At 38.7% G+C, this 70,623-nt stretch overlaps 6 protein-coding genes, 1 long non-coding RNA gene, 4 other non-coding genes and 1 pseudogene across 12 annotated transcripts; 5 read left to right on the top strand and 7 right to left on the bottom strand.

The window, feature by feature from the left end:
- The first annotated feature begins 9,160 nt into the window (after nt 1-9,160).
- Nucleotides 9,161-11,319, top strand: b3gnt5b (UDP-GlcNAc:betaGal beta-1,3-N-acetylglucosaminyltransferase 5b). Its single transcript, XM_042498064.1, has one exon. It carries the CDS (start codon nt 9,491-9,493, stop codon nt 10,652-10,654), a length of 1,164 nt encoding a protein of 387 aa, XP_042353998.1. The 5' UTR covers nt 9,161-9,490; the 3' UTR covers nt 10,655-11,319.
- A 6,401-nt stretch (nt 11,320-17,720) lies between these two features.
- Nucleotides 17,721-23,963, bottom strand: eif4a2 (eukaryotic translation initiation factor 4A). Its single transcript, XM_042497687.1, has 11 exons — nt 23,859-23,963; nt 22,986-23,043; nt 22,062-22,194; nt 21,702-21,841; nt 21,110-21,278; nt 20,916-21,025; nt 20,455-20,598; nt 19,429-19,566; nt 19,213-19,302; nt 18,863-18,942; nt 17,721-18,511 (listed from the first exon to the last, which is right to left on the bottom strand). Exons 1-11 carry the CDS (start codon nt 23,885-23,887, stop codon nt 18,367-18,369), a joined length of 1,236 nt encoding a protein of 411 aa, XP_042353621.1. The 5' UTR covers nt 23,888-23,963; the 3' UTR covers nt 17,721-18,366.
- Nucleotides 20,187-20,369, bottom strand: LOC121952044. Its single transcript, XR_006106419.1, has one exon. It is a non-coding gene; the product is annotated as a small nucleolar RNA SNORA81 (small nucleolar RNA).
- On the bottom strand, nt 20,686-20,865 carry LOC121952045. The gene has a single exon (XR_006106420.1). It is a non-coding gene; the product is annotated as a small nucleolar RNA SNORA81 (small nucleolar RNA).
- On the bottom strand, nt 21,386-21,459 carry LOC121952046. The gene has a single exon (XR_006106421.1). It is a non-coding gene; the product is annotated as a small nucleolar RNA SNORD2 (small nucleolar RNA).
- Nucleotides 21,947-22,019, bottom strand: LOC121952047. The gene has a single exon (XR_006106422.1). It is a non-coding gene; the product is annotated as a small nucleolar RNA SNORD2 (small nucleolar RNA).
- A 3,148-nt stretch (nt 23,964-27,111) lies between the features above and the next one.
- Nucleotides 27,112-28,429, bottom strand: setd9 (SET domain containing 9). The gene has a single exon (XM_042498347.1). It carries the CDS (start codon nt 28,360-28,362, stop codon nt 27,502-27,504), a length of 861 nt encoding a protein of 286 aa, XP_042354281.1. The 5' UTR covers nt 28,363-28,429; the 3' UTR covers nt 27,112-27,501.
- A 215-nt stretch (nt 28,430-28,644) lies between these two features.
- dcun1d1 (DCN1, defective in cullin neddylation 1, domain containing 1 (S. cerevisiae)) lies at nt 28,645-32,924 on the top strand. The gene is made up of 7 exons (XM_042497784.1): nt 28,645-28,717; nt 29,367-29,580; nt 29,756-29,924; nt 30,246-30,376; nt 30,462-30,544; nt 30,637-30,733; nt 32,266-32,924. Exons 1-7 carry the CDS (start codon nt 28,715-28,717, stop codon nt 32,340-32,342), a joined length of 774 nt encoding a protein of 257 aa, XP_042353718.1. The 5' UTR covers nt 28,645-28,714; the 3' UTR covers nt 32,343-32,924.
- A 1,690-nt stretch (nt 32,925-34,614) lies between these two features.
- Nucleotides 34,615-48,824, top strand: ccdc39 (coiled-coil domain containing 39). The gene is given in 23 exon segments (XM_042498294.1): nt 34,615-34,713; nt 37,266-37,385; nt 37,510-37,656; nt 37,745-37,903; nt 38,020-38,112; nt 39,110-39,238; nt 39,374-39,565; nt 39,665-39,768; nt 39,847-39,979; nt 40,989-41,138; nt 41,141-41,185; nt 41,326-41,467; nt 41,470-41,489; nt 41,585-41,624; nt 41,627-41,721; nt 43,324-43,532; nt 44,206-44,329; nt 44,446-44,605; nt 44,721-44,827; nt 46,060-46,200; nt 46,330-46,509; nt 47,527-47,615; nt 47,960-48,824. Coding segments are annotated over 23 exon segments (2,862 nt in total). The 3' UTR covers nt 48,144-48,824.
- Nucleotides 48,825-48,877: 53 nt separating this feature from the next.
- Nucleotides 48,878-49,714, top strand: LOC121950970. The gene is made up of 3 exons (XR_006106368.1): nt 48,878-49,329; nt 49,466-49,561; nt 49,638-49,714. It is a non-coding gene; the product is annotated as an uncharacterized LOC121950970 (long non-coding RNA).
- A 1,182-nt stretch (nt 49,715-50,896) lies between these two features.
- LOC121951370 lies at nt 50,897-59,424 on the top strand. 2 transcript variants are annotated; one of them, XM_042497663.1, is made up of 6 exons: nt 50,897-50,927; nt 54,862-55,026; nt 55,911-56,019; nt 57,247-57,357; nt 57,755-57,833; nt 58,468-59,424. In XM_042497663.1, the coding sequence occupies exons 2-6, from the start codon at nt 54,929-54,931 to the stop codon at nt 58,557-58,559; spliced, it is 489 nt and encodes a 162-aa protein (XP_042353597.1). In that variant the 5' UTR covers nt 50,897-50,927; nt 54,862-54,928; the 3' UTR covers nt 58,560-59,424. The 2 variants fall into 2 exon arrangements, with proteins under 2 accessions (XP_042353597.1, XP_042353596.1); XM_042497662.1 differs by lacking the exon at nt 50,897-50,927 and having other exon boundaries at nt 54,645-55,026.
- Nucleotides 59,425-59,512: 88 nt separating this feature from the next.
- Nucleotides 59,513-66,590, bottom strand: LOC121951368 (annotated as a pseudogene).
- Nucleotides 66,591-70,623: the final 4,033 nt, after the last annotated feature.

Below are 70,623 nucleotides of genomic sequence, written 5' to 3'. Positions count from 1 at the left end.
TTTGCGCGAATCTGGAACAGGCCATGAGGTCACGGCGGAGACTTTAGCAGGATCCATCTCCATGCGATTGTGACCGATGATGTATCCAAGGAAGGAGACAGAAGATGCATGGAAGTCACATTTCTCCGCCTTTACAAACAGGGAGTTCTTGAGGAGGAGCTGCAGAATCGTCTGAACGTGATGGACGTGTTCTTGTCTGGACCGGGAAAATATCAGAATGTCGTCCAGATAAACAAACACAAACTTGCTAAGAAGTCTCTGAGAACGTCGTTAATTAGGGACTGGAAGACTGCGAGAGCATTGGTGAGCCCGAAAGGCATCACCAAATACTCATAGTGTCCAGTGGGAGTGTTGAAGGCCGTCTTCCACTCGTCCCCCTCTCGGATACGGACCAGGTGGTAAGCGTTGCGAAGGTCTAGCTTGGTAAAGATGGTTGCCCCTTGTAACAGTTCAAACGCTGATGCTATGAGGGGGAGGGGGTAACAATTCTTGACGGTGATGTCGTTCAACCCCCTATAGTCAATGCAGGGCCGTAGAGAACCATCTTTTTTCCCCACAAAGAAGAAGCCGGCCCCGGCAGGAGACGAGGATGGCCGGATTATACCGCTAGCCAAAGAGTCTTTTATGTAGGTGTCCATGGCCTCTCTCTCAGGTGCAGATAGAGAGTAGAGACAGCCTTTAGGAGGGGCAGCTCCGGGAAGGAGATCAATGGCGCAGTCATAGGAACGGTGGGGAGGCAGAGAGGTGGCCCTGGACTTGTTAAACACCTCCCTGTAGTCGTGGTACTCCGTGGGTACCCCGGAGAGATCTGGGGTGGCACAGGAATGGGCGAGCGATATGGGTGTTGGAGTCAGCTGGGTCCATGTTTGGCCAGATTGTACTGAAACGGGTGTGTTTAGAACCTAGATGCAGTACGCCAAAACTCAGCGATAGTTGGTAATGACTTTTATTTAAACCAACACAAACGAAGAACAGCCCACAGATATTCAGTTCGTTCTTCAGGCAGTGAGCCCAAATAATGTCTCTGGGAATCCCACGAAGAGAAGACACGAAGCTCGAACCTACTGTGGCTGGAGAGCAGGAAACCCCGTAGCTCGACGAGCCGACAACACGTGTGGGAACGTTGTCGGGGATTGCGCTGAAGACTGGTCGGGGACAGGCAGGAGATCCGTAACCGGGAAAACAGTCCGAAGAAACAGCAGTACCGTCGAGGAGCAGACAGGAGGATCTTCGAGGTCGAGCGGTGAGGTCTTTGCCAGTGGAGCCATCAGATTTCCAGAACGCTGAATCAGAGCACGTGGTCGGGGACAGAAGGCAGGTAGGTACACGGAGAGGCAGGCGAAGAGAGCTGGTCGGGAACAGGCTGGGTCGGCACCGGGAAATCAGGCAGGTAAACGCTGGAGAGTCGTGCATAATAGCAGAGGAACAATCTGGCAGTGAGTGAACGTGTTGGAGTGTCTTAAATACTGGACTGATTGGTGATGAGCTGCAGCTGTGGGCGTGGCTGGCAGGTAGAGCATGTCAGTGAGGTGAGTGGAAAAATACTGGCAGTGAAGGGGAGGAGGAGAATGCAGGAACCATTGCATAATAGCAGAGGAACAATCTGGCAGTGAGTGAACGTGTTGGAGTGTCTTAAATACTGGACTGATTGGTGATGAGCTGCAGCTGTGGGCGTGGCTGGCAGGTAGAGCATGTCAGTGAGGTGAGTGGAAAAATACTGGCAGTGAAGGGGAGGAGGAGAATGCAGGAACCATGACACATAGACAAGGTTCATTGCTCCCTGATTTACATATCATTTCTTTTTTGGAGCAGGAGCAGTGTATGTCTTTTGTTGTCTAACTGTTGCAGCCATCAAGGAAACAGTCTGAGGAAAAACAAAGAGGGAATTTCAAAATGACTAACTTTGGGAAATACGCAGATGAGCTGAGTCACTGACCTCTAATGAACTTTAGATCACATTTTTACACAGAAGGCTGTGTGTGATTTTGTCTCATCTCTTACTTTACATCAAAGTTGCACAAGAAAGGGATCATTTCACAGCCAGTATGGAGAGGGTGAATCATAACAGCAACCAATTAGCCTTTCCACATACATCATGTTACTATTGTATCGAGATAGAAAATAAATAAATCCAGAACCATCTTTATTTGTACAAGAAAGACAATTATGATCAGCAACTTAGGCAAGTGTGAGTGTGTGCCAAAGTGTGCACAAGCTTCACATACCTCTCCTTTTACACATTCTTTGAAAAATCCCATGATGCATTAGTCATTCACTTAGCAGGACCTGACTGAGTTGTATTCTCCTACATCTGTGACCTCCTGACAAGCATTTCCACTAATCAGGTCATTCAGTGTATTTTTAGATATCTAATGTACCAGTCGGTTGTCAAACTCTCAGATGAAATTCAGCTGCACTGCATGAGGTTTGACTGTTTACAGACTGTTTGTATATTTCTGTCCACCCTGAATGGAAATAAAGAGTAAACAGACCACCACCAACATATTTTGGTGCACTTCTGTGTGTGTACATATATACGCTGACCTATCTGTAGCCACATAAGGGCATGCAAATGCCTTAACAAGGATGACTCGGCCATGTTATGGTCAAAATAAGAGTACGGGTAAATGTCGGTCTGTATAAAACCAGAAACATCACACAGTGAATCAGATTAAAAGCGTTAACCACAAACCACTAAGAACCACTACAAGATATATGGGAGTAATGTCATCTAGAGCAGAAAATAAGCTCATGTTACCTCTGTGTGTGTTAAAGTCTCATGTGAACGTCTGTGTGTGATGTGTATCATAGTAACGAGCGAATCACCGCCGCCCTACACTGACCTCATACGGCCGTTACCACTGATACTGGAACGGCTTGATAGCAGAAAATTAGCGGCCAAGAAGCAAACTCCAAGGTTGATGAAGCCAGTGCAGAGAATCAAAATCAAACACTCGCTTGAGGCTGGCTCCAAAAAAAATCCCAAACCCCCATCTCAAATTGCCCATAAAATCCAAGATGGTGATGACCAATATGACAAAGTCGAGGCTTCAAAACAGCAATTCACAAACTGATAGGCGTTGTCATGGTACATATATTATTAATACAGTCTGCATTAGCACACACCCTCTGGTTCCCTCGAAGTTAACCCCATAAGCTCTGTCAGCACTGTTGCTGTTGTTAGCACTGTTTATTGACTTAGCACTGTTAGCTGCCAGCTGTCAACTCCATGTTGAGAACTTTTTTGCAGACAGTCCCGCCCCAGACTCTGAATCATAGATCTGAATGACAGCTACTTCAAGTAACAGTTGTGAATTAACAAAATCAGTTATCACAATAAATTACAACGCTTTGTTTTACAATTCCCAAAACAGTCTGAAATGTCCTGGAAAATAACTAATACCCAAAGTCTCACAGAGGTTTCTGGAAACAAATTTTCCATGTGGTACTAATTGTTATTGTTAATATCATTCTTTTTTTACGATTATTTTTCGGGTGTTTTGCCTTTATTTGAAAGGGAAGTATGTAAGCGTGAAAGGGGGAGAGAGAGGGGATGACATGTAGGAAAGGGTCGCAAGCTGAAAGTGAACACAGGGCCACTGCAGCAACGACATAAACTTTGTACTTGGGGTGCTGTTTGGTAGTAGTTATTTTGAAAATGGAGTTAGTTATCAAGTGGTACACTTCTGATTACACTCATTGGGATGGCTGTGGCTCAGGTGGTAGTGTGGGTTGTCTTTGGCGGTTTGATCCCAGCTGACATAATGTGTGTGTGTGTGTCTTGCCTAAAATGCCTAAAATTAATACAGCTAATTTTTGGGTTTTTTTTTTACAGGAACTTTCATTTTCAGTTATTTTCCAGGAACCAACATTTCTGGCTACACCCATCTGTACTTTTATTTCATCTTCAAACAGAGCATGAGAGCTGTAAGGTAATCATGAATATGCTGTTAAAAATTTAAAGGAACAGTACATATTTTTCCTCTAACCTGTAGATGCATGCAGTTGGCGGGTGTAATTGGTGTAGTTAGGTAGAAAAAAAATATTTCCTACATTAAACTGCTCACAACAAGATTATCTTTAGTAACCGGGTCATGATTTCTGGAAAGAGACATTTTTGGCATTTTAGCACCACAAGATAAGTGCCATTTAGTTCCATTGTACTGAAGAGAAGTCAGACATCGCTACGGTCGATGTCTCCAACACTCTGCAACTCACACCAAAACAATCTAGATTAATAAATAGCACCACAGGTAAGAGGAAAAATATGTGTTTTTTGTTTATGGTCATACTGTACAGGTACATGCCATGTACTGGTACATATATGAACCAGTTAACTGTTGAATCTCCTTACCCTCTCTTTGGTGTGTTATACAACAGTCTAGAGATGAATAAGCAAATTTGCACATTTCCATTTTCTGACAGCTTCACAGGCTCCATCTCCAAACAACAAAAACAAATGGATGATTCTATGAATAACCTGATAAACAAAAAAGACCCTTGTTTGTTGTTTGGTTTAGAGATTCGAAAGAATTTCACATGAACAGGGATATTGCAAGGAGCACATTTTGTTCAGAATAATTACAGTCAGATATTCATTCCACCTTTTGGGTGTCACCAAAGCAGAGCACAGAGGGCAGGCCTTCTCTCATCTTTTCCTCCCTCCCTCTCTCTCTCTCTCTACACCCACCTACACAGCCTGCAGACCACCCCCACACTGACAGAGGAGAGGGAGGATGGGAGGAGATAGAGAAGAACCAAGTCAACCGGCATTAACTATTAACTTAACAGACTACAAATCCAGAGGGCAGAGGAAGGATCCCTCACAGATATTCTCACACGAGAGGGTTTAACTGTTTAACGAGGGATTGGTGTCTCCTCCTGACAGGCTGTCATCTCAAGGAAAAGTAAACTTCAAGCAGAGAGGAGGATCTGTGCAGAGGAAGACTCAGAGAGGACTGTTGATTGGATTCACACACACACACACATATATATATGTATGTATATATATATATATTTACAGGTGAGTGATCAGTTTGATTGATGGTGTTCCTCTCTCTCTCTCCCTCCCTCCCTCTGTGTCTTTCAAATCTATTTATAAAATTTGTGACTTTTGAAATATGCAAGTGGTGTGGTTGACTTTCACGGCGCTTGTTTTAGATGCAGCTGATACAGAGGAGCTGGGATCAACACTTGTGTTTGCATTCGGTGTAGCTCAGTGTACAGTGTAGCACAGCGCTGGGAGAGCCTGAGTGGCAGCCGAACACCCTTTTGAACAGGACATGATAGTGGCAACACCTTCAGTCAATAATATAAAGAGACTACATTCTCACATGTAAACATTGTGCATTGAAGCCATTACTAAACCACAGAACTTACTATTAAATAACCATCTAAGAAAAACTATGTGAAATATTGAAAAAAAAAGGGAAAAATTCTAAGTGATAAATAGTGACACGCAGCATTTTCTGGAAGGAGTCCATAGTCATTACATAGTCACATTGTTGGCTGATGACACTCAGCACCTGTCACATGAGCCTTGACTCTTTCGACAGTTCGGTTTGCTAACTATTATGTTTTATGATTTTATTCTTGAGCAGTCATAGTCCGCACACATACATAGAGTCTGGTATATGTTTTGCAGTTTTAGGGAAGTTGGCATTTCTTCGCATGATGACACATAATCATGCAAATCATAGTGTTATGTCAGTAAAGACTGATTAAAAATGTGGTGAATATGATGTATGAAAGTAAGCAGGTAAAAAAAAGAGGTGTGCTGTGGGCCTGGAGAGCTGGACATACCTCATCCTTAAAGGGCCGGCTCTCCCAAATAATATCTATGGTGTATCTAGCAATGCAGTCGTGGGATGAGTATCTCTGGATCTCCGCCACAACCTCCATAAAAAGTAGTGAATGAACTTTCTGTGCTGAAAGAGTTCAAAAAATCAAAAGACACTTATTTTTCCAGAAAAAAATGTCTCTGTCTTTAGCTATGGATGATAACAATGTCTTTGTCTCTAGCTGTGGATGATTTTTATTAGATTTACTTTCTATCGAAGATACAGCCCCCCAGAAAGTGGTTTACATGTTCTGCAAATTATTAACAGGGAGATTATTTCTAGAAAAAAGTTGTTCGTCTTAGTCTTCTTTGTCCAGCCTATTTCTCCAATAAATACTTGAGCTAAATATTACATCAAATGAGATTTTGACCATTTTCTCATTATTCTTACACTCAGCCTTTGTTTTGTCTCAGTCCATTCCTAATTTAAGATCTTAAAATGCTCTTTTTCCTCTCACTGCTCTGACCTTTATTTGAGATAACAGCAAGATCCAGAAGAAAAATTGATTGGCTTAAAATGAGCCAAATTCAGAATTATGCCTCAACTCTGTATATTGTATCTGTTCTCAGAGTTGAGAAACCTCGGAGAAGCCTATGAGCACAGCTAAAAAACTCCTGATGACTTATATGTTTGCTCGTTTTTTCTCTTACTGGGAGGTTTAGGAGAAACCAGTCAGAATATGTAATCTCCAAATAAGAAGCTTATTTATATCTGATGAGACAAAAAAAGAGACTTGTAAGCAGCAGAATTATCCTCTGGGTGGAGTAAAGGCAGAAAACGATCAAAACTTGCACATAAGAATTCAAAACTATCTGCAACCCAGGGGCATAGGTATTGTTTCAACAATGTATGAGACGCATATGAAACGGGTGATTCTGGGGTCCTCAGCCACAAAATTTTGAGTGTCAATACCTATTATTAATGCATTCTAGTTTTTATGCACTACTTTATGGTGTAAATGTCTATAATTTTGTGACTATAAAAGTTCTTTACTATATCTAGGCCTCTCTCGGTCCAAGAGAACTAAATTCGCCCACAAGCAGGTCTAAAGCTCATTAATTAAATAAAAAAAATCACACATTGTGGTTTTACAGACTGAACTTAGTTACTCAAAAATAAAATATTTCCAAAAATGTCAAAGTATATTCCTTTTATCTGGATATATTTTCTAAGTAACATCAAATGGTTACTAGGAAGCAGTTCATAGTTTGAGCTTTTGTTAACAGTAACTTATTCTACTTACTATTATTACTATTTTCCGAAAATGTCACTATCTAGCTGGAAAGATAACAGACAAAATATCTTTTCCTGCTGACATTTACTGCTAATTACATGTTTTATTGCACATGTTCTAGATATTGAAAGACGTGCACCCCCCGTCCGGTTGTCTTGTTGCACAACATGCCCATAAATCCTCCTTCTAACTCATATGCATATGTTACATGTGTTGGTCATAGTCCAGCAGGTGTGTGCGCTTATCTCTAAACTGACCAGTAAAAGCCATCACCTTCTATCAACTTGCTGCTAAGTGTTTACAACTGAAATATGTTTTATGACAAGTAGGCTGTGAAGTCAGGCATGTGGCTCTGCCTGGAAAAGTGTACTATATAACAATGAATTGGCTTTAACAGTAATTGCCTCTGTGTAGAGGCAGGAAGCTGATGTGAAGCAGAGGTGAGGCAGAGTTTCTCATTATCAGCGCAGAGAGAAAAGAGAGCATTCTGAGCCAGTGACCCCATTAGGCACAGGCCATCCAATGATGTTTAAAAAGCTCTCGGGGTGCGGTGGGAGTCCCAGGCCCTGGGCCCATCATGATCCCCCCTCGCTTTTAGTCCAGGCCCGGGCGGAAGCAGGCTATTCTCGTCGTGCATTGTGCTGCCGAAGTATTCTGACGCTGTCCATTGTGTCCGAGTGCTTTCCATGACTCTCAGCGGTTTCAGTGGGTCTGCACCTTAAACCCCTCCATTATGGACTGGCTTGCATTGCCACATTTGCTGTGTTGGCTTTTGTATTCAGTCGACCCCTCCCTTACACCCCACCCGCCACACTACGACTCTTGCACAGAATACAAGCGGGTGTAGCCAAGTTCAGATCCAACCAGAGTAGCGGTGGTTTAGAGTGGTTTCAGTTGAGTGTCAGTGATCTGTGCATGCACTTTCTGTTTCTGTCTGACAAATTAAGTCTCTGTTTTAATTGGCATCCTCAGGTGATTAATGGCTTAAAAGGAGCAGCGTGTAGGATTTAGTGGCATCTAGTAGTGAGGATAGCCGATTGCAAACATGCCCTGTGTGCCAAGCGTGAACTCTTAGAGTTCCTTCAGTGTTTATTGTTCAGGAGGTTTCTACCATGAGCCGAATTATCCACAGAGGTCTCCTCCTCTCCAAAATAAAAGGACCAGGTGGTTAAAGATGGTAGAGACACTGAATAAAGCAGTTTCACGTTACAAATCACTGTTTTTGCAATGCTGTATGGCTTGTCACAGACAGCACTTGCTATTGTGTGCTCTTTGATAATTAAAGATCCAGATATTCAGGAGGTTTTTATCGTTAGCCTAACTATACAAATTTGTCCCTTTCTCCCCAAAACAAACAAAAAAAAAACCCCAATTATTTAAACCAGTAAATCACTGAATAAAGTAGTTTCGTGTTAAACATGAGTGTCTCTCCGAATCTGCTCACCTTTTTTCTCTGAAAATTTAAGATACAGATGTTCAGGTGGTTTTTACCTTATCCTTCATTATCCTCAGAGGTCACTTTCTCTCCTAAACAAACTGACCAGGTGATTAAAACAGGCAAAAACACTGAATAAAGCAGTTTCATGTTAAAAATCAGTGATTTTCCAATACTGTTGGAGTCATCATGGAGGGGCTTCTAACTATACTGACGGACACGAAAATGTGAACTCTGGGCTACTGTAGAAACATGGTGGACTTTGTGGTGGAGAACCGGATCCATATGTAGCTACAAATGGCTTATTTAAAGGTAATGAAAACACATCAATTCTTATTTTCAGGATATTTTGCACTAAAGAAAACATACATATATTCCATTTCTGCCAGTGGATGCCCCTAAATCCTACGAACTGTTCCTTTAAGTTGATTGCAGATTTATTTATGGCCATTAGACAGCACATCATACAAAAATCATGCTTGCAAATAATTACACAAAATAATAGTTTCTTACCACAAAGGAAGGATATTGGTTGAGCTGAAGTTGAGAAAACATGACCATACATAACATAATGAACATGCATTTTCACTTCCTCCTTTCTGGAGGTGAAGGAAGCTGAGAAACACTAAGTGTTTTAACACTGTTAAACTCTGTAACCACAGTGAGTGTGCTCTTTCTTCTTTAGGTTGACGGCTTCATGGTTGAAAGATGAATCTCAAGCTTCTGGGTGACTGTGTGAGCGATTCTGCTGTGATGGAGGACATTTTCCAACAGACCCAGTGACTCCTTCCACCGCCTATGCAACTTGCTGAATGTGGAAAGCCTAGGATGGAAGACCCACCAAGTGCTGCTCCGAGGCACTGGAACAACACTCTCAACCTCCACAACCTACACCATCTTGCGCACACCAGCACAACCAGCTGCTTCACCGCCATCACCAACCATACAGGGACCACCGCCACCGGGTGACAAGATTCCAGGATGTTTGTCAATTTCCGCAGGATACGAAAATGCCAGTGCGTGCAGCTGATGACCACCTGCCTGGTCCTGTCCGTGGTGATGGTCTGCTGGGAGCAGCTGGACAACAGTGTCGTCAGCCACGTCAAGTCCTACTCCTACCGTTACCTGGTCAACCGCTTCACCTACATCAACAAGAGCCTCACCATCCCACGAGAGCAGGCCAGAAGCTTCAGCGACTTCCGGTATCTGCTGGACCACCCAGATAAGTGTGCTGGCAAGGACGTCCTCCTCCTCCTCTTTGTCAAAACGTCCCCAGAGAACACTGAGAGGCGAAATGCCATCAGATCCACCTGGGGTAACGAGACCTACATCCAAAACACACTGGGAGTGACAGTCAAGGTTTTGTTCGCCTTAGGGGCTCCTCAGGTCAATACGGAGGAGCCCTCATGGAGCAAGAGGAGCGGGGCGGATTTTCAGAAGCAGCTCATCCACGAAGACTGCCTCCATGGCGATTTGATCCAACAAGATTTTTTAGACTCTTTCCACAACCTGACGCTGAAGCTGATCCTGCAGTTCCACTGGATGCACCGCCGCTGTGCTCACGCCCGCTTCCTCATGAGCGCTGACGACGATATCTTCATCCACATGCCCAACCTGGTGAGCTACCTGCAGGACATGAGCAGCAGAGGTGTCACAGACTTTTGGGTCGGGCGGGTGCACAGAGGGGCGCCGCCAATCCGCAGCAAAGACAGCAAATACTATGTGCCCTTTGAGATGTACCAGTGGCTGTCGTACCCTGACTACACAGCGGGGGCGGGGTATGTCGTCTCCAGGGACGTGGCAGACAAAATCTACCAAGCCACGCTGACCCTAAATGCGTCGCTTTACATAGACGATGTGTTCATGGGCATCTGCGGCAATGCGGTCGGCGTGTCGCCACAGGAGCACGTTTATTTCTCAGGTGAGGGCAAAGCGCCCTACCACCTGTGTATCTATGACCAGATGATGACCTCACATGGTCACGTGGAGGATATCTATGACTTGTGGAGGGCGGCGACTCACCCACAGGTGAAGCAGAAGACCTCTGGACTCATAGGGAGGCTGTACTGCACAGCCGTGAAAATGGCGCTCCTTTGTAAACCGTACTATTTTAACACCTACCCATGCAAAGCAGCCTTTTTGTAGTATCACGTCAAGGTTTGTGTATGTGTGAGATAGAGAGTGAGGGAGTGTGTCATACGTCATAATGACAGGAGGATCATTGCTGCGAATATTACCTCAGTCCTTTCAGTCGGACACCCATGTTAAAAGACTGGAGTGTGTGTTTCCAGAGGCAAAGAGACCAGATGATTCATGTTTGTCACTGTCAGAGATCACCAACACGTCATTGGTCATGATTTAATAACACTGGCTTTGCATTGACAGCAGAATGTGTTCAAATAGTTAACATGTTGTCCCAACTCAAACAAATGGGATTTTAATTTATAAATAATTTATTTCCCATCTCAGCCAGTGGATTCAGAGAGTACTTCATCCTCATCTCATATTTTATTTCCGCTGCTGTGATGCAAAATTTTGTAATATTCTAAAAACATTTTCTTCATACAGACATTGGTATTTACCCCTCTCATTACTTTAAAATGCAGAAGTAACTCATGCAGTTTAGACGGTGATGTGTCAAATCTAAAAATGTCTCCGTGTCATAAAGTGCAAAATTCCTCACAGGGACGTAGAATAGATGAGTAAATGATAAGACTTTACAGTTTATGTACTGAAAATAATGATGTTATGATGAACAAAGTGTGGGCTCTAAATTGAATATTTTCTTGTTATAAGATCTTTTTTTGTAATTACATTTGTGAAAACGTTTTTTAATTAAATAAAATTTCCAAAGTGAAAGTATAGTGTTTTTTTAATTGTTATTGTCAGTAGTTGTATTCATCTGTATGTTTGTTGGACTGGAGAAATGAGGTCAGGAAATGGACACGCTGACACCACTGAGATCACAAATTTGAACGGTTTCATTACAATTTCAAGGGCTCTGGTGCATCTCAGAAGATCACAGCTACTTTAATACTGTGGCTGCTTCTGTCAAAGTAGAGACAAGAATCAGTACTCTGACAAAATGTCAATATTTAGCTGGAGTGATGAAATGCAACCACCGACTCTGTCGTATAAGATAAAACAAATATTGCAATATCCTGCATAAACCACAGTTGTTAAACAGCTACATTACTAGCACTTACAAAACATGCCACTTATATTTTAGAACATTAAATGGCAAATGTGAGAATCCATCTATCTAATCTATCTAATTTATATATGTGTGTGTGTATATATATATATATATATATATATAGATTATATATATATATATATATAGAGAGAGAGAGAGAGAGAGAGAGCTTTCTCTTAATTACATTTCTTATTTGCTTTCTTTTTTACTTCTTTTTTTCTCTCTTTTTCTTTGTTAAAAAAACAAAAAACAATTTCTAGCTAAATTTTTGGCCATTTCTTTAAAGTTGCACATTGCTTCTTCCCATGTTTTTTTTAAAAAGGAAAAAGAAATCAAGCCAATGTTGCTTCGGTTTAAAAAAGTGGTTTGGTCTCTAAAGGTGTGGTTACTGTATTTGAACAGGATTGAAGTGGGATGTGGTGGGGCCCAATGTGAAATCTTTTCCTGGGCCCAAAACTCCCGGCGGCGCTCCCGCCAACGGCCTCGTGCCCGTCATCACGTGCTTAGGATAAAAAACCTAAATAACTATAGATCTGTAGATCGTTCTCTTCCGCTGTTGTGAGCTTCCTCTTCCGGTTCTCGTGGACAGGTGAGTCGCACACTTTAATCAAACTGTGGCAGATTTTCAAGCCTTTCGTGGCTGAATTTGCTTTTTGTAACACAGGCCGATGTTGTGGTGTGTGTGCGCGTGCGAGCGCGCGCTCGCTCGTCGCCACCGCTGAATGCAGATAAACTATTTTCGCAGGTTATGATCTGACAGCTGAGTTAACCTGTGTGATTTACTGCTGATTTTATGCCTGAATATGATCATTTGCACGTGTGTATACATAGCTGGAGACACTGAATGGTGATCAAAGACACAGTTTTGTCTCGCTAACTCTGCTTGCTGTGCTTTGCTGGCTGTTGGCTCTGTTTTGCCTTTAGTCTTTAGCTGTTGTGTATTTAGATACTCTGCTGCTAGCTTTACATTGGTCTGCAGTCAGTTACCTGATTTAGTTGCAGTCGTGGTGTTGTTTAGTTTCATTTGGGATTTCTTCTATGGATGTCCCAATCAAGTTTTATTTATTTATTTATGCATGCATGGATGCACCTGATCCTGGTCTAAATATATTGAGTATCTGCTGATACTGAGTCCTGATCCGATACCTGTATTTACCTGAATAATACAGGTGCACAATGCACACGTCATGTATGTTTAAGTATTAAAATCATTCCAGTGAATATGTTTGACTGTTTGATAGCTCTGCAATGCATAACAAAAAAAGTCTGCATCCAAAGAGTTCTTTAAGGATTTATTTATTCATTTTTTAAAAAATAACAAAGTACACAAACTAAAAATATTTTTATATGGCTATTACCACAGTTCCGCTTAGTGCAGCATTTAGAAAAAACAAAATCACAACGTAATTAAACTAAAACCATTTTTATATGGCTCTTGTCCTAAATCCACTTGGTGCAGCATTTGATTTTGTTTTTATTAACAAAATAAAAAAGTAAACAGCCTGAATGTGTCTTCAGAAATCTCTCTATCTATGTATCATTGTAATAAAAGCACAGATTACTGTAAATTAGAAATATATTTACAATCATAGTAGAGTTATAGCTTAACTTTGGCACTTCCAGTCACATCAAATAAAAATCGGTCACAATTCAGCTTAGTACAGCATTATGGTAAAACTAGTTCACTAAAAATGAACAACACTCCTACTTTCTACTTAAAACCTGAATATCTGCTGCATATCATGCTCTCCTTTTTCAACACTTGTGTGATGGCCCAAAGGATCGGGCATGGCGCATGCTCAAAATAATCAATCCCAATCTATTAAAAGATGTGTTAATGGGGCCTGGTACCGATCCTATTGGGACATCCCTAATTTCTTTACATTTATTTACTGCTGAAACTAGCTGTCGTGCTCAGGGTTGTTGTTTTGAAAAAGCCACTTCTAAAACCAGATGAGAGACTTGAAGTGCCGATAATATTGTGCATCCTTAGTGCTTAAACTGCAACAGTTAATGTGAGGAGTGATTGCAGCAGAGTGTGCATGGGACATGTTTTACAGCGAGAGGTTGTCTTTTTCCAGAAGCTCTTTTGTATCCCTTCATCTAGTGTGCACATTTTCTGTTAGTTAATTCTCTTTGTGTGTGCGCGCCTCTTTGTAGTGTTTGGAGTTTATAGGCTGCATTTAGCAGTAGCTTTTTTCAGAGCTGTAGCCTGTTTTAAGAGAATTTAATAAAGTATGGCCTCTGTATTTGTTTGTGAAACATACCTGTAATTTAAAGGGCAACCGGCTGGTGGAATGGTGGTTAAAGTATTTTCGATACTAGTCTTTGGCTGAAAGCCCTATGGTGCTGTTGTTGGGATTAAAATACAGTCTGTGTAAGCACTCAGTAGACTTAAACTCTGTTACAGTGCTAAGGCGTACCAGACACAACAAAGGTTGATATTAACATATTGAAAAGAACCCTTTACAGCACCTGCAAGCTGTTATAGTAACAGTATAATGAGCTACTAAAAACAGTCCAAACTCTGTTAGAGCAGACAGACAGTCTCCTCATGACATGGCGTCGTCAGTCATTACCTACATTTTATGTAAATGCAGTGCGTTCACAACACGTTCTCATTCCAACTAGCTGAATATTATTGCTTTGTCCACAGACCTACACATTTAAATATGACACACTAGATATCCTCCTGCGTCCGTTTTGCTAGTTTTGGGACGGCGTGTCAATTTATGCCTGTGAAATGCATTATGTCTTTAAAAAAAAAAAAAAAAAAGCGTGTTAGGTTGAGAAAAATACATGGTTTGGCTCAACATTCACATGGGAAGCAAACAGCGGGCTCCCAGGTGAAAGTTTTTGGAATCCATCCATCATCCCAACCACCCGCCTTATAGTGACTGACTGGCTCTTTATTTCAGTAGCTGCAGGCGGTGTTACAAACTGAAGCACCTGCTGCGTATTGTACTGCCGCGACAGATGGCTTTTAGTGTCGCTGTCTGACGCCAACGTCACTTACAAGGTAACGTTATTCAATCAGTTAAGGGTGACAGTGGGCTTTTTTTTGGTTTGCAGAAACGTACAACGCCGACAATTTCTTCTGGCAACAGGTCTGATCATGTGTATAATAAAAAGTGATATCAGAAATATTATTAACTAAAGCTCTAACTAAGTAGCTCAAGATAATTGCTACTATTTAAAGTCATCATTCAAATTTGTTTTTAATAAATAAATAAATAACACTGTCTCAAAAAATGGAGTGCAGCCCTCTCAGAAGTGTCAAAAATAAGCCTTAACAGCGTTGACTTCTGACCCCCACACGGCGCCTGTGCCGTCATAGCTGGTGTGTGCAATTAGTCCACATTTATTTATTATTTTTTATTATTTTTTATTTCAGTGTACATACAGGACACAAACATATCTCTGTTAGCAAAGGAATGGACTGAAATACTGCTCACTAGGATTTTTGCTCTTTTTTTTTTTTTTTTACCAGCTGACATGTGATATGTTGAGCCAAAAATACCTCTGGCATCAGCCAGAAAGTCATCGCCGTCCTCAGGGGTGTCTGGTCCACAGAGGCGTCTGGCACACTGCTAACAGTAATAACTGAGCTGGTCCTGTGTCAGTGCTCAGCAGATAAATATCATAAACCTTCAGACAAACAAAGCTTGCGGTCACATACCAAACCTTAATTACCATTTCACTGTTACATAAGCCAGGATTTTCATGCACACATCAGATTGCTTTATGTGTTAATACGTTATTTCCTTACAGTATTGTGTTTCTGCTGCAGTTTCCTCTCTGAGAATAATGAATTTTGTCAAATCTCATCTCAGCAAATATCATTTTTCTTTTAATATCACTAAGTAAATGTCTCAGCGTCATCTAGGATAAGGTCATGAAAAATGTCACCCTCAGCTCACCTTGACTTACTGTGAATTGTCCATATGTTTATTTACGGCTCTCCGTCCTGAAACGTGTTGTTGCCTGGATTAGCTGTTCTCCAAACAGCTGCTCTGTTTCCAAGGCAACACATAAAGAAGAATAATTCACACAAAGGATTCAGAGAGGCCTAAAAATGCACCCAGCTGCCTACATCTGTTTGCTGCACAGTGTAACTGACTGTGGGTTGGTGTTATTGGCAGGAAGACGATAAAATGCTCTTCATTTAAATGAGTAAATGTAATAATGTCATGTACAGTGTGTGAGTTATTCAGCCTAATTTCCATTGGAGATAGAAACTGGTCTGTTATTTCTAAATTTACTAAAAGCCGTCATCACGGAGAGTCGGTCGCTGACTTTAGTCATGAGACCAATGAGCTTTAGTCACTTCCTAAGAGGTGCAAAATAATTGTGCTGACATACATATGATAGCAGATTGCCCTGGTCAATGCACCAGCTGAGCCCCATGGGCAAGATATTACTACAACCTATTAAATAAGACTTTAAAGAAAATGTTTATCTCAGAAAAGTACGCTTTTCACTCGATGTCTCAGAATGAGGAACTTTCTCTTAAAAATAGTTTCTGTGTAAAGATGAGGGAGTGTGCTTAATCATCCCAATACAACTAACTAAAAACAAGTTTTATTGAGTATTTGTAACATTTCAACAGTTTAGTAGCTGAGATTAAAGGGATTTCAACCAGTTTTGGAACAAAACAATGTGGTTAGTATGTGTCGATAAACTGTGGTAAACACGCGTCCATCTAACCAGTGCCAAGACTAGATCCACACCCCTGCCGAGACACGTTTAAGCTTACCATTGCACTGTAATACCAGATTGTTTTCTGACCAGCCCGCCACTATTGTGTCAAAGTTCCCATTCGGTCACCCACCAGCAGGAGTCTTTATTGGTCTCGCTCAGCACAGTGCACTGTGGTAGCTGTAGGATTTCAATCTCTTGAGCAAAAGTTAATACAATTTCCAAAATGATTGTCTTTCTACTTCATAAACGGCCTAGTTTTATGTGAGGAACCTCTTTATATTGTTTAAATACTAATTTAAATAATAAACTTTCTCCCATTTTTCTGGAGACCCCATGAAACTCCCTCAAGAGTCGAGAAGTCGGTGTTGGAAAAGTTAGTTTGAAATGTAGTTGGTTACGGATTACTAGTTACCCTCTTTAAAATGTGGTCATGAAGCCTGCTATTTTAATTACTTCACCAAAGTAAAGTCACGTTTTTCATGTGATTTACATTTCTGACAAATGTTGAAAATGCGACAGTAAAACTGAAAAATATCCACAAATAGGCTGTGCCAGGAGGCTCCCCTGCACTGTGAAAAGATGCAACGCAACAGAATGAATGTTATATTCTACATGTAATTTGTTTTTTTATTCTGAAAATAATATATTTGGGTGTAGGCCCTTTGTAATCACCAACATTATGATAAATATTTTCATCTTACATTTTCCCTCAGTAACTGAGTACAGTTTAATTCATTTTGTACATTTATTACATTTAACTAGTTAGTAACCAACACTGGTGTTGACTCATGAACATGACACACTTAGGTTGCACGTTAAAAGCGCTTTTCTTAAACCCTTTGGAAACCTTAGCAAATTGGTTTATTTTTTTTTTCAAAACCATGGGTAAAAGGCAAGGAGCAATTAATGGAGAAATAGACCCAGAATTTAGAAAGAAATTAGGAAAGAGTTTCAAGAAAATTACCTGAAAATAAGTAAAATAAATAAATAGATAAGAAAATGACATGGAAGTGCAAAAAATACCAACCCCCCACCAAAATGTTAAAGTTATGTCAAATAGTTGACATAATTTTAAATATATAAATTCAGTTATCTGGATTTTTTTCCTTTATTTGGATAATCTGTAATTATGTCCCCACAGTTTATAAGTCTTTTTTCTTTTGCAATTGCTCATTGTCTTTTCTTATGCCAGCACTGCTGCTTGCCAGTAGGTGGTGCTGTATCCCTATCTTTAACTTAACAGGTTCCCTCTAGTGTTTAAATACAACTTCTCAAATTAAATGCATACTAATATTCCATAATAGACAACCCAAATTTACTTACAGCAATTTCAGTTTATTAAGACATTCATACAATTCTAGGGAGGAGGAAATATGAAAAGTAGTCAAGGGGGTAAATAGCAATATACTCTGGTAAGGGTAAAACCATGTCAGCAAAATATGGCCAACCAGTGAGGAACTCTGATAGAGCAAGTGGGATTAAAAAAAAAAAGGTACATTTAAATTAACACATTCACAAAAGATAATAAAAAGCAAGTGAATCTACAGTAAAACATGACAAATGCCTCTATTAAGCAGTCCCACAATACTTCGCACATATGTTAGCATAACATAATTTGCAGACTTTATACAGCACTTATACCTTTTAGTCCACAAGTAAGTTACTAAATGGTGGAGAACATCAAATACACACATCTTAATTGAACATGGAAAGAAATACCTGATAAGAATCTTTAAGTTTACAGAACCCATGGCTTTGTAGATCCAACCAGCCGTCTGTCGAGGTTAGAATCTACAACTGTCCAAGAGGGACCACCATAGAAGTCACCTCGCTTTTAAACACATACCAAAATTCAGATCCAAGGTTTAGCATTGAGAAGTTTTTTTTCCCCCTCGAATAATATAAGCACAATGCAAGTGGACGATCGCTATCACTGCGTTTAAAAAAATAACCTCAGGGCTCAAATCAGGTCGGCCACATTCATAGGCATCTCCTCCACGGTAGTATTGTAAAACGTCTCGATATCCCGAAGAATCCTCTTGTCGTCCTCAGTGACAAAGTTGATCGCAACTCCTTTTCTGCCAAAACGGCCACCACGACCGATTCTGGAGAGGAAAGATGGGCCGCATGAGTCAAGCATAAGACTGACGTGCAAAAACTAGTCAATGACATTCAATACTAAAGCCCTGAAGCAACTGAAAAATAATTTTGGGGAAACAAACAACAAAAATGCCTTTTGTCTATCGTGGCCTGACATAGCTTAGGATGCACCTTGCCAATTGTTCAGTATGTATTTTTTGCAGTTAGCTTCTTCCAGATGTCCCCCTGTAATGTCCCCCCTTTTGAAATGTGTTTTTAGTTTGTGTTTAATTGTACTACCATAATTGTTAGTCCCCTTCTTGATATTTAAAAATATTTTGAAAAACACCACTGGTGTGATATGTAGTGTGACTTACCTATGAATGTAGTTCTCTCGGTTTGTAGGAAGGTCATAGTTAATGACCAGGGAAACCTGCTGAACGTCAATCCCACGAGCCTGAACGAAGAAAAAAGGCTTTTCAAATTATATTTAAGTCGAAGACAGATGGCTAAGACATTGTGCACAAGTTAATGTCGCTCGTATATAAGTAACAGATTTCTATAGTAGAAAAACCCATTGTGGAGAACGAGCCCTAATCTCCCAAAAGTTTTAACTTGCTTGGTCATTTTTTAGGACTGCCGCAGGATGTTAAACATTTGGGGTTTTGAGTTTTGATTATCTGACATTTCTTACATACTGCTAATAATGTTACACCTTCATACTTACCAGAAGATCAGTAGTGATCAACACTCTGCTTGAGCCAGACCTAAACTCTCTCATAATGACATCCCGCTCCTTCTGGTCCATGTCACCGTGCTGCGAATTGAGAATTACTTTAATTAGAAAAATGTGCAGTGCCAATACTGATAAGCCTCAACAAATTAAGCAATGATTGATCCAACAAAACGGATGTAGCATCGAGCGCGCAGGAACAGATCTTACCAGAGCAGAAACGGTGAAGTCTCTAGTGTGCATCTTCTCAGTCAACCAGTCGACTTTTCTCCTGGTGTTGAGGAAAATGACAGCCTGGGTGATTGTAAGAGTTTCATACAGATCACACAGGGTGTCCAGCTTCCACTCCTGGAAACATTCATGGAAAACAAGAAGTTAGGCGGAGTAATGCATTGTCACATGATCAAAAGTTTATCTGACAAGTCGTAATGCAAGCCTGTTTATCAAGCTTTTATTACACTCAAACTACAATCACTGCGCTGCCAGTGTATGCCTCCCTGCACCGGTCAAGTTCCTCGAACAGTTCACATCTATGTCTGAGAACAAAGATTAGTGCCACCAATTTAGTAACTGACAAAATGTCACCCCTTCTGTTCCTTAAATGTGACGTTGAGTTATGCCAGAGGAGTTTTTTTTTTTTTTTTTGCAGAACGCTATGATGCCTCAGTGAAGTCTGCCTTTTGGATATGCAATCATTTCATTATATTCTGTTAGATATGTGTGAAATTTTGTCATAATTAGCATAAGAATTCTTGATTTGTGGCCAAAAACTTGTTCTGTGGGGTCACAGTGACCTTGACACCAAATTCTAATCAGTTCATAGTTCGGTCCAAGGGGATATTCGTACCAAATTTCAAGAAATGAAAATGCGTTCTTGAGATGTCATATTCATGAATAGGGACATCCTGAAAACTTAATTCCTCTGGCTACAGTTTTCACCGGTGCAGAGGCATAAAAAGCAGCATAGTATATGTAACACAGGATCTTGAGACAAAGGACACTGGACATTAAGAAAGAGGTCCCCCCAAAGCCTCATTTCCGACACTGTGCCTTTAATCTCCTTCCCTGGTGTACCCATGCTTACACGGCCACATGAGCCAAACCTGAGGCTTGGCTCCTGCAGTTCTAGCAGGGTGCTTTAGTGAGAAGGGACGCTTGACGTTCGTAACAGTGAAAAGCAGCTTGGTGAAATGTTAGACTAGACGGCTGGTTGATTTTACGGACAAGTAAACCCACCTCTCGCTCCACATTTATGTAGAACTGCTTGATACCCTCGAGGGTGAGCTCTTCTTTCTTCACCAAGATGCGAATGGGGTCTCGCATGAACTTCTTGGTCACCTCCAACACTTCTGCTGGCATGGTGGCAGAGAGCAGGACCACCTGTAAAAGACCCGGAACACTTAACCATAAGATCCAAGTCAAACCTTGGTGCGATGTTTCACAAGTAAAGCATTTAAACGCAGACCAAAATGTGGCACTGCACCTTGAGACAGAGGCCAGTGAACATTAAGAAAGAGGTTCGACCACATCTCATTTTCAGTACAGTGGCTGATAATCTCCTTCCACGCAATACTCTGCTAGCATTATTGCATGAAACAGAAAATCTGGATCGTGCAATTATAGCAGAGTTCTGTTAAGGCAGAAGGGTTCCATATTCAACATTTCAACTACAAGTGTTGTATCCAAGACATACTTACTTGAATGTTTGTGCTCTGCTTCTGGAAGATCTCGTAGATCTGATCTTTGAACCCTCGACTCAGCATCTCATCGGCTTCATCCAGGACAAACATCTTCATGTATTTTGCAGCTGTGCAGAAATGTGGCCTTTAAGGTCAAGCTTCTTATTTGTGAAATGAATTGCTTGAGAAGTTGATCTGAAACTGTCACTTACACAGAAATCCCCTGTTCAGCATGTCGTACACACGTCCTGGTGTGCCCACCACAATGCTAGGGTGCTCAGCAGTGAGCTTTGTTATTTCGGTGCGGACGTTGGTCCCTCCGATGCAGGCATAGCAGCTTGCCCCCATGTAGTCACCCAGAGCCATAACGACCTTCTGGATCTATTGGAGAAGACAAGCGCAAAGAAACAAGAAATAAAAAAAAACATTAGTATGTGGTAAAGAGGACATGACAAGACATTTCAACGGTGTGTGGAAGAACTGTTTTAAAGTGATCAGTAAAATGAAAGAAATCTCCATTATGAGAGTCAGTCCCGAAAGATGGTATGCCATCACATCACTCAGTTTTCCACAGCATACAAATATGAATATTAAAATCACAATAAAGTCAATGAAGCCAGATTTTAGACCGATGTAGCCATGGACAGAGACTACACCAATCTGAAAGGGAAACCGTGTTTCACAATTTCAAAATTTTGAAAAGTTTTGAAAAAAATGGTACCTTAGTAATTGAATCAGTGTCCTCAATATGCGGTCTAGGTCTGAGATACTGGTGAGGTCACTGTGACCTCAGAAACAGCATACCTGCTGAGCCAGCTCTCTGGTGGGAGCCAACACCAGAGCCTGAGTCTCCTTCATCTCAATGTCCAGCTGCTGCAAGATAGAGATGGCAAACGTGGCCGTCTTGCCAGTGCCCGACTGGGCCTGCGCAATGACATCATAGCCTAATGGCAGGGAACAGATATTACTTACAGTAAGAACTTTTTCCCCAACTTCCTCATTTAAGATTGTGAGAAATAAGCATTCAAGTTTCTATACTTTAACGGTGTGAGTGATCAGTGGAAAAAATGTTATCCCCATTAATGGGTAAGTCCCGAAAGATGGTAAAGCATCACTTCACTCAAACACAACATTTAACTTATTGATTTATTATGATTTATGTACCTTTGATGCAAGGTATGATCGCCCGTTGTTGAATGGCAGATGGCTTTTCAAAACCATATGCATATATGCCCCTGAGAAGAGTCTCCTTCAGGTTCATATCATCAAAGTTGTCCGTGATATCGTTCCAGTTGCTCTGAAGTAAAAAGAATAGCTTGTGAGTATAAGTACACACATTCTGTGCTGAATTTGTATTGAGCTGAGAAAAGAAAACCAACAGGGTCCACACTCATTTTCATTGACAAAATTTTTAGAACTTTCCAGTGACTTTCAGGACCCAAGATGTTTATTTTTCTTGTCCCCTTTTTTGCCCTGTCAACCATCACACATTTTTCCCTCGTATTATTTACATTAACCTTACTGAAAGACTTTATCAGTGGGCTTATCTACTTTATAAACTCTCACTTTAAAAGTTATACAAGCCAGGTGCATAATTTGACCAGGTGTATGAACATTTGACCAGTTTAAAAAAAAAAGTTTAATTGCATTTTGTTCCTGAGATCAGGATGATCCTGATTTGTTTTATGTGAAAGGTAACCTGATCCTACTAAAACTTTCTGAACAATACATACTGAAAGTTTGATTCCAAATCAAAACCAACAGTGGATTATCTAATCCAATTTGAATCCTATCTTTTGACTTAGTTTTTTTTTTTTTTTTTTTTTAAACAACCAATTGTTTGATCCAATCCAATAGCCAAAGTTTGATCTAATACAAGAGCCAAAATTTGATCAAAGCGCTTATGAAAAACTGGGTCCAAAAGATTACTATTACAACAAAATTCATAACTTTTCCCAGTCTTAATCATTTTTTAGAAATTCCATGATGTTCCATGTATGGAAAATATGATTGCGATGTTCTTTAATTTTTCCAGGTTTTCCATGACTGTGGGAACCCTGGACTCTGGTCATTTTATTAAGCACTTACCTCGATGACACCATCAGGCTCCATCCCATCTGGCCCCCCATGGTCTCTATCTTTTGAGCTGTGTGAGATTAAACAGGCCAAATATTAGTTTACAATCACAATATAGAGCCAAGTGTCTTGAAGACAGACATCCTGGAGACAGGTAACTACAGCAATCGGTCCTTGCCACCACGTGTCACGTCATGTCAATATATAAAACACGCCTTTTTCCCGTTAACTAAACAGACGAAACGTAAAAACCACGTCACATGTGTGGTCAGCGTCTCGCTGGGTTACACCCAGAGTATCCGATTACAGCGGCCCGGGCTCCGCTCCGCGCACGTGTCACGTTACGCGAGTGGGGCTGAGCTACCTGCCCCCCGAAAATTGCTGCTTATGTAACTTGAAAAGGTGTCAGACCGGCTCACACAATCTATACCTAATGTAAATCCGACTATCAAAATCGTTAGCCAATATGTCGGACAGTCGGGCCTGTGCTACCAACGGTGGCTTCTGACAACAAGGCCGGGCTGAAACGTTAGCCTGTCCCAACGGTTCCTCTGACTGACACAACGACAGCTATTACCACGGCAGCAAAAAGTCCGTTCAAGAATACAACCCGATGCTGTTACACGCGACGTTAAAAGCGAAAGCACCTCAAATTCAAATCGGTAGCGGCGCATTTTCGCAGCGCAGTGTAGCTGAGCTCAGCTAGCTAACGTCACAAAGCTAACTCTTAGCAACCGAATCGCCTCGCAGCCGTTGGGGCCTAACTAGTTTCGCTAGATAATAAATAATTAGGCATCATACGGAGGACACACCACCACGACAGGCTCGAGTACAACTAAACACCGAACACTGGTTTAAAAAAGTGATCAAATATGTGACTTTTACCTGTTGTAATCAGCAGAATCGCAAGACATGATCCGTTCCCTACTTCAGCATGCGAATGGAAAGATCGCTGATGGCGATGCCAACTGCCTTTATGCAGCCGGACTATTTTCACTGATGAATTTGAAATGCTCCGTTGCCTCGACAATTTTGTCTTGGATGACTTCCGTGATGTTTGGATAACATTTAATTATACCCACTCTCTGCTATATACAAATTAACTCATCAATAACAGATAAAATGTGAAAATTGTTCCAGACTATATTTCCCAGCGGAAGGATATTGCAGTATTAAGCCGTGCTTGGGCTGCTACAGTGTCTGTGACGGGTCAAAACTCGTCCTGACAAGGTTGTGCAACACATAGAGGGTTCGTGTGAGGCCGTTGCCAGAGGAATTCATTATGTTGAATTCATGCAGTAAGAAGGAGAATTACAGAGACCATAAAGTACAATTAATGTAATACTGTATGAAGAAAAATGGAACATTGAAACTAGAAGATGACGCCATCCACGAAACCACAGTTTAGAGGAGGAAATGTAGCATTTAATGCAGATCATTCTTACATCTCATCAGGGACTGTTCGTTACTCGACTTGATTTGTTCATTTGGGGTTGTGTTTACTGTGTTCATGACATAAGTTCATATGAACATATTAGCACTTTCCCCAGGTCACTTAGAGAGGCTCAGGGACTATGTGCTACAAAGATGCTATGTTCTATAGGCCTACTTTAGGCAATTTTGTGGAATATTAGACAGCACGGAGTCAACTAACCATAACTGCTTTTCACAGTTATGGACCGCTTGATACATTTTTTCTGTCTGAGTAATGCCGGAGGCAAAAAGTATATTGTCACGTATGCAATCCTTCTCATAAGTAGGTGTGTCCAGAAAGAGGTGCAGCAGACACAGAGTTTGCACATCATTAGACCTGACTGAACAGACAAACTTGTCTTGCTGGTATTTATGTAGCACAGTGTGTGGAAACAGTTGGGCACGGTTTCCTTCTTGACGCGGACTGTAAACTTCAACCATGTACTAGACTAGAGCAACTCCAAATTGACATTGAACAGCTTTTTCTCTGCAGTTTTCTTAATTTTCACACTGATCTCTGTTACACTATAATAACCAGCATGATGTATAATACTCTTCTTGTGTTGTCTTCTTGCTTTTTTTTGCATTGCCCTATATGTTCTCGAACTTCCAGCCATCTGTGTGTGGTGACATTCAGTAATTACAGTTTGTGGCCCTAGATGTGGATGAAGTTCATCTTAATCCCTAATGGAACAAATCTGTATGCATGGATTTCCCTGTAATATCATAGTTTACAAAACTGAACTTGAATCTGATTTGATCCCTCCCCCTACAACAACGTCACACTGATCTGTCTTCCTGTAAGTTTCCACGATAAGGCAGACAGGCAGTAGGGCAGAGTAACCACGCACATTATTAAGTAATATGCCATAAAATCTTTCTGTGTTTAATAGATGACATAACCCCGCCATTTTGGATACATTCGTTTTGTATTTAAATGAATAGCGTTTTGAATGCAGAAGCTTTTCTTGGCATACTTAAACAATGCAGTATTGCTTCTTACTTAAGCACAGGACTTGAATACCTGTTCCACCACACAGGATTCAAATCCCAAAACCCGGATATGAATCAGCATTTCAGCACCTCCAATGCCCTCGTCTTAAAGTCAATGGGTTTTTTTTATGGGTTTTTGGGATATATGCCTGAAATAAGGTCTGTGAGTAATAGAAGCGTAAGAGACGTTCATGTTTTGTTCTACAACATAAAATACTCCAGTAAATACCTCACTGTTGTACTGTTGTGTCTTAAAAATGGTGGTTGCTGACAACTGCTAAATAGACTACAGACTGCCATCATGCTGAATACCACAAAGCTTATTTTCTGCAATAATCCAAAGGCCAATAGAAAAATCCCATAGGCTTTTTGATGAGGAAAAAAGGGTGATGCTAACTTCCATGTCAGCCCTCAGAAAATCAGAAGCCCTAAGGCTAATTTATGCAATGCAGAATGCGAACATTAGCCTGTTGTATATGTGGGGAAAACATGTCTAGTATAAAACTATTGTTTTGTCTGGGAACCCTGTGAATTATAATGGAGCTGAATTTTGTACTTGTGTTTAATATTGTCACTATTAAGCCATGTTATTTGTGTGTTAGCTGAATCATTTTTTTCCCAGCACTTCACAGAAACTCAGCACAGAGGCATAGAAACATCACCGCCAAGTGCCATTTTGAAGGTGTAGGCTAATTACAGAGCATTACAGAGACACCACAACGCCAGTAAAAATGCCAACAACGGCAAAAGGACACTTGCATATAGCCTGGGAACAACCATAAACCAATTTGAGAGGCTTATTTACCTTTTAAAAGAATATATGAAATACTGTAATGGTAGTAAATAAAGAAATTTTGAATAGTTGACACATAAAATGAATACTGTAAATACATTTACTAGTTTGTATAATGTAATGTAGCGTAGGCCACATATTTGTATATTTTTGTAATTCTATATTTTTTCACACTTCAAATACTCAGCATATTATAGATCAATAACATTGTTAAATGTTTTACATATGTGCACATATTTTTATTTCACATTTTTGCTAATGCACACATTTGATTTGTATTTTCTATCTTGACTTTATCTTACATTTTATGTAATTCTTATTTTTATACTTCTTATTACTACTACAATTCTTTATGCTTGGCATCAGAGCCACTTTAACCAATCACAATTTTTCCCCTGGGGATAAATTTATATTTATTTATGTATTTCTGATTCTGACACAGGTAAATTAATACTAATCTGACTCTACAGAATCCAGTGGCCACCATAGTCAAAAAAATCTGGACACACCACCACACTACTGCCACTACTGTGGCAGATCTTGAGCAAATAAATCTTGGACAAATTAATCCTGGATCTTTCTATAGGCCATATTCCCACAGTATTCTTCAACCAGAGTTCCCAGTCATGGAAAACCTGGAAAAGTCATAGAAGTTCCCAATCACATCTTCCAGGCCTGAAAGGACCATGAAATTAGTAAAAAAAAAAAAAAAAATTAATTGAAAGTATTGGAAGTGTCATGGAATTTGCTTGTGATTAAAGAAATTATTACAGTACTCTTTGTAATAGTTGTATTTTGTATTACTCATAATGTAACATAATGGCAAGTTTATTTTCTGGTGCCGTGATGCTTTATTGACCTAATTTTCTCTGTGTACCAACTCTCCCTTTATGTATGTTAGCTAGCTGAAATTATGTTTGAATATAAACTGAATCTGATATATTAAAAAAAAAAAGCCAGGCAAATTGTGCAAGGAAAGCAAATTATCCCAGGTCCTTGAAAAGTCATGGAAAAGTTGTGTAATGAAAATGTGTAAGAGCCCTGTTCAACACTGTCAAATACAATTAGTTTTATTTCTTTCCTATCACAGTAACCCATGCAAAACATGTTTTGCCTTTATTCCTGTGCAATTCTGAGTGTACAAACAGATGTTTTTGAAAAATGATTTTCCTCTAGGAAGACAGACAATGATAATATCATCTGAATTTGAAAATATTATGTTTTATTCAGTTCTGACACCAAAGCAGAACAGTGGAGAGCAGCTTGACTCTAATGCACAATGGTGTAGTAGTTGGAGAAGAGTTCCTCTCCAGCTGTGATGTCTCTGAGTGATACAAGGACAACACAGCGTAGAGGCCTCTGTGTGTCATGACTGTAGTTGACATTAGGCAGATACTGGCGGAGCTCGATGGGAAACTTGTGAGGCACGTCATACTCCTGGTAGCACACATTAGCAGGCGATTCATTAGAGCAGTTGTTTACATACTGACCAACAGCAAGTGGATTTTGTGGACTGCCTGTCAGCCAGCTGATATCACTCATCATGTAAGGCCCCATCCTGTCCCTGCCACTGCAGGACTTGAACACCATTTTGGAGATGCCTTTGTCATTTCCATCTATCAGGACACCATCAATACACCTGAAGACAAAAGGGTTTCTGATGGACTGCAGGAGAATGGGCTCATAAGCTTGGTAGATTGTGCCAGGGTACATGGCCACTGTAACTCCTTTGGGTACAAATCCTTTGGTGACAAACACTCCAGTTCCTGCAGAGGGCAAAGTGCTAGGCTTCCGGTCAATGCAGAATCCCAGAGACTGTAACATGGCATCAGCTCCGCTCACAGGATTTCCTCCACACTGGTCTTCTTCACTTGTTACGTGTCTGAGAAAGTGAGTCTGAGCTGCCCGTAGCTCCCCGTGAGGAGCCCATTGACTCCTGAGCAGGGCTCTGAAGAGCTGCAGCAGGCTCTGTGAAACCTCTTCATCTGGGACCAGCTTGTCTTTGGAGCGCTCCTGCACCTGCCGCAGAGTTTTCTCATTTCTAGACAGGTTCAGTACAACCCAGGGTACAAACCTGTATCTGTACGATTTCCATTTGTTCAGAAGTCTTTTCAGAGCAGTTCTAAACATCCAGATCGACGTCTGATAAGTCGGACATGGAGGAAGGAGCTTATGCTCATGAATTCCAGAGTCACTTCCGGTACGTTACTCCAAAATAAAAAGCAAACTCGTTAAGATATCCAAAGTAGTCCCAGAACTGTCAAATTTTTATCAAGTATTTTTCTTGTACTTTACTATAAATATACAAAAATGTGGAAAGCGATTAATGTAAAGTGGAATAGTTTAACGTTTTAGCTCAAGGAGCGACTTAGTTTGAACTTTTATTTTTGCTTCAACCGGAAGAACGTTTTGCGTGCGTCGTCAAAACTTGACAGGCATTAGCCAGCTGGATGGGAGGAAAAGGAGTCGGGCAGAGACAAACATGGTAAGAAATGATTGTTTTTACTCTGCTGCTGTGTTACAAGTGAAAACAGTGCTCGCAAACAAAAGCTAGTTCGTCTGGATGAGTTATATAGTCAAGAAGCGGCGCTAATGAACTTATATTCCCTTTGAATTATGAAAACAAACGTAGCTTTCGGCGTTAGCATTAGCTAACTAGCCAGTTAGCTCGCCTAGTTATCTAGCTATGCTTGCTAGCCTTTAAGCCAACTGACAAACAAAATTAGCTAACGATGCACACTACTGCCGCGTAAGCTATGTACTGTTGTCGACGGGTTTTGATGACCACCTTGCTTGTCCAGTGCTATATATATATAAAGATATTAGCTATCTAGCCAGACAGTCAACTCATTGCAAGTCGGTGTCTGCTGTCACGATAGCATATTGCTAAATCTCTCATTGTAGTTATTTAAATGTGTTAAACCATGGTTCAGTGTATGTGTTGCTCACAGCTATCGTACCCTCCGTGGTTATTTTGTGAAATGTTGGATAGTAAAAGTCCTCCTCCTTTCTCAACTAGCAAATATTATATATATTGCAATACACAAGCAATGTGTTTGATTTTTCTATTGCTGTTCTTTACGTAGGTCTATTCGTGTGTTATTGCATCATTTGTTTTGTGTGTTGTTGTGCAGAACAAGCTGAAGTCCTCACAGAAGGATAAAGTTCGCCAGTTCATGATTTTCACACAATCCAATGAGAAGACTGCACTGACCTGTCTGTCCCAGAATGACTGGAAACTAGATGTTGCCACTGACAAGTTTTTCCAAAACCCAGAACTCTATGTGTCAAATATAAAGGGGGCCTTAGACAAGAAGAAGCTTGACCAGCTGTACAACAGATATAGAGGTATGGAAAGCCTGTGTGATGTTTACAAGTAAAACGCTCATTACAGATTTTTATTTACAGTATCGAAATATACTGTATTGCACTACATCACTGAAAATACAGAATTTTATTGATTAAAATTAACTCTGTGTGAATTACAAATGAATCATATCACTATTTAAACTCCCATGCTTAGATCCTCATGATGACAACAAGATTGGAATTGATGGGATCCAGCAGTTCTGTGACGACCTGGCTCTGGACCCAACCAGTATAAGTGTCCTCCTCATAGCCTGGAAGTTCAGAGCAGCAACACAATGTGAATTTTCAAAACAGGAATTCATGGATGGCATGACAGAACAAGGGTGAGGATATATTTTTAGATGTACAAATAATCCTGAAACTCCTCCTCAGGTCTCTGTAATATGGATTTTATGTATCATCACACTTTGTTACTTACACTGTTATGTTTAAAGTGTGCAGCAAAAAATGCTTATTTTATATATAGAGACTGAAGGCTTTGTTTGGAAGGTGTAAGCCATTTATTAAATATTTGTCAAAGTTACCATTATACATACAAATGGATTTTACATGTTGCCTAGTTTTACAAGAAAGATGACTGTAAAAAAAAAAAAAAAAAGATCTTTGTCCAGCAACACATAAAAATCTACATTGTGTTTCTCCAGTTGCGACAGCATAGACAAGCTCAAGGCTCAGCTGCCAAAGATGGAGCAAGAGTTAAAGGACCAAGGGAAATTTAAGGACTTTTACCAGTTTACATTTAATTTTGCAAAGAATCCTGGACAGAAAGGTTTGGGTAAGAATCTTTAAGGCTCAACAGATCAACTGTTAATTTCCGTGTTTGCTGAATGTATATTGATCTATTTCTGGTTTTCTTACAGATTTAGAAATGGCAATTGCATATTGGAATTTAGTACTGGCTGGAAGATTCAAGTTCCTTGACTTGTGGAACCAATTTTTAGTCGTACGTTGATAATCACACTCAAAACTACTCTAAACAGGGACCTGTTATGACTTCTTCTTGACTTGCGTCAACTTTTCCTATATGTTTTGCAGGAGCACCACAAAAGATCAATTCCTAAGGACACTTGGAACCTCTTACTAGACTTCAGCACAATGATCACAGATGACATGTCGAATTATGATGAGGAAGGTTTGTACTGACACCCATTTATTACTCTGTACATGCACTATGGCCTGTTATTGTGTCTTCTTTCGTTTGTTTGATTAAAGGAGCAGTGTGTAGGATTTAGTGGCATGTAGTGGTGAAGATTGCATTCAGGTGAAAATTCTTGCATGTTTCAAACATGAACTGCTGCTAAGGACTCCTTTAGGGATCATTTTTTAGGAGGTTTCTACAGACCGGGGCTCTCATTTATAAAACAGTGTGTAGGATTCATGCTAAAAGTGTACATACGGACAAAAGCAAACATTGACGTGTGGCAAAAAATAGTCTGATTTATAAGACCATGTGAACGTCTGCAAGTTCGCAACCTTATTTTATAACTCTCAAAACAACTTGGAATTGTCTGCACGTGATTCCGCCTCATATCTTGCCCTTTACATCCCCACATTCAACCATGAATGGTAAGAAATAGGACTCAACAATGAAGTGATAATATTTTGGTGGTTAAAGGTCAAGGTCATTCTGACCTCATCTGTCTCATTCTTGTTAACACAATAACTCAAGAACACATTGGGGGTAGTTTCCTAAAAATTTAGCACAAACATCCACTTGGACTCACTGATGATAAGATATTGGTGGTCAAAGGTCAAGGTGACTGTGACCTCATGTGACATGTTTTTGGCCATAGCTCAAGAATTCATATGCTATTTATGAAAACATTTAAGGCAAATATCTAATAGGATAAAATGATGAAGTGATAACAATTTATATTTGAAAGGTCAAAGGTCAACTTTACTTTGACTTAATATTGAACAAAAACACTTTGCTGGTCATTATTCAGCATCATATCTCAGGTACAGGAGGGGAGACATTTGATCACTCAGTGAATTGGTGACACTTATCTGGTGAAACAGAGCTGATTGTATAGATCATCTGTGCTGCCGCGGGGAAGAGGTGTATGAAGCGTCCATGTTTTCACAGACATGAATATAAACTGTAAGCGCAACTTGATTGTGTTGTAGAGGCACACAACCGTAATGTGGCAATACAAGTTTGAGCCAAACAAAACAAAACACTGAATGAAGGTGTTTCACCAAAAAAAAGAAAAAAATTATTCCAGCGCTCATCGCAGAGGAGCCTCTAACTATGATGGCTTACACAAAAACATGGAAACACAAGTGTCCCGGTCTTGAGCCAGTGTTTAGTTTGTCCATTCAGGGCTACAGTGGAAACATGGCGGTGAAACATAACAGTTTCAATGAGTAAGGGCCTGTTTTCCATGTAAATATAAAAAGCTCATTCTAAGGTAACGAAACACAACAGTACTTATTTTCAGGAGATTATAAACAAAATAAGAAACACTTAAGTTCCATTTTTGCCAATATATCCCCCTAAATCCTACACACTGGACCTGCAAGTGCCTGTACCCTGCTTCACACAGACCAAGTATTATTTCACACCATTATTATATTAGTTCAGTCCAGTTACCAGTCCATATTCTCGTCTTTACCCATGGTGAAGTCACTTCATTTAATTAGCTCTTTTTGTCGATTCAATAGGAGCATGGCCTGTCCTTATTGATGACTTTGTGGAGTTTGCACGACCACACATCGGGACCAAAAGCACGGCAGTTTAAGGGCTGCTCTCACTAAAGGAACATCCTTGTGAGGTTTCTAAAAAAACGGAGAACGCAGTGAATGGAGGACAAGGGGACCGCACTGAGCTGAGAACTATGTTGCCTTTTCAACCCTCAGGACTGAAATATTTTACACAGCAGAGACTTTATATATGTGTGTGTGTGTGTGTATTTACATATATAAAAAAAAGGCATATCTCTTTGTTGGTCAACTTGTGGTGGTTTGGAACTTTTATCTGAAGTATTGGGCTTTATGTGTGCGTTCAAGCCAACTAGAGCGGAGTCTTCATCTTGGCCCCCTTGGCTCATTGATGTGGTTGGGCTCCGCTCAGGAGAAGGTAGATAGACACACTTTTGAATTGTCATCTAAACACGAGGGTTCGCGAGGGGATGTCGTTCTTTAAATATTGAATTTTAATACTCTTGTGTGCATTCCTGTTTTTTTTGTTTTTGTTTTATGATGCATTTGTGCGACAAGTCAGTATAAAACATTGATTGTAATTTTTTAAGCATAATGCTGTTTGTTTAAACATAAATGTATAAAGAAAAAATAAATGTTGCAATTTGGTATCTTTAAAGCTGCAGGGCCTCTGTGTGTTTCTGTGTTTTTGAAAGGAAAAAAAAGAAAAGGAAAAAAGCCAATTCTCAGTAGTGGATACTGTTGGTTATGATTTAGGACTTGAATTAGTTCTTTATCAAATCAAAAGAATGGTTTGAGTTACATTAAGTGAAATGACATAAAACTGGAATGCAAATGCTGTTATCTTAATGATTTAGAAGAGCACATGGTTTATTTTATAATTTGCCCTAAACACAATACAATTTTCTTGCAATTTGGAGAAATCTGTATAGCTGCATTTTAAGATGAATGTAGACATGGAATTTTCCTTAAAAATAAACAAACAAACAAAAAGAGGTACCAAATAAGATAATTTGCAAATTGTACTTTGAAGAATAGAAGTTTTTAATTTTCCAAAATTCTGATCTTTTTTATCCTAAATTTTAATGATAACAGTTCTACTTAATACTAATTACTAATAAGTACTATTATTTTTGACATCACAACTTGTAATTATTCTGAAAAAAAAAAACAAATCAAGGATAAATAAGATGCCAGGGTGCATTAACAAAGCCTAAAAACAGAGCTGGTACATCAAAAATAAACAAATAAATAAATGTGAAAAAAATCCTACAGCAGTCTGGGCTGGCAACAGAGTCCACTTGGTTTTTGTTAAAGTTGATCATTTATTAGTGTCTCTAGGGATATAATCAGGGTATGTTTTAAAAAGCCTGATAATGGAAGTCTGGTATGTCAAATTTATTCTTGTGAAAATTATCTTCTAAAAGAAAAACTAGTAATTATCATTTTATGAGATAACATACATACAAGATGAGATGGGGTAGTGACTTAATTTTTTTATTGCATTATACCTTTCCTTCTTACACGGTACCTATATATATAATACATTTAGAGTATTGTCTGTATTGTACAGGTAAACAACTTGCATATTGAACTGACATGTTTATGACTTAAACCTTTTGAAACCTGGAGTGACATCACTTTTCTTGTGCTGCTTCAGACACAAGTATTTAAACCTTTAATCTTTAGTGCTGCCCAAAGTGCAAAAAAAGTTTTAAAATGGCTAGGGAAGAACTATATTTATAATTATAATAATTGTATATTTAAAATGATGTCACAAAATAATTAGTTTGTTAAGCATGGTTAGCCCTTTTACTGTTTTCTTTATTCCTTTTAATTGTTTTTTTTTGTTTTGATGATTGATTTAACTGATTTTCAGGTAAATTTCATGTACTTTTTAAAATGAATTTCTTGCTAATTTTGGGTCATTTCTTCTTTTTTGCTCATAGCCTTTTTCCAAAGTTTTTGACAGATATCAAGCCTATTTCCTTAGGTTCAAAGGATTAAACTGAGACGTAAAAAAGACTTCAGGGACCGGGCAAGATCAGAGCCCTTTAGCAGATTTTGTTTAATCTTTAAGAGTTCCCTTTCCCCTCCCAAATTTCCCTTTAAGAGATGTTTATTCTAGTGCAATAGGCAAGATGAGACGATGTTCTGCACCATTGTAGCCTCGCGCTGCCTCCTTGTGGTGTCAACATATAAAGGCACGTGCGGTTGCTAAGGGTGACTGACAACAGACAGCGGGCGCAGCGTTTAGCTAACTGTGAAAAGAAACAACTGATAAAACAGCAGCGGATACGATTATCACTTATTTTCTTACTTTATAGAGGCTCAGTCACACAGTGCAGGAAAATGTCGAGCGTTGTTAATAGAGTTTTATCAGACGTGGGCTGGGACGAGCGCTTTGCTATCCCCGAGCCCAACGCTGAAAACAAGGCGTTGACAGAAGAGGTGAGTAACGTTATGAGAGTCATATTTGTTTATGACACATCTGAGAAAATAATTTATTTTAGTAAGCCTAACGTAACAGAGTAAGAGATAGGAGTATTAGGCTATGTGTTGGTATTAACCAAATGTGGTCAGACTGGTTGGATGTTTAATGAAAGTTAGATTTCGTTAGGGGTCGTCAAAATCTCATGGAAGTTAATTTAAGGTTAAAAAAAGAGGTTTCAGAAAACTCTTGTTTAATAGCGTTCAAAAATGGCAGTGTTGGGGAAAAGTAGACCAACTAAGCTTGTTTAAAAAAAACTTTCTAATCATCATAAGATGTTGCAAAAGAATAGAAAAATACAGTTAAAGGAGTATCATCAAACCAAAGTGGTAAGTACTCAAAAATAATCCATTTGAAACCTGGGAATTTTAAAAAAAAATGTTCTTTTAAATACACGGAGAGATGGTAATGAGCAATTTAACAAGACATGGTCAAAAATTAGTAAGGAATGAGTTGACAAAAGTTACAAAAAATTACATTAAATTAAGCAGAAAAAGAAAAGTAAATTAAAAACAAACAACACAGTTACCTCAAAAGGCTGTAATTTATTTATTTTTTAATGTATTATTTCTGTCTAACTGTTTTTAATGGTTTGTTGGACATAGTTTATTATTTAATTAATCCTTTTTTTCAACTAATTTTGAGGTCATTTTCTTGTCACCTTTTACTATTTTCTTTTTTTTTGTAGGACAATTTTTGGCAAGTTAGTCATTGCCTTTTCCCTCTTTTTTTAAAGAAATGATACCAATTTGCTCAAGATTCAAATAGTTAAATAGCGTTTAAAGGATGCCTAAACACAGCAAAAGAAAACTGATGTCAATCCAGGTTTTCAAGGGTTAAAAAGCAGTTTTAAGGCATTGTAAGTACCCATGGTCCAGTTTGAATTTATTAGTCTTTAAAATATTTCCCAAGTACAGTTTCAGATCATGCTTGAAGCGATGGATATTAGGTTTTCTTTCAGACTGTTTGCATTTATGTATAAAAAAAACATATTTCCATATAAAATGAGAAGCTTCAAAATAAAAAGATAGTCCAAGACTTCATTTTTTTCCATAATAAAAAATAACATCTCTTTTCTGTAAATTAATCTTGATTCCACAAAACGCTTCAAAAACATGCTCAACATCAATCCAGAATAATTTTACATATATGCATTCATAAAATAAATGTATAACCGTTTCTGTGCTGGTGTTACAAAATACACAGGATTCAGAGATATCATTTCTATATTTCTTTTTAAATGCTTTGTTTTATATATTAAGTACAAATTTGTGAAGTGTATTGTGAAATACACTTCACTGACCTTACTGCTGACTAAATATTTGTGAAGGTTAAGTCCAGACTGATTTCCAATTAATGTTTTAAAAATGACCCAATAAGGATTGCATTGAGAAGTTGCAGGACGGTGTATCATATGTTTAAAAACTGTATTATTACATTTGTCATCCTTTATGTTGAGGCCATTAAAAAAAAAAACCCCATCTGTTATAAACATACATTTGTGCACACATTCTTGCTTCACTGCAACAATCTCAAAAACATGGAGGTATTAAATACTGATTGTGCTACACTTTGCTGTAGCTTGTTAATAGTTCATCATTCATATTTTCACTGTGATTCAAGCAATTTAATGAACATTTTTGTATTCTTTTTGTAGTTAACTACAGAGCAAACAATTTTTATGGAGCCCGAGAAGGGACACGAAAGGAGACAAAAAAAAAAAAATAAATCAGAGGTTTAAAAAAATAATCTGTACTTTTGCAAAAAGGGGAAAAAAATCAAAGGTTTAAAAAAATAAGATGTACTTTTGCATGAAAATTTTCACTGACATTCTCCCTTCCACATGAATAGTGGGGTATTTTATTTTTGTTGCCTATGTGAATATACAAGCATATTAATTAGTGTATGCTGCAGGTTAACTAATGCTATTTTAACTGTTTATCAGTTACTTTTAGCTATCTATTATATTTTATTATCAGTCTTACAAATAGCATGTTGCTCGAAAAGTCACCTTGGTGGTAATTGTGTAAAATATTTATGGGAGCACAATCTAGTGTGCAGACTGTGTCTTTTCTTCTCTTGAATTATCTCTTGTTCAGCCCCTAGTTTTCTGTTGTCTACATGTGCATAATTTTGTTAACTATTTGTAAAGTTGTTTTTTCCCCCCTTTAAATAGTGGTGTTTATAGATTCCAGGTCATGTGGCACACTATCAAAATATCTTACTATGTAGGGTCACATGATCATAACCAATTACCATTACATAATGACCTTCAGCACAATCATATTGTAACAATTATATTGTAAACATCTAGACCAAATTCATAACTTGATCAGTGCACAAGCTTTTGGTGCAAATGGTAAATCTGTCATTGAACTAACAAAAAAGTAAAATGTAAATGCATGTATGATGGATGAATCATGTGAGATAGATCACCAGAACAAATATGCTGCAGACTGCATGTCATATACTGTATGTTATGCTTTTAATTTGATGACTTTCTCACCAACAGATTCGTAAAAAAGAGAACGAGCTGATGCAACTGGAAAACAAGCGTGAGAGAAACAAGGATCAAAAGCAGCTAATAATCGAATTTGTGAAAAATGCTAAACAAGAGCTGGAAAATAGTGAGGTAGGTATATCAGAAAACATTGTTTATGTATTATCTGTCACATAGGTATGTGTCTCCTAGTAATTGGGTTAGAGTTGCAGTGTCAGACTGTGGTGTTAATTTGTTTTGATTTTTCCACACATAGGCTCTGTTCAAAGCAAAAGAAAGAGAAGAAGAGTTGGAGAAACACCTCACTGCCCTCGCAGAAAGAGAGACAGGTCACCTGGCTCAGGAGACTGTTAAGATGGAGAGTGACCAAAGAACTTTAGCAGAGAGGAGGAACATGCTAGAGGTCCATACAACATAAATACTCAAAACATGGAAACGATTATTGCAATAAGTGCCAAAATGTACTACTTAACCTTTGTACATATCCCCAGAACCATATCTTCAAGGCCAAACAGAAGCTAGAGGAGTTTAGGAGCCAGATGGACTGGGACCAGCAGACCTTGGATGCCTTTTTAGAGGAGTCTGCACGCAAAGATGAGGACACAATGGCCATCATCAAGTATGCCCAGCAAGATGAGCAGCGGATCAAGGTAGGTAGAAAAGGGCCGTTCTAAATCAGTATCTACAGTCTTCAGCATCCAAACTAAACTGCTGTTTACAGCTGTGACTCATCCTGAGCTAACAGCTTTATAATCTCTCCTGACAGTCACTCACTCTGGCTATAGAGAAGAAGACACTGGAGGCTAATGAAAAGCGCAACGCATTTGACAAAGAAATGACTGAGAGTGTATCTACACAGGTATTGTAAAAAAAAACAAAACACTTCACATCCTCACTGTTTATATGGCTGATATGAAATTCATAAAGGGACATTTATTTCTCCAAAATTGTGGGACTACATGGCACTTGGTTGTAGTACTCAAAGCACCAAAACAAAAACAAAAAAAAGCATCAATGTCTCTTTCCAGAAATCATTACCCAGTTACACAGGATAATCCAAAGCCCTTGCTGTTAGCAGTTTCATGTAAGAAGAATTTTCTTTCTACAAAACTACACCAGCCAATCGTATCACTGCACAGAAGGAAGCAAATTCATTGACGAGAGACTTTTTTCTGCATGGTGATACCAGGAGGCAACCTCTAAGGCTGAAAAATGAAGCCAACATGGAAGTGGCAATAACTGCAGTACTGTGAATGGCCACTTGAGGCAGGCTCCAAAAGTGATCCAATCCCCTTAGACCCCCATGTTATGATTACTGACTTCACAGCAGAAACTGACAAAAATGTTTTCAGTCTCTATCGCTAATTTCCAGATTCATGACAATTGCGTATGGCTCAAATTTTTATATAACTTGCTTATTTAAGCTTATAGTTGCTCATATTTAAAGTAGGGCTGCCTGAGTGACAGGCTGTCTGCTAAGCATCACTTAAATCTATGAGTCAGATCCACCAGCAGCTGAAATGCCAAACTCGTGTAGTTTGGTTGAAAAAAATTGTTCCTATGTGAAACTGCTCACAACAAGGTCTGTGGATTACCTTGAGTAACCAATGTATTTTTTGGTGCTTTAAGCACCACAAGCTGAGTGCCATCTAGTGCCATGATATTGTAGAGAAGGCAGGTATCTCTACAGCAGATATCAACACTCTGCAGATTACACCAAAATAATCTATATAAATAAATAGCACCACAGGTACCAAGAAAAATGTGTTTTTTTGTCGTGGGGTGACTTGTTCCGGCAGATTGGGAGACTGTCCTGGTAACTGTGATAATACACTTTTCTTCTGCTTTCCTAACAGATTGCTTTGGATAAAACTACAGAAAATTTGCAGCAGGTCTACTTGGAGACACAGCATCTCGTCCAGCAGTGGGAAAACACCATCAAGCAGATGAAGCAGCGAGACACTGAGATGCAGCAGTGTGCTCTGGTAAAGTCTGTGACCTTGACATGCATTCTCAAAGCTGTTAAACCTCTGAACAATAAAAGCCAACTGAATGTGAGCCCACACTCAATAGTACACTTGTGTATTTGTAATCCTGTGCTGTTCCTTTCATACATCCAGCAACTTGCCCAAGCCAACCAGAACATCAGGGAAAGGAACGCCGCCATTATAGAGAGGAAGCGCTTGCTGGAAACTCAGAGGAACAACAACAAGGAAGCTGAGAGGAACTTAATCACGGCCAACCGGCAGGCTGTAAAGCTGCGGCAGGATTTGAAGGAGCAGGAGAATAACTGCAGCAGGCTGAAGGATGAGGTCAGCTTCCCAAAACAGCTCAATGCGACTTTTGTTTCTAGAAAATCTCTGTAATCTATCTTCATATTGTGTAAGTGATTAGTGTCATGTGTCTTGCAGCTGAAAAGTTGCAAAGGCAAACTAGACGGAACAACCTCAGATGTGGAGTCTGTGACATCCCAAATATCCAGAATGAAGAAAGACATCCAGGATAATGATGACAAGTCAGTGACATTTTACAACACAGCTGTTTACTAAATTACCAGGGGCTTTAGTACACAGGCTCTGTCTGTATGTTGCAGACTCAAGCAGGCCAGAGCTTACAATGTTGCACTTGAAGAGAAGCTGAAAGCTGTGACTCAGAGCACCCTAAGTGAGGAGGAGAGAGCTGCACCGCTGGAGCAACTACTCAAGGATGAGGAACAGGCAGCCAAGGTAAGCAGTTTGACAATTCTGAACTATAAACTGTTAATTTGCTCTGTTGGCAGGTGGAAGAGAGCTGTTGCTACACCCCCCCCCCCCCCTTTTGCTTTCATTGACAAAGTAAAAATGTTCAAAACATCAACCCCAAGTTGAAACACTCTTTTATTTTGCACAATGAATGAATATTACTTATTGAAAAACATTGTATTTTATGTCTCAATCTGCTGGTTGGACATCACAATAAGAGGATGCATAATATGTTATTATTTCCATTACAGAAGAGACTTGATAATCACTATAACTCACAGTTTCTGGGGGGAGATAAAGTGGATATATCAATATCTGTATTTGTTATCGGAGAAATGAGTGGCTATATATCGGATATCGGCAGAAAAATCCAATATAGTGCATCCCTATTTGTGATTTGTGGAGATTGCTGGTGCTGTTGGTGGCCACACGGAAAGAGTAGACACTATACAAGCACAAAATAAACTAACAAAAAACATTAAATTATATTATGATTAACAGTTATTAATCTCCAAAAACAAACAAACAAAAAAATAGACTTGAAGATCAGTTAAAATAGGAAGGTGCAGCTGAAGATACAGGTACAATATATGCTAACTAAACAACCTCTTAAACTAAATGTGAACTAATCAGTGATTGTGCATTAAATTATATGAATATGAACCTTGTTTTGTTGGACTACTATAATGAAGAGCATAATAACTAATTTTATCATTATAAAGTATTTCATCATGATAGGTTGATGTTCATCTATGTAAATGTGTGACTCCCAACTTCATAGTTGCTAATGACAAAAAAAGAGAAAACCACAATGGAGAAGCTTTTACCTATTTCATCATCTTCATTTCATTCATCTTTGAACACTGTTGTATTACCAAGGTGGCAATCAGTATCACTTGCAGGGGCCCATTTTCCACCAAACACATTGCTGGAGGGCCTTCTCATTTTACAGTGCTTTGTCTATATTAACTGTGTAACCCTGTTTATGCTTTAGGAGTTGGATGTTCAGCTGTGTGACTGCAGGGAGGCGCTTTTGCGTAGTAAAGAGCATTTGCAGGCCCTCAGGACAAAGGAGAAGGATTCTATTGCCCAGGTTTCGAGGGGCAAATCCACCATCACCCGCCTGGAGAGCCAGCTCAGAAAACTGGAGAGGAGGACTTAAAAAGACAGCAATTGATCACAAATAAACAGGCAGGCTTACTAAAAAACATTCACAAATGTGACTTTCTACAATTACACCACCCAGCTCTTTATTAGTCCCGCGCTAGACTCTGCATTACCAATAACACATATATTTAGATTTTTTCTTTCACTTTTTTTGCTTTGTATAGGATGCCGAGATAATTTGCCTGGACAGAAAACTGTCACGGCTGCAAGGTGACATTAATTCCAATGAAAAACAAATGCTCGACATAAAGATTGCTGAGCTGACCACAGCCTTTGAAGAGAAAAAGGAGACGGCCAACATGCTTACCAGGCGCTCAAGGAGTCTGAAGTCAGTCTTTTTGTTTGTTGTCTCACTGTACGCATTTTTCACACACTGATTTCTGTGAAATGATTCCATCTCATCTCTCGCTTTGTCTGTGACAGGATCATATTTGCTATTTGAGGAGAGAGATGGAGAAGTCAGAGCTCAAAAGAGAGATCTGACAAATAAGGTAGAGGAGCTCATGCTTCTCCGTAACACCAGTGAAAAGGAGTTGAAGAGACTCAGGCTCAAGAAACAGGTAACTGACTGATGTTATAGCAGGTGTCATAAAGACACTTGAGTTCTTGATGTGTGGCCTTGCTGTTCAGAAATTAAACACAAGTGTTTCTTTTCACTTCGTCTGATTCAAGGTTATATTGCACTTTGAAAGGTCACTCTCCTTATTGTTGAACTTAACTGAGAATCAGTGAGTCATTAATAAAACAAAATTAGGAATGTTTGTTATTTATGAGAGGTGAGGGGGTAGTGCAAAACGAGGGAGTCATTTCAAATAATGTTTTAAGCACGGGAAGGGACTTCTGTTTTTTTAACTTGGCTTAGGGGTGATACTTATAGCTTTATATTATATATTATATTTTTATATAAACTGAAAGTATTGTCAGTTTTTCAAATTTTAGATGGTCCTTAAACATGTCGTGTGATCAACACAAGCTTAAAGTAGTGATTTTTCATCAAAAAACACTTTATTCTACGTCTCATCTAAAATTCCACCCCAAATTAACTATTTGCACCAGACAAATCCTTTAACAAAAAAAACTAACATTAAAATTCTGCACTCCTGCATCCATGACAATAGCCTATTAAAAAACAAAAGTTTTTTTCACCTCCGAATTTTATTTTGGACTTTTAGCTTTTGATCACCAAAAGGTAATTTTAAAAAATGTAGTAAAGGCAAACGTGTGGCTGAGATTATTCTGACCACTGCTGCCACTGTTTTTGTATTTCATGGTTTATTTGGGAAATGATTCATTATATGCGTGCTGTGTGCACGCTGTGATGTGTGTGTCAGATTTATTAAATATTGTTAGTTTTCTGTGGCAGGAACAATGACAAGTGGCTACATAACTAACAGTCCCTTACCAATCATTTAGTGTTTGCAGTGGCTCAACTGCAGAATTGTAAAAGACGTATAAAACATATAGTTTTTCTTTTTCATATCAATGTACATTGAATATTTTTAAGTGTTAAGACAAAATAATAACATTATTTCCAGATCATGTTGTGGAATCTGGCAACTTTTGATGGAGATACTGCTCACAGGGCTTTAACAAACAATTATTTTCATTGATCTGTCAATTTTTCTTTTCCAACATCAGTTTTAACCCCAAAGATTGGCAAAAAAAATGTAGTGAAAACTATGCCAACCCAATCAACAGCCTCAACATCAATGTACAAAGATATTAACAGAGTTGAACAGAAAATCCTCACATTTGAGAAACAGGAGCAAATGTTGGAAGCCATGCCAGCAGCATGGGTTCTGTGGATGGCAGTCAGTTGGTTGGTGCACCCTTTGGTCTGGACTAAAACTGATACCATTTGTCAACCTGTTGTCAGGAAACCAGGATCTTACTTCTCCTAGATAAGAAGTTGACCGGCAAATAAATTCTGGTAAAACACCAAATGTGATGTTTTTACAGTTTGGTTAGTGCACATGGATGTCAATGTAAGCTGCCGACAATCAACCACAGATGTCTGCTTTGTCTGCAGACACCAGTTTTACCAACCAGCTGACGTCATCAACTAATGACATTTTTATGGATTTTAAACTAAATAATAGCAGACATTATGTCATGTTAGAGCAAAACCATGTACTATGTTAACTTCACACGTTCATCATTAGGACAACATGGTGGAGTACAAAGTCTTGCAGACAGAGGTCGACCGTGTGAGGAATCTGCTGTACAACAGGGCGGATAGCGTGCTGTCCCTGGAGAAGAGGAAGCTGGAGCTGCAGGAGGCCATGAGGGACAGGGAGGAAGAGGTCAAGGTCTACAGGAAAATGCTCAGTCAGCAGCTTAAGATCAGTGAGCAGGAGAGACAGAGACTCAGGTAAAAAAAAAACCAAAAACACCCCTCCCAAATTATACTTTCCTGCAGCCTTTGCTCGTCTAGGGCTCTATCTTACGCTCGGCGTAAGGCGGTCTGTCACTGCTGTCAGACTGGCGCAGTTGACATTTTCACACCCGGCGCCCACGTCTTTAAATAACAAATGTACCTAAGCTCATCTGTGCGCCCCTGTGCGTGTCGGTCTTGAAGTGAGGCGTGGTCGAGCGCATGATTGAACCTGCAGCGCCGCGTCCTCTCATGCCTGCTGTACCTCTGCTGCTTTTGGTGGATATCTGCTGCTTCCGCAAATTATCTGCTCAGGGGCCTTCACCTCGCGCATAAGCAGATCGGTTTCCTCAGCAGAACACGTTTTACATCTGTAATTTACCAAATCCGTCATTTAGATCCCAATTCGCCGATTCCTAGCACCTGATTTTTTAAAAGGAAAACACACGCATGATAAATTCAGAGTCTAAATACAGCCCCTCTAAACCGTGCGCCACCTGGCCTCCAGATTATCCGCCATTTAAATAGCAAAATGGATTTTGACATGCCCTAAACGCTTTTGCGCTATGCTTTACACCATATAGATCGCTTAAGTAGGGCCCAAAATGTTGCTCTCAGTTGTGTTACATGTCATGCATGAATAATTTTGTGATTTTTAATTCTGTGTCAGTGCTGAACTGAATGAGAAACTTATCAAGGTCGACACCATGAAAAAATGCTTCGAGATCGTTTTATTTTCAATGGCAGCTCCTGAAGGAGAAGAGGAGAAATCACAGGCTTACTACATCACAAAGGTAAGAGATCTTTAAACACCCTGTCATGCTACACACAGAGGTTGCTGAAGATGAACAGGGTTTGTTGCTACAGTCCACCTCAGCACTCTGACTCACTGCTGTGTCTTTTACTTTAGGCTGCACAAGAGAAAGAGGAGCTTAAGCGAAAGGGAGACGATCTGGATACTAAAATCCGGAAGATGGAGTTGGAAAATAGAGCTCTGGAGAACACCATTCAGTTGTTCGACAACAGTAACTCAGCATTTCGCACATCCCTCAACAAAGTAACTGAATCCAGTATGTATGACCATGTAGACTGAAAGAAACTAAATCAGAGTGGATAGTTTTTTTTTCTCTCTCTCTCTGTTAAAATCAGTAGATCACAAAGTAATTTAGACTGTTTTTGTTTAAGGTCCAGAGCACCAGGATAAACTGAAGCTAGAAGAGCGATTGAAGACAGCTGAAGAGATGCTGAAGTATAAAAAAAGACAAGTCCAAGAGCTTCAACAGGATTTACAGGTTATTCCTATTTATAGAAAATATGTATGACGCACAGTGTTGGACAGGGGCACCATCCAACAAGTTGCACTCCCTGTAACCTGTGCCAGCTACACTGGTAAGAACACCTGCTTTAATGTTTGTTTAATAGGCTAATTGGTCCTAAAAGAGGAGTGCCACCTTGCATTTATAATTATGACTGTGTCCCTGCTGGCTTGTGAATTAGAGAATCTTGCTCAGCCACTACAAAACTGTTCTTGAGCGTCTAGGAATTTGTTACTTAAACTTACGGCAAGGGTATGCACTCAGTCAAAAAAAAAATTGAGGGTTTACAATGTAAGGGAAGGTAGTGCATTTAGCTTTGGGCTGCCAAGTCTTACGGATATATGTTGTTTATCATGATTATTTAACCCAAATACCATTGCTCTACCACTGTAGCAGGCACAGGTAACAGAGTGAAGAGGAAGTACTTAGAGGAGACAAAAGTGCAATATTTGTCTTTCAAATGTAGTGGAGTCAAAATAGTAAGTTTCCAAAAACTAAAAAAAACATCGCTCAGCACTTTCTTTCATGTCGCGCACCTACTATAGTCACCTTAGATATAGTAGCAATATAGGGGGAAATTTGTGTTTTTCAGAGTTGGCAGTGTTTATGCAGCTGAAAATTTCTTCTTCTGCTAAACAAGCTGATCATAATTAAATAATATTTTAATTAAGTATCATGTCAGACATATTGACTGTGCCCCTCTTCCTCTCTAATTATTCACTCCAAATAGCCTATAGCACGCTAACAGCCAGAAAGAAGCGAAAACACAAGAAAAAAAAAAGAAAAACTGCACCAAATACAAAGCCTTCTTATTTATTGTATTTAAAATATTACTGTATTACAGCCCCTTAGCATACATTATTTTATTTCTAATGGACTATCGTAATACTGTCATACATTTAATTCTGATGGAAATAATCTTATGCCTTTTATGTTTTCTTTCAATGTATTCTCTATATTTATTATTTGCCAGTTTCATGATCTTCCTTGTAAAAGCACTTGGTCCTCTCCCTGTCTTTCCTCTTAAGTGTTGTACAAGATACTTGTTGTATTATTCAGTTGTGTCCTGAGAGAGTATGAGGTCATGAATGAACTCGCTCAAGAACTGACTCCGGCTATCTGAGTCATCCAGTGAAACTGACCCGGCATGAATCTGTGCCTCGCTTTTGTGTACTTACGTTTGTTTGTTTACTGCTCTCCATTTTCAGGACATGAACAACACCTTTGAGAGTCTGCTGCAAGAGGAGCGGGTGGAGAAAGATAAGATAGAGCACAAACAGTCACTCATCAGTAAACTGAACAAAGAAATCACTTCCCAGCAGGAAAAGGTCGACAGAGCCACAAAACAGGTTTACTTTTTAATTACTGGGAAGTGAATAGGAAATCAAGGAGATATGTTCTTTGTGTTTACAGTATAAGTATCCTTGACTACAAACATATTCACTCTTTAATTCTGTTTTGTCCTCTCTGTCTGCTAGTGCTCAAAGCTGACCAAAGAGATCCGCTCAGCAGGAAACACCAAAACTGAGACTTTTGAGGAGAAGGACATTAAGCTGAGAGAGTGGAAAGAATTCATTAAGAGCATCAACAAGATGGTGAATGAGGCCATGGAGGACAAACCTGACCTCAGATCAGTAATGGAGAAGTACTTTCTGCAGGTATTAAATAATGATACTGAATAGTTATTATGAAATAAAGGAGCTGTAGGCGATATTTTGAGCATTAATATAACAGCAAATAACCATTTGCTATGTAAGATAAAGTGGAGTAATGGCACCCAGAGGGAGAATAAAGACATGCTTCTTCTGTTAACCCTTTTCTACCAACTTGGCACTTGTTTTGTTCGTTTGTACCCAAACCTAATTTTGAACTATTCAGAGCATTTTGAACAAAAATAACTTTATTCAGAACTCGATAAGTTGGTTTCTTGTAACCACAAAAGTAATAGGCTTTTCTTGACCTGAGGAGTTAATCGTGATGACATCAGTGGGTGTGTTATATTTTGCAGCTTGAAAAGAGAAGATGGAGAATACAAGAAGTGAGAAATTGTCAGACAAAAAAAGTGTGCAGTGGTCTTAAAGGGTTAATCTGTGATTTTGTCCTTACCATTTCCTTCTGTTTAGAATTGTGCAATGCCAATGTTAGCTCTGTCAGCAATGTTGCAATTGTTAGCATTGTTCGTCCTATGTATGCATGATAATATTGCCACGTCATTGGTATCAGCTGATATTTGCTTTAAAACTAAATATCAAAACCCCACAATATTCTGATTTCTGCTGATTTCACAAACCACCTTTTAAACAAAAAATTAACCCAAGCTGAAATATTTGTCTTATTTTGCATAATGAATGAATATTACATACACTGAAAAGCATTGTATTTAATGTCTTCCATCTGCTGGTAGGCCATTATGATAAGAGTATGCATAAAATGATGTTAATTCAACTACAGAAGATACTTGATAGATATCAGTATTTGCCAAATTAGTTGTTATATATTCAAATATTGGATATCAGCAAAAAATCCAATATTGTGCATCCCTTGTTCGCGCTGTTAGCACAATTAGCTGCTTGCCGTTGACTCAGGCAACTCCATCTTGAGATCTGTGTGCAGACAAGCTCATCACAGACTCTGAATTATAGATTTGCTCTGAATGCGTTTTTTTTTTTTCTCAGGCCAATCTGTCTCTTCCATCTCCGTCTTCAACTCCTTCCAGCCATCGTAGCTCCAAGACAAGCTCTGCCTGCAGCTCTGCCTCCCTCAGGTCAGACTTGATAAAGTCCTCTCCAGAGAAAGGATGAGGGCTTAATGTCAAATAGTTGGGTTAAAGGTCCGATTATAGTTAAATGAATGAAAGTTTGAACACAGATAAAAGTGTGCACGGGAACAATAAAAGAATACTGCTAAATGCAAACTAACCAGTCAGCAAAGAAAGACTGGTTGCACTGGTAAATTCTGCTCCAAAGTTTGATTGAGAAGAGAAGTTTTTATCTTTGTGAACAAAATGAAATACAGCATGTCACCTCTATTATACAAAAGATTGGAGAATTTATTAAGCTGCTCTGCTCCTCTGTATCTCGATGGTGGTATCCTTTCTCTGTATTGTAGGTCGTCTGCATCCTCAGCCAGCAGCAGCCCCAGGACCTCCACACTGTCTCTGTCTCCTGTCCTAAAGACTCAGGAACTGGGCTTGGATCTGACCGTGACCTCCCCTCCTCTCACCACCTCCAGACGCTCCGGCTCTGTGAGCAGCAGCAGCAGCGGCGGCAGCAGAAAGTCAAAGAACAAATAGCGATGGGCGATTTATCATCATTCTTTATTTACTGATGTGGGTAAAGAAGTAGAGAAGGAGGATTATAGTTAATTATAGTTGTAATTAGTGATGTTCAATTCTGAAATGTGTTTTAAAAGTTGTAAAAAGAAGGTCAGGAGTTGTGGTGTCATACTGTATTTTAATGCTTTAAAAAGGCTGTTATTGAGAGCCAATGATATCATCATGGGGGGAAATGGAAGGTGGGCACTATGCCTCCGTAACGACACTGTCCTGACATCTGCTGTGTGAGCATTGTGCAGAGTAACAACGATGAGCTCGCCAGTCGGATACAAATACACAGACTATCATACACAAACATGCTATTTGCCGGCTGCCAAAATAGCAAACAGATAAGCTCAGATTACAGCACACACACACAGAGCATGGCTCAATTTTCAGCTCAGGATGCTATTAATTCTACTTTATCTTTACACAACAAATTGTTGTTTGCTGCTGTATTAGTGATCTGAATATTGCATACAGAACCTTTAAATCTGTTAGTTGTAGTGTTTATTCCTCTCACTTTGTAGTTATTATATATATTGTGGTCTAAAGGAAAACTTGAATCACACAAATAAAACACCAGATGTACCCAATTTGTGTAGGCAGACTTTAGTTTGACAAAAATCTGTGAACTTTTACTTTTAATATAAAAACAGAAACGCGATGAGAAAAAACATCAGAATTAATTGTCAGTTTCTTTTTGGCTGTTTCAAACTGTCTTAAACTTTATTTGATAGCAAAAAATCCCTCTTAAACTTTTCTGACGTATGCTAATTTAGTGGAAAGCTAATTTGCTTTGTGGAAGAGGCAGTGAAAAGAAAACACCATGCTCGAAGATAAAGCAAATCACAGCCTTAGAAAACACTGGCTTAAAAGACTTTAAAAAAGGCTCAGTCTCTTATTTCATGAAACACAACAAGTTTTGTTTCAACCTTTTGTTCCATACTTGAGTTGCTCCAGCCCAGATAATTCTTCTTCGACATGTAGCGTTGTTATTGCCACACCCTCTTCAGGGCACAGAACAAAAGCAGTGGAAAGTGCTGAGGGGACTGTGAGAACACTCTCCAACTGCAGATCTCACGCTTCCTTTTGGAATAAGGCTTCGGCATGCTGCTGCTGATCCTGTTTGCTGGATGTTTGGCCTCGTGTGCCGCACAGACAAGTGAGTACACCAGCTGAAATAAGTGGAAAATGTAAAAAAAGATATTTTAACAAATATACTTTCAGTTAAGTTTGTAGTGAAAAGTTTAATTGTCTGGATTTAACATGTGGTGTCATTTATTTGAATGTTTCCCCAGTATCCTTTCCTTCCTCCTCTCCTGTCATGGAGACTACCTTTACCCAGTCAACCCACCCAGCACCAGTCCTGACAACACCTGATACAACAGACAATGGTAAGAGCATTTTAAGATTGCAGAAAATAATTCAACATGATTTTAATTATTCTGAACGTCCTTTTGTATTTCACAGTTGTTGCTGTCCTGCTGATGGCTGTTCAGTCTTACCGTGAGCTAAATGAAACAACAGTTGGTCCAGTCCTTCTCGAGGTAAGTTATCACCCTTGTTCACTGTCTTCACAAATCTAAATTCATGTTGAATTCCTTCCTTCATTTATGTGATAAAACATTTATAAAACCAGATCAATATTGATTGTGTTGTCTGGTATCATCTGCACAGAACACAGTCTAATAACACACTGCAGTAAGTGGCTGTGCAGTGGCAATCAGAATAACCAGAATAAATTTTGGCATTGTACGTTTTTTGCAAACCATGGATGTAACATTTGTGAGTTTTATTTGTAGCGGCTACGATAAAATTTTAAGTTTTCAATTTTTAAATATTATGTTGTCACAATGCTGTGTCTAACGTGTGGTTATGTTCAGGTAACAAAATCCCCACTTGCTTAGGACTGGGAAAACTTGTTTTGGGTTAAAATAACTGGTTTTGTTGCAACAAACATGGCTAGTTATGTGTCCCACTCTGGTTGGAAAAAAAAACCTGCTTTGCTGTTATAAACACAGCTGGACACAGCTGGAATATCCCAAAATATCTCAATAAAAAATATCTCATTTAAAAAAAAAAAAAAAAACACCTGCTTTGGTCACTTACAAAGCAAGTGTTGGACATGTCCCAAACTCTCATTACGACTTTAGTTGTTATAAATACTGTTTGAAATGTTCCGACCTTGGTTAAGAGCAAAACAAAACAGTTTTTGTTGCTACAAACATGCAGAGTAATATAATCTTTAAAGAAAACCCTGCTTCTGTTGCTATAAACACAGCCGCAAGTGACCCAAACTCTTGTTTAAAAATACTTGCTTTTTTTGCTGTTGTAAACTTTGCTGGAAATATCACAACCTTATTAAAAAATACATGTTTCTCTCCCTACAAACATGGCTGGAATTGTCCCAAAGGCTTGTAAAAGAAAAAAGTGCTTTTGTCGCTGTAAAACAGCTGGAAATGTCCCAAAATCTCATTTAAAAATAATCAATTTTGCCACACACCTGGCTGGAAATGTCTCAAATGCTTGTTAAAACATACTGATTTTTGTTGTTACAAACATGGCTGAAAATGTCTCAAGCACTTGGTAACTTGTTAGTCTTGAACAGCTGTCTGCTGCTTGGCAGCTGTTTTGCTTTGGTGTTGTTCTGGTGACTGCACTAAAGATGGACACAGATCTGAGTGTGATGAGTGTATTTGTATCTTTCAGCTCCGCAGCATTATCCAGCAGCTACGACCAGATCTGGACTTCAGTCTAACAGTTAAGAACATCACCAGAGTCTAAAACCTAAGCTTACAATGTTTTTTTTTCTGTGTTTAACTAGACTTGAAAAAAAATATTCTTCACATAACTATGTGGATAGTGAAGACCTTCAGTGTAGTTTTTAATGTACGTCTCTAATTTCACTTTTGGGGATTCCCCTGAAAATGCAACATGCTCACTGAGGACAAAATATGAATCCTTATTGTTTTTTAATTGATAAAATGAAATAGAGTGAGCCCTGATCAGGTCTAAAATTATGAAGGTACAATTACTCTATTTGCTTTAATTACTCAAAAAGAGGTATGTAAATAATAATGCATGTTGACAGGTTTGAAGATTTAGATCTCCAATCAGGATGGTTTGAACAATAATCACACATTTCTTGTGATAATGATTACTATAATGAAGGTTAGGCATCCTTTTACATGTAATATTTGTCTATTAGTAAATTAACTATTTTGTTAGTTTGTTGGTTTTATATTTGCAAATAAATTGCAAAATCTATTTCCTTGCAGTTTGGATTGTATGTTTCTGCAAACCACGGACACATAGCATTTGTACGTGTCTTATGTATTGTACCAATGTTTCTTAAGTGAAGTAGTACTGATTACATATGAGCTGACTTAATCATCAGGAGGCCGAGTGGATGTTGGATGTAATGACAACTTAAAGAGATGCCTGCTAAATTGCCAGCCACTGTTCGAGACCAACCAACAGCAAAACTGTTTTTTTTGTGATCTGCCGCTGTGTTTTCTGCAAGGGTAGTGCCACGAAAAGATACCTCTTTTTTTAAACAGAGATTTTGCTGCATTTCCAGCTGTGATTGTAACCTCCTAACTGGGTATTTTAGGTAAAAACATGATCTTTTCCTAACCATAACCAAGTGTTTTTTGTCCCTAAACATAAAAAAACCCCACATTAACCACAATGTTCAACATAGCCAGTACAAAATAACAAATGTAAAATAGCCATGGTTTGCAGAAACGTAAAAGGCAAACACTTTTTCCAGTGATTTGATTGTCTTATCACTAAAGACACATGGTCAGTCGAGTGGCTGTAAAACTCAAAGAACTGAATGGAAGAAATAAATCACTAGCCTCAACAGATTGTCCGTCATTTAGATAATAATACTTAGAGTAAACTCAAAAAGAAAATAAATAAATGAATACATATAGAAGGATCAAGAGGATACCAAAAAGTCAGCTTCAGCACAGGTACAGATTCTAGCTGACAGCTTCATATAGTCTAATTTTTCTTAACGCATTTTCTTAACATGAAATAGTATTTTTTACAACACTTAAAGTCATTCTGTGGAGAGTTTCAATAATCCTGATGTAACAAACAGTCCATCAATAATTTAGTTAGTGCTAAATAAAATGTGTGTGTGTTTTTTTATTTATTTATTTGTTAATTATTTGTCTTTCTTTTAATTTATTGATTGGCAAAAACTCTGGATCTACCCCTGCTCACATTCACTGTCAATCTGGATAATCTCACAAAAACAAAAATGTTCCATCACAAATATGTTCTTTTCAGGAGGAACTGGTGTGTTTTACTCTAGGGGGACAGGCTCCATATTGAAGTTTTGAACTATTTGATCCATAAATTTTGTCATTATGCAAAATCAGTCTGTGACAGACCTGACAAACTAGAGGCATTAGTTACAATAGAACCGGTTTCAATGGCAGGAGTGGCAGCAATTTGCAGAACATAATGACCAGTTTAGTTCCAGCCCAGTGAGCAACAGAGAAATGAAAGTCGCATTTTACTGCATTGTGCAAAGTACTCATTTTCAGTGGTAGATAGTTTAGATTCAGCACCAGGAAATGTACAGCAGTGACACCATGGCTGATTATTTAAATGCAGGATCACAGTCTTTGCACAGACACTCAGGTAACAGCCTGCTATCAAAGGGAGGAAGATAATGATCCAGTGACAAGTAAAACAACCATGATGACTCACTGACAGCAGCAGAACTGAGTACCTCAGTACCTGAGTACTGAAACGTCAGTATAATTATCAGCATAGTAATCATTAAAAAAGGATTATGAGGGAATTTCAACTGAATGTTAAATGTTCATCTGCACAAAGGTTCTTGCTGCAGTTCCACTTTAAGCCAGCAGAGAGCAACACAGGCTGAACATGAATGCTCTCACATTATAGCCTACTTTTTCTATTTTTAACCACCCAATATCTAAAACAAAGCATGCTGTTTGCATTTTTTCTTCTGTTTTTACATTACACCTCTCAGAAATGTTCACTACAGGAGGACATAAAGGAATCTTTTCTATGTCTTCTGTCAGGGAAGCATGACATGCTCCGTGACAAATCCTGTTTGAGTTGAGCTGAGTCTGTGTGTTGGTATTAAAACAGCAACATAAATGGGCTGTTATCAGTGTACTCTCCAATTTCAGTGCTGCTGCCACCAATGAGACCCTACACCTCCAATTAGCCTACAATTAAGTGTGGAGCGCCATCTAGTTCTTTTAAATAGGACAGAAGACAGACCTCTCTAATATGTCTAACATTTGGCAACACAACCAAAACTGTCTAGATTGATAAATAACACTACAGGTAAGAGGGAAATATGTATTTTGGATTTTGGGGTGGATTTCCCTTTAAACAGATTCAAATAAGATCGTGATGAATAAAAAAGAATGATCTACACACTTCTCAACACTTTCAAGAAATCTGTTCACGGCTAAGAGACATCCTGACTTTAAGTCCCTATAGGGCACGTTTGGAAAAAACAAAACTAACTAGATCCTACATTTCCCATTATCCAACCAAGTTTGAAACTCCTAGTTTGTAGAACAGGTTTTTTTCCTCTTAAATGTGGTCTCCAAGCTGAGATAAAGTTGGCCTTATCAGACTTCCAGGGCCACAGAATTCTGACTCCGAGGCTTTACAACACAGCAGCTTTTCTCCCCCCCTCCAGAAAATTTGAGTTCTGTGACATTATCATGCGCAAAGTATGGAAATTGAGTCCCATGAACATATCTGTGTTGCGTAAAGCATTAAGTGGAAAAGGAGGGGATGTGTCTTCTGTCTCTGTGGTTCTATTTGTCAGTTCTGTGATTCAAACATTTTTGTTGCATTGCTTGAATAGAATTTTGTATTTCATTTATTCTTGGTAATTACAGGTGCTATCATCAAAACAACAACACAAAAGATATTTTCTCAAGAAAAGCATTTCATTCATGTCTTTGTTAATGATGGAGCATGTCTAAGATTCAAGCTCCTGAGAACCTGGCTGCGCTTGAACTCGTGATTTCACTCAGACTTGTGCCTTTTGACTTAATGTAATGAAACCTTTCGGCCAAGCCCAAAGATTGAAAAGTAATGATAAAGATGGCGATATTGTTTATATAGTCTGTAATATAGAGTTTATTATAGTATTTTACAACATTTACATTTACAATTTACAGCAAGACAGGACAGAAACCTACAAATTTCGCACTGTTGCAGTGCTTTGTGCTATGATAGTGTCAGCAGTACTTTTAAAAAAATAAATTTAGTGGCATTTGTTTTAACAAACTTGTTAAGGAAAGAAATGCATATTTTAAAAAGCATTGATGATTTTTGTAAATTTATAATATTATTAAAGTGCCATGCCATTTAGTGAAGAGCGCATGATGACTTGTTTAGGACTTAAAACTTTACGTTTTGGACTTGGCACTTGTCTTTAGTCAGTCAGTCTTGTCTTTGGACTTGACTCGAGACTTCAGTGCAAAGACTTAAGACTTATTTGTGACTTGCATAATAATGACTTGGTCCTATTTCTTCTTCCGCTGCACTGATGTCTTTAGTTTCCTTCTCTCTCTCTCTCTCTATCTTTTATGCTTTGGCCAGTGTTAATCAATGCTGTACTGTCCTCTTTTCCGTTTTTTTCACATGACCCGTATCCTGCTCTTTTAAACCCTGTGGGCAGATCTAGGCGACACTCTGAAGACCTCCACACTCTGGATACAGGCCTGTCTGATTTACCTGCCTTCAGAATGGACCTGAGATTCCTGTTTGTAGCGTCAGCTCTCCTTCTGGGGGCCACACTCACCATCTCACTGGCAGACCGTATCTCACAATGCAAAGTCAAGTGGTAATGTAGTTTTTAATTGTTGTTATTGTTTTGATTAACCTGTGTTGAATTAAATTGTGTATGAGTGTACTGTGGGTGAATCTTTTTGTAAATAATCTGATTTTCTTTTTTTTTTCATTTGATTACTAATGATCCATGCTCCAGCTGTTCATGTTCAGAGCAGATACTGCATCACGTGACCAGCTAAAAAATAGAAAATGCTTGATTACAGGGGTCCTCAACATTTTTCAGGCCAAGGACCCCTTAGCTCAAAGAGAGACGGAGCAGGGACCCCCCACTACATATATTGTATAAAACTGAGTTGAACTTGAGATAAAACTCGAAATATTGTAGGTCTTCTCTAGTTTGTGCTTGCCTGTAGCTGTCAACTCAGCAGCAGATGTACTATGGCTAGGTGCGTTTGTGGCACACTCTGCACTTTCTCAAAAAGTCACAAAATGAGCCATTGTGACTCACAAGTATTTCTGTACACTCTTGAAAGAAAAAAAAAGAACTTAACAAAACTTAACTGATCAATTAATAAGTTGTCAGGCCCCCCACAGAAATTCTCTGAACCCCCCCCCCCGGGCTTGCAAACCCCTTGTTGAAGACTCAAGCTTTATGCTGTTTGGCTTGTATGAAATCCACTGTGTAAAAGGGTCAAATGCATGTTTGACATGGTACTTATAAATTCAAAGCTCTGTGCAGCCTGATTTCTCATACATTTCATCTTGGATGTGCAGAGACAAGAATCACAAGACTCGCATTAGTTGTGTTTGTACATAGAAGTATAGAGTTTTGATGATAAAAAGAATCTAAAGTTAATCTTTTATTGATTTTTCTGGTGTTTTTGAACACTGCACAAGCCTTTAACTGAATCTAACGCACAGCACTCTGCTCTGCAGGCTGTTTGGCATCTCATGCGCAGATGTCACTGAAAAGCTGGTGAACCAGATCAAAGCGTGGCAGATCGGACAAAGTTGTCAATATGAAGGAGAGAGGTGCTCATACGAGGTCAGAAATATCTCAGTCAACTCATGAATTGTTGAACTACAATAAAATATTTTTTGGAAATAATCCACATTTTCAGCATTAATTGTAAAGAGAATCAGAAAGAAGTCAGCAGAAGGACTATAATCAATAAATGTGAACCATGGACAGTAGACCATAATGCCTTTGGCCATTTGCCTGAAGTAGCATCTGCAACATGGTGTAACAACTAAAATGTTATCAAATTTATATTTATCTTACAAGTGTAGTTGGTGTGTTTTATGAAATTTCTATCTATTTTCTGAAACTGTCACTAAATCCACAGAGTAATACAGACAGATAGTATGTGGGAAAAAAATGTTTCTCCTTCTCCTCATAAATACTACTAATGACATTTGCAAGAATTTACCACATATGAACTACAACAACCAAACAGAGCCAAAGAGTCTAACTAGACAGTGCTGATCAAATATGAATGAAAATGCTGTTACTACACAGATTTTTCCCCTTAAATATTTATATTATTTTAGTGTACTGTTTAACTGTAAAATGAGAAAGTTTTGGCCCCAGCCACCGTGTTTAAAAAAACAGTCAAGCAAAACATTTGAGGAAAGAAAAAGGCAATGTAGTAACAGGATCTTGACTGATATTTAATAAGCGCTGTCTTGTTGTGACAGATTGACTGCAAGTTTACAAGCAGCGACTGACATGTTTGACAGCTGGGTTAGAGACTCGTTGGCTCCGACTGATTGTTCTCCAACAGCCGTAGTGAATTCTAGCAAATACCATTAGAAGCACTATAAGGTGGAGGAGGAACAGGATTTATTTCCTCCACAGATCATTGGTCTCATGTACTAGTTTGTGGGTTCAGTGACAGTTTTAGCAAATTTGACAAAAAATATTTTCTATTAAGGGACCCAACAAAGTTTTAGGATAAATTTGATATCTGATTAAACTAGTTGTTACATCATCTTGCAGACCATATTTCAGGCATGTGGCCAAAGGCATTTGGCCTGTCTGCATATGACACAGTTTTCATAAGATATTAAACAATGAAATATATGAGAAGGAGGTAATGTACATTAGTGCAGTGCTCATCTCTATGAAACACTACTGATTTGTTGTTGTTGTTTGTGTTGTTGTTGTTATTGCCCCCGCTGTGGGCAAGTGGATGCTGGGCAACGGGCTCAGTGCCTGATGCACAGTGTAGAAAACATCCTTTGATCTGACTGAATTTGAAATGCTCTACAGCTTGTGTCAGCAGCTCCATACGTGATCAAAGCCGTTCACACGTCTCCAACTACCAAGATAGCCAGCGACCTCCAGTTTCTTCTAGAGCAGTCCACTGTCTGCAAAATGACTGTAAGTGAGCTTCTTTTCTGAATAATTTAACAGTCTGACATTCCTCTTCAGCTCTGCTGGACACACTTTTTTCAACACCACAGGACCTCATTTATTTAAAGGGAAATACCAGATTTTATCATCACAAATGTTTACATTTTAATTAATGATGCAAACATAAAAATGTAAATGTATGGATATTTAACTCAGTGTAAGCATTTTATGTCTCCGATGAAATGTTGAAACAAAAAGATGTACTGTATGTAATGTGACACGGTGAGGTTAAATGTTATTTTTCTGACTTTAAAGCTGCTCAAAGGAAAAGTAAAGAGTTCAAAAGTTAATCAGCTTCAATGTTTGACATGTTGCCTCCCTCCTGGTGCTTCATGGAAAATCCTCTGATGTTTCTGATGTGCAGGGAGAGGCAGTGTCTGAGTTCTCCAAAGATCCAGCTGATAACAGCACAAATTTCTGCAGCCTCCAGAACCTGATGGACGGTAAATATTTCATCTGATTCCACAAGGGTGGATTTTGTTGCATCTTCTCATGTTTAATGTATTCATTTATCAATCTGTGTCAGTTTTTTAACCCACAAGAAACCATTAAGTTAAAATTAAAGACCAGTTTCCTTACCTCTACAGGTCTCTAATCTACTGGAAAAAAATATCTATGAAAAATTGGATGAATTCCTCACAACTGTGTGAAAAGCATTATGAGTTTCGAGCTATTAGGACAACCCTGTTTGCATTCATGGAGGAAATAACAAATGCAATAGGGTATCAACCCCTCCATTAAGCAGCTATAGAGAAAAGAGACCAGTATGTCCAAATAAATAACTAATTCAAATCACAACTACTGAGGGTTACTTGTGGGGTTTCCCAGGGCTTAGTTTTTGGACCACTGCTTACTTTGTACATAAATTATGTACGTTGTATTATATGCAGACGATTATACAAATTTATTTTGTTGTGGTAAGAACTTAGAACAACTTTTGGATACAGTGGGAAAAGAACTGAAAGTGCTTAAGAGTTGATCCCACCAAACTTACACTAAAATGAAATAAAACAAAATGTATAATTTTGGGGAGTAGTTTATGATAATGATTATACTTGTGCTTTCTTGTCTGCTTAGGAAGTGACCTGATCAGTGCTGAGGGATACAAGCAGTTCAGCAACAAGTGGATCTGTCCTGGGTTTGATACTGCCAACTGCACCTTATCTTAGGTGGAGATCCCCCATCTTCATGTAGGGAATCATTTTAAGACTTGTGAGAAAACCAGTTTTTAACAATGTATTTATCTTTCTACTTTATCTCTTTATGCATAATTGAGAATCGTGTCAATAATATACATTTATAATTGTAGTTTAAAGTTTTTTTGAAAAATCAGATTTTTTTTACACCAGTTTTACATGAATGCAATGATATGAAACTGCAGGATGTTTAAACATTGTATAAATGTCTTTTTACGAAGAAAAGAATCAAAGAAAAACAAATAGGCCTAATACAACTATAACACCCTTAATACAAGCATTTTTTGTGGCTTCTAATCATGAACATGAAAATAAGTTTTACCTTTGATTTAAATATCATCTTGCTGTTTTGTAATAAATATGAGGCAAAAAGTAACACACAGTCGATGCTACATCATATAAATGGTACCATATACACTGATCAGTCACAACATTAAAACCACTGACAGTTGAAGAGAAAAACATTGATCATCGTGTTTCAATTCAATGTTCATCTGGCAAACTTTGGGTCCTGGCATTCATGTGGATGCTACCTAACATGCTCCACCCACCAAAACATTATTACAAACCAAGCAGTGGTAGAGTTTGTGAGTGAGCTGCAGTTGCAGGAAGTGTTTTGCTTGTAAAAACCTGCTCTGAAACAATAACCTGGTGCAAACGCAGCAGGTACCAAAAATCAGTCAGGTAATCCAATGTAATGTCTGTGGGTCATAAAGTTCGGTGAAAAGCCTCATTAAAAATGTCCATATAAAATCTTACCTTAAAACAGCAACACAAAAATACCCTCAGGGTGATTCTGAAATTGTTTCCGAGAAACATCATAATGAAATTAACCATTAAGGTGAAGAACAATGACTCTTAAACAACAGACGTAACTTAAACTCCCTCATAGTGAAGCTGCTAAGAAATCAATCCAAGAAAACTGGTTGAAATTGACAATTTTATGGTGTTTAACATTTGCACAGTTATTTACATATACATGCAAGCAAACTAAATATACCCCAGCTGAACGATTAAATTCAAGCCCAAAAATCATGACTTGATATTTTTTTAAAAAAGAAAAACAATGTAAACAAAGCAGAAAGTAACTTCAATCTTCACACAAGTCTTAAAAATGAGCTCCATATTTATTTGATAGTTTTATCAAATCCTCACAGAAGGTATCCCTTGATCTTTGTAGAAAAGTAAAACACATAAGCAACAGTTTGCAGTTTCTCAAGTGCCAGCTCTTTCGGGGTGAGTCATTTGAGATGTCAGGCCTTTTTTTAGCTTGACCTGGTTGAAATAATCCTCACAAATGTTGCGGGCCCGCGCCTCACCGCTCTGTCCATTCAAGGCCTTGTTTTTCTGTGTTTGGGGACCAATCAACACATGAAAAAGACTGAGGTCTCCGGCAGAAAGTGGCTAACAGTTGAGGGATTGTCTGCAGCTCACTGCGTTTTACTGCCTGCTTGTGCTTCTGGCGCAGTGTCAAATTCAGTCAGGCAGCAGAGGAGCAGCATCTGGGTGTATCTGGTAGCAAACGCTGAGGAGGGAAGATATGCAGAGGTCAGTTACAGCTTATAATCCAGGATGATTAATGTTGTATTTTGACAGTGATGGCAGATGATGTGGGACAGATATTGAGCAAACATGATCAGAGAGCCCATGATAAACATAATACTTCAAAATACTTACTTTTGTAACCTTATCATCATATGATCGGCTCAACAAGCAAGTCAATCATTAAAAAAACCACCCTGTTGCACAGAACCTTTTGCACGTGGATATTTGAGCCAAAAGTTTACCGTTAAACTTGTGTATAAACTTGGGCCTCCTCTCCTCTGGCAGGTAAATGGCCACATAGTAGACCGGCACCCCAGACAGCGCAATGGCAATTCCTATAAGAGAGTTGATGGTGTCTGCGTACAGAGGGACGATGACTAAGAACAGGCTACACAGACAGTAGACGAAGGGGAAGAACAAGCTCAACTGTAGAGAGAAAAAGAAAGAAATCTGGTTTGTTTCTAAACTCATGTATGAGCATCTTCTAATGACTCAAGCAAATACAAATACGAAAACTTCATAAGAATAGGCTCGGCAAGAAAGACCCACTAACTTCTCTGTTTAGTGTCTCTTTCTTTATACAACACAAAAAGGTCACTGAGAGGACAGAGAGGAGCTTCCTCCCTGTTAGGTCCTCTGCTCTATAATAATAATAATAATAATAATAATAATAATAATAATAATAATAATAATAATAATAATAATAATAATAATAACAATAATAAAAAATAATAACAATAATAATATTAATAATAACAACAATAATAATAGTAATAAATAATAATAATAATAATGATAATAATAATAATAATAATAATAATAATAATAATAAATTTAATAATATTTTAAATTTTATTTTTAATATATTTTTTACATTTTATATACTAAAACATTATGCAGCCTACCTACGCACTGGCCTAAAATCTATATTTTAACCTCTTAGTTCTTTTAGTACATATGTTTAGATACATACTTACATATTTCTTAGTTTAAAACTTATTTTAAATATTGTTCTACTTTCTGTAAAGGCTGACATGGTAAATTTGCCATTTTCAACCTGGGCCCTATTTTCCCATGTTTTGTGTCTTTCTATGGGAGAATATGGTCCAGGTTGAGCAATAATCTAAGTTTTAAGAGTACACAACCCTGCATTTAATTGCGCAAGCATGTAACGAATAAAACAGTTGCCTGTTGAATCCAAATGTCACTGTAGACATATCTCTTTGATATATCTATCTGGTTCAAAGTGACATTATTATAAAGATGAATGCTACTAACAATACTTTAATTACCCATAGGAACTGTCGTATTGTGCATTTATGCACTTATGCACTATGTGCCATATGCATGTAAATATAGTCACTATGATCTGAACAATGAAATAATCAGCACCTTCACAGGCCTGTGTCTGTTTGGCTGTGTGATACGCAGGTAGATGAGGCCGGCCACAGACAGACCCACATACAGCCAGTAACTGAAGCTGAAATAATTGATGAGCTGGAACACGTCCTCCACACACAGGAAGATCAGACCCATTAATCCCTTCAGAATATGAAGAAAGATACTGTGTTAATGCTCCAGTTTGTGACTGAGGAATCTGACGTCCATTTGTATTAAGTTATATTAAGAGTAAAAGAAATGGTCCTCACATTGAACAACAGTGCAGGTATGGGTGTGTGCGCTGCAGGTGAATCAGACTCAGACTGTCAGGCAGGTGGCCCTCCCTGGCTCCCACGAAAAACAACCTGCATGATCAACAAAGTTGGAAAGATAATGACGAAACCCTCGTCACAATATGAGCCCAAAGTCAGTGCCTGTTCAGCGCTTCCTGATTACCGTGAGGCAGCGATGATAGAAGCATTGAGTCCTCCATAGCAAGACATGGCCACTGAAATAGGGATGATCCAGTTGAATGGCCCCAGGACGGCATTTCCAAATGTCTGTGGGGTTGGATTAACATGCTTTATTACAGTTTCTGAAGACAGATTGCAAAATGTTTTGTATCAACCATTTCAGGACTGCATTTTGCTGCAGACTGAATATTCTCTCTCAGGTGACTGTTGGTGTCTTACCACAGCGACAGCGTCACTGGCCAGCAGTGACGGTATGTCCAGAACCACATAGTACGCCACGTTGGTCAGCAGGTAGATGATGGTCACTATGGGCATGGAAATGGCGATGGCCAGGGGCAGATTCCTACAACAACATACAGTAACTTGTGACTGACTGAAGATCTGTAGTAAACAGAGTCACATCATAACATCATTCTACTGAAACTTTACTGAAAAGTTGTGACTGAAATCTCCACATTTCCTCTCCCATTTCCCTTTGTACAGTTAAAAGATTTTACAGGTGATGGCTCGGTTGTCAAATGATAATGGGATCTGCCAAATTTCACCTGAACAAAACAAACAACAACTATGTCTTAAAGGAAATTTGAAAAGACTGCAATGACTAATATTTGGCCACTTGGAGGCAGCAAAAACATGCTGCAAACACAAAACTGACATCACCTCTTAAGTTTATATGACTAGTGTGTCAGCAATCAGTTACTTACTATTTAAACAACAACAGCAGCAACATTAGTAATGATTTGTAGTTGTGTGTGTGACCTCCAGACAATGTAAGTCAAGTATTCACTCTTTTTTAGGTTTGTATTAGCTTAATTTGTCAGCCCTGGAGGTTGCAGCTTGGTGGAGAGACAAAAAACAGAGGTATGGAAAAATGTAGTTCCTCAAATGGCCACTTGGGTAAATCCATATCCATAGACCCCATGTTAAAAATGCCCAACTTTAACAGAAATAAACATGTTATAAAGACACAACCCAAACAGGCTATGTCTTTATAACCCTTTAATTTCCTCACTAAGAAAAAAGCATTGGTAGAGGCCTATATATAAAGAAGATTTAAAGAAAGCATTTTGTTTTCTTCCAAACAGTTGAAGGTAAAACTGAAAGAAAAAAGAAAAAAGAAAAAAAAGATCAAAATTACAAATTATTTATTGTTATAATGCTTATAATATGTTAGTTTACCAACATGTAGTGATTTGTTACCATGGAATTAGAAGTTTTACAAGTACTAATAACATTTCCATGTATTTATATAATGGTGGAAAGTCATACTGACATAGTTTTAAAAAATCAAATATACAATAGAATAACATTAGAAAATATTCATCTTTTTATTTCATTATATATATATATATATATATATATATATATATATATATATATGATTTATTTTTTCTTAGCATCACTGTGTCTGGCTCTTAAACTGCTAAATGTTACACTATGTTTAACAGCCAACTGCTACCTTTTTTTTTTTAAAATATATTTTTTGGGCTTTACAGGCCTTTAATGGATAGGACAGAGTAACTGTGTAAGGGAGAGAGAGAGAGAGGAGACAATATGCAGCAAAGGGCCAAGGTTGGAGTTGAACCTGCAGCCGTTGCAGCGCGGACACAGCCTCTGTACATGGGGTGCTGCTCTACAGACTGAGCTACTGGGCGCCCCTACTGCTTCCTTTTTGTCTGGAAACAACATTTTGGGCAGGGAATGAGCTAAAAATCTTCCATAGAGCTGAGGATAACTGTAAAATCAAGGTAATTCTCTGTTTTTTCTCTGTTAATCACACATTTGCCATTTACTCCATTCTTGATGTAAAGATATTGATTGTAGCAGCTTTAAATAAAGCATAAAAAAATGTCTTTGTAAATGTTTCTGTAATTTGAGACACAGATACTACAGAGTAAGATTAAGGCTTTGTAAGAGTCAGGAGTAAAAGTAAGACATTTCCAAGTCTGAGTGTGTGTCTTTGTGAATGTGTGTTTTACCTCTCTGGATTCTGAATCTCCTCAGTGACAAAGTTGAGCGTATCCCAGCCGGAGTAGGAGAACAGAGCAGAGTAAAGGGCCAAAGCAATGGATCCGGGATCTGTGGAGGAGCCCTCGAATGGACTCTCGAAGCTCTTTGTTTCTCCTGCACAAGGTGACGTTTAAAGCACATATTTATCTTGTATGTATGATGTATGCATGCTTGGATTTAATCTTACCAATAGTTATTTTCATTATTCCTATAATGATGATGAGGCATAGCGCCATGAGTTTTGTGTACGTGAAAATGTCCTGGACCAGAGTCCCCCACTTCACATAGGCACAGTTAATGAAGATGAGCATACCTGCAAAAAAAAAAAAAAAAAAACCAGATAAATTGGACAATGAATGAACAAACAAGGCCTAACACAGCTTTTGCTACAACTTCTGATTCCTTAATTGGTTGCATTTGCAAAGATAAATAATTCAGGAAACAATATTAAACCGTGTTGGTCAGTTTGTTAAACTTGTTTTGTAAGATTTGAATTTTGAAAGCTTTATAGCTAGTAGAGACCTGCCATCTCTCAGCCCCATGCCTGAGATCGCTGACCATCTCCTCCGTGTCACGTGGGCCACAGTCTTTATGAGGGTGAGGGAACAGAAGCACTAGGGCGACTCATGACATTGTTGCTCTCTCACCTAAATACCACCTCTGCTAACCACATTCTTCACAGCACAAAGCCAGGCTATAAACCACTGTGGTATTTTTATTTCTTTTTTTAGATCTGGCAGTCTAACTATAGATGATGCCGGTTCCACACAGGATTACTGAGTGGTGCTGGCATGAATGGATAGCTAAACCCCTCCACCACTTGTTTTGAGACTTATCATCCTTAATAGATCCAACTAAAGCCTCTCTTCCTGTTTAATAATATTTATACTGACAAATGCATGGTGTTTCCTGTGACTGCTTCACATTAACAGTAATTTATTTGTTTAGTATGTAGGACTTAGGGGCATATATCAGCAGAAAGTAAAGATACTTTAACAAGTGTGTTTTCTTTAGTTTCTAAGTATCTGATAATAAGAATTTTTATTTTTTGTCGCTTTAGAATGAGCTGTCTATATCTACATCTGTTGGAAAAACAAAACAACTGATTATTTTTTAAAACATGGAAACGTTAAATGTGAAATGTTTTTTTGGAGATGAAGAGACGTCTGCGGTGGCATTACTGCTTCCTGTAGTAGATCGAATTTCTGTATAATTTTTTTATTGTTGTTTTCTCTTTAAAGAAAATATGTTAAAAAGAGACAAACGGTACTGGAGAAACACTGAGGTGTGGAATATGGAACGACCTTATTCAGTGTTTTTACCGATTTCAGTCACGTGGTCCATTTGTTTCAGAGAGAAAACTATCATTACACATGGTTTTGGCTCCTGACAAAAACCTGAACGATGAACGTTTCATATCAGGAGTTTGCTCTTGAGGGTGTTTTAGCTGGTTGCAACTTGTAGTCCGTCCTGCTGGATACCTCTACATCTAAGTTTTTTCCTGCCTGTATTTTTCTGCAATTGCTTGCAAACTTCCAAGTTTCATAGTAGACCATGTACATTTCTAAGTCTTATCCTTGTAATCAGGTTTTCTGGGTGATGATAAACAATAGACAGACATATGAGTGTTTCTTACACAGGCAGGCTGCAGCAATAAGCCGGACAGCATCGTACGGCGGTTGGCATGTAGGGTAGAAAGACTCCACCAGGTAGTTGGCAAAGGTCAGGGAAATCACTGCCTGGCTGGCTGGTTCAATCAGCAGGATAGATGTCCACAGGCGGATGAAAGCAAGGAAGCCTCCAAAAGACTCAAGGATGTAGGCGTAGCTGGCTCCAGATTTGGTGATGGTGGTGCCGAGCTCTGCGTAGCACAAAGCCCCAAACACTGAAAAGATGCCTCCAACAGCCCAAATCACTAATGACAACCCATAAGAGGAACTGTACAGGAGTACGCCCTTAGGAGAGATAAAGATCCCAGAGCCGATCATGTTGCCAACAATGAGGCAGATTCCATTAATGAGGGAGATTTCTCTCTTCATCTGCATTTTCTCTTCTTTCCCATTGTTCGGGGCCTTTAAATCCTCGTCAGATGGAGCCCGTGAACTCGGGCATATTGTCTGTGACATGACCCCCATCTTCTGCCTTAGAGCGTCCATTAGTCCAGTGCTGGTGCAGAGATGAAATCAAATTTAACAGTCAGAACATGTAAATCTGACATGATTTTGAAAATATACTATTCCTTTATTGTCTAACCACACATTTCAAACCTTAAGTATAAGAACCAAGAAGCTTCCAATGTCCAGTATAAAAGAAAAGGTAAAATCTCCCAGTAAGGATCCTGCAAACAACAATTTTCCTTTTTTCATAGTCCTCTCTTTATACATCCAGAGGACAGGAAGCAAAAATACTTGTAAATGTGTAAAAAGTGAACTTACTCTGTTTGCTTACTTTTAGAAGATCAACAGGTTGGCTATATCTGTTCCTCTGAACATGTAAAGTCTCCCTTAGGTCAGTGCGTCTCATCTGAACCTGGCAGTTACACATCAGTGAGTTCACATCTGAGAGGCAGCAACAGGACGGTCGATGTTGCAATCCCTACAGCCCAACAAAACCCCAACGGGTGTTTTTCCAGTGCCAGACGAACCGCACTCTCGTGTTTGCCCCCTGTGCTATTTTCAGAGATGAGCAGACCTCGTCCCTGCCCCCTGGCAGGGGAGCCAAACTGCTTCTGTGTCAGGATACAGTCAGCAGATTACATGATACAGAACATATTGTGACGTAGACTGTCATTAAAGAATATCTGTTGTAACTGAACCAACAACTGCTTCTCTGTCAGTCAGGCAGGTTTCTACACACATGTATGAGAACGTAGGCCTCTGGGCACAAACATGAAAAAGTCAGGGACAAGAAAATAGACTGGCGGTCACAAATTACGCTGTACGTTTCTTTGAGGATGTTTTGCATCAGTGGCGATTTTACATCTTTAATGGTTGTTTTTATATGACTTTGCAGCAGAGTTAGTTTGTATTTTTTTATTAGAGCTTTATTTGTATTCTATTTCCAATTCTTCTTTACAATCCAGTTAAGGTTAAGTTAGCTTCCAAGTGCATTTCAGTTTAGTTTTTAATGTTTAACAAGGTTTAAATAAAGAAGAGTTATTATTAGTTTCAGTATCAGCTTAAAGATCCAGTGTGTAAGGTAAGGGGGATTTGGTGGCATCTAGCTGTGAGGATTGTAGATTGCAGCAAGCTGAGACACCTTCAGGGTACATTTCCTTCAGTGTTAATTGTTTAGGGGGTATCCCAGAGGAAGCCATCGCTCGACTGCTGCGGATGAGTACCATCAATAACCAACACTGTACTGTATCCCTGTTTCATTGCTTTCAAATGTATCGAAAAGTGGAAAAGGTAATGTCAGTGTTGTGTTGGTGAAATCACCACTGATTTTTTTTCTGAAAGAAAAATGTTATCTTGTCAGAGAAATACTCACAATAAACACAATATATACAGTCATAGTGAAGTATATATCATGGAAGAAGTCAAAGTATAGAATATTGTAGAAAGTCAGATGACAGTAAATAATAATGATAATAATAACATATTAAAATCATAAAATGTCATGACAAGTAAAATAAAAATATAGTATAGTATAATTTGTCATAAAAACTCAGAGCATTCTATGTCATACTATGCTTTTTATGCCATTTTAAAGAACATACTAAAGTATGACCTTTTTATGCTAGTTTGGATGACATACCATAGAATAACTTTTTTGAACTATTTTGAACACACTATGGTATGACTATTTTGTGTTATTTGGGAGGCATGCTATAGTATGACTTCTGGTTTGACTTTGTCATGATAGTTTGACTTTTTTACGATATTGTGGACAATAGGGGTGTGCAATATCGTATCTTTCACGATAATTCCAGGATAATCTTTCATCCCGTGGCAAAATGAATATCGCGATATTATGAGTTGGCAGCGTAATGACGTCATGCCGTTACGCTGCGGACATGGGCGGAGACCGCGCGAAATATTCAAACAGGAGGAGGACGCCGACCATGACGCCGACGTGTTGGTTTGAATGTGGAAGCGGGAGATAAACCGAGAGGCGAAAGAAATCAAGAAAGGACTCATCGAGCCGTAGCCAGAGTGAACGGGACAGAGTACATTTGGACACTTTTGTTGTTGGACTCATCTGCGGGGTTTGATCGAGAGGACAGGGTGTGGAGCTCTGCCGGAGAAACATGCTGTGGAGAGACACGTCCACACTGAGGAGGGGAAAGTGAGGCTGGTGGATGTCAAACGCTCTGGTTTGTTTTTCCTGGAGTGTTTGTCCCGTCAACAGATAGAAAATGCGCTGTAAGTTGAGTTTTTAGGGTGGGGGCTATGGACTGTGACTTGTGAGAGCCCCAGCTGAGGGGGGAGTTGATGGAGCCTGGACTTTTCAAACGCTGCAGAAGTGTTGCAGACTGTTTTCGGATGTCGAGATTTGACAGGGAGACTAGGGAAAAAGCTGTGACGAAAACTGTCATGTTTCCTTTTGACCCGGAGTACCTGCCCGACGGGGTGTTTTTGAATCATGTTCCCTTTCCAGTGAGTTCCCAAGCCCCTGCAGTGCGCTAACTGTTGGGAGTTTGGACATGAAGTGACACTAAAACGTGTGGTAAATGTGGAGGACATAGTTGTGACGGAGGCTGTGTGACTGGATCAGAGTGTGTCCTTTTGTAGAGACATAGGAGGCTACCTGTCCACAGAGAGTGAGGGAGACAGACACTGTCAGGGATGTTGGTGTTGGTGGGACCAGCGATGGTGTGGTGGACGGGTCCGTTTCAAACAGACATGGAGGAGACAGACGGCAGCCTGGCTGTCCCGCTGGATGTGTGTGGCGGCTGATAATGGGACAAACTTTGTGAAAGCTCTTCAGATGAACGACTGGACGAGACCTGCACGCTTTGGTCATCGTCTTCACATTGCCAACGGTATGTTTCCTTACTATAATAATTAATTATAATAATTAATTTAGATACACAGTAGCGTAAGCATTTAATAATTGTTTGTTGGCGTTGCCTGGAGACAGCTGGCGCAGTTTTATGACGTCACGTGGACGTCAGCAAACAGCTCAATCCACTGTTTATAACATTATTATGATGATAATAATAATAATAATAATAAGTAACATTTGACTCTCGGTCTCATAATTTTTGCTTGTCATCTCAAGATACTAAGAAACTGAAACTTTGTCAAAATTATTACAGGGCAGTATTTCCTAAATTTCAAGTCAAAGTTTCTCATAAACTAAAGTTCGTATATCATAATATTATGAGATACTAGTATTTAAAATATTATAATATTTTAAATACTACTAGTATTTAAAATATTAACAATTGTGAAATCAGAGTAATGTCTAGTTAGATGTTGGAATTAAAAAAAAATAAAATCATATTATCTCTTTGTTAAGATATTGATATTTAATACTGTATTAAGAATGTGATTTCCTGTCTTCTTTATCTTTTTGTCTCTCTCTCTCTGCCTACAAAGAGAAGCGTGAAGGATGCCTGAACTGACGGTGGAGTCGGAGTGTGCAAAAAGATTGTGAGTTTTTTTTTCTCACAGTTGGAAGAGGCAGTGGGCACATCAGGATGCTGGATATTGTTTTTACTGGACATTTCAAACTGTTATGTTTTTGTGTCCACCACTAATTACAGTAATGCACAGAAGTTCTGCGGGAAATCGTATTTACGAATCTTACAATGCACTTTTGTGGTGGTTTGTATTATTTTGCTGTAATATTTGATACATAATCTCTGAATCTCAATCTGAGATACTGATAACCAACTACAGAAATAAAAGATGTTTGTTTTAACTATATTTGTTGAAGGCAAATGATTACATTCATGCTGGCATGCCGAACTTGTATGCTCGTTGAATTCATACTACAACATACTACAGTAAGACTTTTTTCATGCTGTTGAAGACGATATAGTATACTTTGACTTTTTTGTGCAATTTTGGAAAACATAGCCTATTAAAGTGAGATTTTTCAATTATATTTTTGACCACAAACTATAATATGACTTTTGTGATATTTTGGACATCATACTATAGTATGACTATTTCAGAAGAAAACCTATAGATGTTTGCATAGTATTTATTTTGGATGAAATACTATTGCATATGTTTTTCATGATATTTTGAAGGACTGCATCTCTAGTATGACTTTTTTGTGCTATTTTTGAACAAATACTACGGTATTACTTTTTTTAATGCTATTTTGTATGACATACTATAATATAACTATTTTTGTGCCATTTGGATGACATAGTATAGTATGACTTTGTTGTGCTATTTTGGACGACATAATTTATTATGAATTTTTGGTGATATTTTGGATGACATGCTATAGTATGTTTTTTTTTGGTGATGAAGGCATGCTGCAGTTTGACGTTTTAGTGCTATTTTGGGCAATGTACCTAAGTGTCACTTTGTCTATGATGTTTTGGTCAACAGACCAAAGTATGATGTTTTGGTGATATTTTGGATGACATATTATAGTATCCGTTTTTGGTGACTTTTGGACAACATGCCATAGTACAACTTTTTTATGTTATTTTGAACATGCTGTAG

The sequence above is a fragment of the Plectropomus leopardus genome, chromosome 12, assembly GCF_008729295.1.
Source record: "Plectropomus leopardus isolate mb chromosome 12, YSFRI_Pleo_2.0, whole genome shotgun sequence".
Classification (NCBI taxonomy): domain Eukaryota; kingdom Metazoa; phylum Chordata; class Actinopteri; order Perciformes; family Serranidae; genus Plectropomus; species Plectropomus leopardus.
The sequence above is the reverse complement of the archived record's forward strand: the minus strand, read 5'-3'. Positions and strand labels throughout refer to the sequence as shown.

Coding starts and splice junctions, on each gene's coding strand:
- setd9 (XM_042498347.1), bottom strand. CDS start 28,362: ATGTTTAGAACTGCTCTGAAAAGACTTCTGAACAAATGGAAATCGTAC.
- b3gnt5b (XM_042498064.1), top strand. CDS start 9,491: ATGTTTGTCAATTTCCGCAGGATACGAAAATGCCAGTGCGTGCAGCTG.
- dcun1d1 (XM_042497784.1), top strand. Junction 29,925..30,245: donor GATGGCATGACAGAACAAGG/GTGAGGATATAT, acceptor GTGTTTCTCCAG/TTGCGACAGCATAGACAAGC. Junction 30,377..30,461: donor TCCTGGACAGAAAGGTTTGG/GTAAGAATCTTT, acceptor GTTTTCTTACAG/ATTTAGAAATGGCAATTGCA.
- LOC121951370 (XM_042497662.1), top strand. CDS start 54,770: ATGCTTTGGCCAGTGTTAATCAATGCTGTACTGTCCTCTTTTCCGTTT. Junction 55,027..55,910: donor TCACAATGCAAAGTCAAGTG/GTAATGTAGTTT, acceptor TCTGCTCTGCAG/GCTGTTTGGCATCTCATGCG. Junction 56,020..57,246: donor GAGAGAGGTGCTCATACGAG/GTCAGAAATATC, acceptor AATGCTCTACAG/CTTGTGTCAGCAGCTCCATA.
- eif4a2 (XM_042497687.1), bottom strand. CDS start 23,887: ATGTCTTGCGATTCTGCTGATTACAACAG. Junction 21,842..22,061: donor GATCATACCTTGCATCAAAG/GTACATAAATCA, acceptor CCCTGCCATTAG/GCTATGATGTCATTGCGCAG. Junction 19,567..20,454: donor ACATAAATGTGGAGCGAGAG/GTGGGTTTACTT, acceptor GAATGTTTCCAG/GAGTGGAAGCTGGACACCCT.